General features: G+C 44.5%; 1 protein-coding gene across 3 annotated transcripts; it reads left to right on the forward strand.

Annotated features, from left to right (window-relative positions):
• The first annotated feature begins 46288 nt into the window (after positions 1 to 46288).
• Positions 46289 to 60127, forward strand: ASPDH (aspartate dehydrogenase domain containing). Of its 3 annotated transcripts, none has more exons than XM_054992303.1 (8): positions 46289 to 46336; positions 51744 to 51803; positions 54349 to 54493; positions 55374 to 55458; positions 56194 to 56343; positions 56822 to 57048; positions 57150 to 57289; positions 59525 to 60127. In XM_054992303.1, exons 2-8 carry the CDS (start codon positions 51749 to 51751, stop codon positions 59560 to 59562), a joined length of 840 nt encoding a protein of 279 aa, XP_054848278.1. In that variant the 5' UTR covers positions 46289 to 46336; positions 51744 to 51748; the 3' UTR covers positions 59563 to 60127. The 3 variants fall into 3 exon arrangements, with proteins under 3 accessions (XP_054848278.1, XP_054848280.1, XP_054848279.1); XM_054992304.1 differs by having other exon boundaries at positions 46295 to 46336; positions 51748 to 51803; XM_054992305.1 differs by lacking the exon at positions 56194 to 56343.
• Positions 60128 to 67006: the final 6879 nt, after the last annotated feature.

Here is a 67006-nt window from a genome sequence, read left to right on the forward strand (position 1 = left end):
AAAGATGTTTCCAACCCTCCTTAGGGTGGTTCTTTGGGGGGTAAGCATGAACATCTTTGAGATCAAGGCAGTTACTGGATGTGGATTCTCAATATGCATAAAGGTACTCTATGTTGTGATAATCAGGCACAACATGTAGTCCTGTACACATTAAGGCCAAAATAACACCTGATGTTGGAATTCTATGACTGGATTTCCCAAAGTGTGAGTGTGGAGGGTTGGATTGTCACTGAAAAACAGCAGTGGGATATGAATTGGGGTCACAGTGCTCGGAGAAAGGGGTTAACTGTCCTGCCTAACACTTAATTTCCCTGACTGAAAATGGCCCCCCTAGAGATCCGTATCACCTTAGCCTTTTTGTCTCTATCAGGGCTAAAAGCAGCCTGGGGCAATTTGAATCTGAGAAACAGCACTGGGAGAAGTGACCGCCACTACCCTTTTCCAGTGCTACAGCCCTGATCTATATTGCCCCTCCATAACATCGACTTAAGGCCAAGCAACCTCTAGGAATTCCAATGCTGTATGTCTTCTTGGCCTCTAGTGTCAGCCTTCTGACTCTCAGAATCCTTGGGATGGCTTCAAAACAATTGGAAATACAGCAGGAACTATAAAACAAGCCAATTCAAAGTCAAAACCAGCAGAATCACTAGCAACATCAGCAAACCAAACCAGTGTTAAGCTAAAACCGTTAATGGAAAGTGTCAAAAACCCTTCTTAAGTCCTGTTGGAATCCTGAGGAAATAAAATATTTTCACCTCATGCTTCAGGCTTATCAGTTATAAGGGCCAGGTGCTGAGGGCAGGGAGAACAGTCCACAAATGAAGCACTACCACAGAGAAGTCCCTGTTATTGCTACCTAAAGAGCAATAGCCAGGATTATGTGGGAGCAGGTAGTCCTTCAGATGCCTTTATCCTTGACCATTTATGGTTTTAAAGGTAAGAACCAGCACTTTGGAGATGTGTATTTATCCTTCAAACATACATACATACATACATACATACAGTGGTCCGATCTACAATCTCAGAACTCTTGCACTATAATGTGGAATATGACCTCTCTTGATGAATCTACTTGCTTACATGGAACTTTCTTTTTGTGAAACTCATGCTTCTAGCCCTCCTGGTTCTAAGAAAACAAAGCCTTGAAAATCTGCATGATACTTCAGAGAAGTACTGAGCTTCCTGATTGGTTTCTCCTTCAGCAAGAGAAAGCCACGTGCAAATACGTTCATACCATTTCATTCCGCTCCGGCCCCTTTCCCTAAGCATTTTGGGGTCGCCTTTACATTCTTGGTAAGCTGCATTTGGAGGAGAGGACACTGGAACTAATAAGCAGGTGGACAAATGCACAGGTTGCTCAAGCATTCTGAGTGCTGCAAAGAAGCAAGCACACTGGCTGTACCAGCTTCACAGCCGTATCCATCCTTCTCTTTCTCCAAATCTGAAAAATCCCCATTCAAGATTGCTGATTTCAGCACCACAAACACAGCAAGGGAAAGTGCCAGATTGGTTCCACCAATATAGGTGGGTGTGCTTTGCTTCCCAAGAACTGGGAACAAAGAATAACCAAATTGTCTCATCACCAAGCACTGATTGTTCAGCCTCTAATACACTGTTGCACACTTTGCACAAAAATGTTCTGGCTGTAGCAATTCCAGGTTTAAGCCTTGACTCCAGTTAAGTTGTGGTAAGTGGTGTCTGAACAGAGAGGCCTGGAGAAGAGAAGCCATTCTACCCTAAGTACCAGTATTATGTAGTGGTTAGCGAGTCAGACTAGGATCTGGAAGACCCAGGTTCAAATCCCCACTCTGCCATGGAAGCTTGCTAGATGGTCAGTCACTGTTTCTCAGCCTAACCTACCTCACAGGGTGGTTGTGAGGAGAAAATGGAGGAGGGGAGAATGATGCATGCCACTTTGGCTCCCCATTGGAGAGAAAAACAGGGTTATAAATATCAAAATAAATCCATGTAATTAAAAACCTTTTCCAGCAGCACAAGGATAAATAGAGAATAAGCACTGGACTAGCTAAAACCTTTGCAGCATAACTGCAAGATGAAGCATGCATGCGTGCTTGCATGCATACCTCATAGTACCAATAATATGTGATTGAATTCTGTATATGCCTGTGTATCATGCATGCACAAATAAATGTGCGGATATGGGCTTCCATTTGTGGGTGCATGAATATGTGTCAGCCTGTGTACATGCATGCTTATTGCATGTGCTTTCAAATGTCTGGTACACTGTTATCTGGGTGCACATTTCTGTTCTTCCATGTGCTTAAATATGTGTACCAAGTCTGACCATTGTCCTGGGTTTTTACGTGAAATACATTTCTACAGACATCTCTTATACTCATGTGTAAAAATACATCAGTCTATCTGTGCACACATGCAAGTTTGTCAGTTTTCAGTGGGATATATACCAATACATTCTGTGAGGAAGAACTGAAACACTGCTGATAGTAACTTCAGATTTTTCACTTCGGAAATTGAATTCCTTTGCAACCTAGAATCTCTAAGCAGTCTCTGCTTCAGAGGGTCACTGTAAGTTGGAAGAAACTTGATGGCACGTAACACACACACACACATACACCCCAATGTCAAAGAACAAGTCATTAGTTAATATCCTAACGATGATGTGAGGGGAAGAAGTGGATTCTTTTCCAGGTATGACCTGTCCACTGATTCCCTGGAAAAATAACTGCAAACCTCTGAGAACCAGTGCAAGGAGGCAACATTAGGAGAAAGCCTTGGCTTCCAGGGCAGCTGGTTGGCCACTGTGTGAAACAGGATGCTGGACTAAATGGATCACTGCTCTGATCCAGCCAGTCTCGTCTTATGATGGCTGTTGAGACTGGAGCATCAACAAGCACAATGAGTGCAAGAAGTAAAGGAAGCTGATAAATTTAGGGCAGTAGATTGGGGGCAGATCTGGCCTATGATACAATACTGCTATAGAATCTCCATTCACATCAATCCTCTTGTCAAGATTTCAAGTTTTGATGGCTCTCAAGCTTCAGGGATCCTAGATTTCCTTGTCCCACTTTGGAATTCCAGCTACATTCATCATGGCACAATTGATTCTATACCAAGGATCAGTTTGTGGGATGTTCTTTGGCCTGCATTTTGGGTCGCTTTCTAGTGGTTCTGGAAATTATAGATCTGGGCTGTGAATTCGAAATGACAAGACTGTTCAAATGTGTGTGGGGGGACAGAGGGAAATTTCGATTGTTCTTTATCTGAGAAGAGTTTTGCGTGCATAAAAACACACCAACGCACAACTGTGAGATGGAGAAGGAGCAGCATTTTTGAGAAAAGCAATGGGTTTTTAGTGGATAACAAATTGGACATGAATCAACAGAGTGATGCTCTGAGGCCAATGGAATTTTAAGCCACATCAAAAGGATCATTGTTTCTATGACTGGGGAAGTAATACTGCCATGGTATTCAGCATTAATAAGACATAGTTTGGTGTACTGTGTTCTGTTCCGGGTGCCACTAATGTTCCAAGGAGATCTTGGCAAACAAGATGCTGTGAATATTTGCAATCTGCTGATTCCATTTCTAATGCCACCTCTCCACTGGCCAGGATACATGGCAATATTGGAGAATGTCATTGGCATTGTTGGCGTTGTTGTCTGAAAAACAAAGACAAATCTGGATATGAGAACTTGTAGCAACAATTGGGAGATTGTAGAATGCAGGTCATCTCCTATGTCCTCCCAATACTAAATTTCAGATCATAATATCCATGTTCCTTCAATGATATATTGACTACTTTTGAACTGTGCATAGCAATACATGATTCACCATTAAGCCAATGGAAACATACTGCAGTCACACAGTTTTTAAAAGTATTCAGACGATACACGTGTAATTATTATTTTGATTGGCATGCATGAAAGCTGAATACGCATGGCTGCTTAGTAAATTGGGAAGGATTCCAAAGAAAGCCACAGAAACGAGGGAGAAAGGCAAGTTCTGGCATGAAAGATTAAATGAAGGGGGTCGAGAGAAAAGGAGCATTAACAGGGAAGAGTGCTGGAGTAAAAAAAAACTTACAAGACAACATTCATTCTGCCAACTAAGGGTAGAACAGTGGTTTTAAATGACAAGAGGAGTAATTTGCAGGGTAAATACTTGGAAGAACATAATCCAGGACATACTTCATTGGGAGCAAGTATAATTGAACCTAATAGAAACTGGTTCAACATGCAAAGGATTGGGCTATGTCCACAATGGAGTTTCTTCCCATGGTTTTCAAGAGAGTTGGGTAGGCATTGTTCAGAAATCCTTATAGGGCTGGGCTTGTTCCAGCTCTATAGCTTTGCATGTACTGCATATGTAAGAAATTTGAGAATCTATAAATCTGATAACACCAACAGGATTTTTTTTTTACATCATGCCTAATAAAATCTGGAGTACAATTGAGCACGTGGGGGTGGTGAAAATTATATGAAATTGTAGAGATTGAAATCAGCCAGCAATTTGTCTAACAACTCTGCGCAGCCCAAGCAGATAAATGTGTAGCATGCTGCTTTGTATTAAGAAGCAATGCAATCTAGCAAGCTCAGTCTGTGCACCTGTGTAAGGCTTGCAGAAGATGAGCGGCTTAATCCAAGCTACTGCGAATTAAAAAATATAGATCAACAATGGCTTCAACCTGGCCTTTTGCCATAAATCAGCAAACTAGAAAATGTCCTAGGGTCAGATCAGAGTGATTCATTCACTCATGTGCATGCAGAAACAATCTCATGGGAAAAGATTCGTGAGAATCAAGTAGTCACATGATGTGCCATTGGAACATATTCATGATCACGGTTGATCAGGGGAAACTGCAGTTCTAGACCAAGAAATGGTTTCTGGAATATTCTCCAGCAGGTCATATGCATCTTAGCCTTATAGCCACACCCCTTCCACTTTGACCATGTCCAATGAGTACCACCCTGTGTTATTTTTGGCATTATTCCTTCTTTAAAAACAGGAAGGAAGGAGCCAAGATGCCGCAGAGCATGTAGCCAATTTGGGCAGATTTTAGAGTGGGTGAGATGTAATAAATAATGTACAAAATGCATTTCCCTACTAGTTTTGTGCTTAGGAGTATCAAATGAGAGACCCAGATTCAAATCTCCACTCAAACATAAAACTCTCTGGGTTTCTTTCTTTCCTACTTTCTTCCTACCTTGCAAGGTTGTTGAGGAAATAGAAAGGAGGAAGAGGAACATATATGTCATCTTGAGCTCCTCTGAGGAAGGGTGAAACTGGGGTAACTGAACAACTGCAGTCTGTTCCCAATGTGACAAGCATGATGTAGGGCTTCCTTCCAGGGGACAAGATATGCTGGAGCCCCAGGATCTCTTCCCTTCAGTCCACCCCATCTTTAGCAGTGTTTCTCAGAATGCAGCCTAAAAACTTCTCTAAAATATTTCAGTGTTGCCTTACTGTGGTATTTCCACGGTGGTATTTCCAGCAAAACTTCTTGCTGATGTCGGAGTCTACCGGCTTCCTTTCATCCTTGGCTGGTTCCCATAATGCTTTCTCCCTATGGGCCACATATTTGCATACACAAACTATCGCAGGAACCAACCTTTCATGTTTCTGCTTTTCTCATCCTTTTAGGCCTGTGATCTGCAAGAAAACACAGACTTCCCTAATTCCAGATGGGTAGCCATGTTACTCTCTAGCAGCAAAATTAACTGGTAATCTATCCAATGACACCTTAAAGACTAACAAAATGGATTCCTGTGTAACTTTTTGTGAGTCAGAGCTCAGTTAATCGGAGGCAAGAAAAGTTTATCCACTCGACAAAAGAATTTATAATCACAGGTGTGGGCTGGGGGTGGCCAAGAGATGTAACAAAAAGAAGTGAGTTTAAAACACAATCCAGTCCAAAGACCAATCAATTAAATCAGAGGTGGAAAGGACCCTTTCCAATTATTGGTAAATAGGCCAACTGTTGGTAGACAGAAATTTATGTCTGATGAAGAGAGCACTGACTCAGAAGTGCTTACAGTGGGATAAATTTCTGTAGTCTTTAAGGTGCTTCTGGACTCCTGTTTCATTTTATGCAATCTGTCTGGACTGTAGCAGTTCAAACTACAAGAGGGGGCTCCCTTAACAGAATTTTACTCCATACTTTCTCCACAAATTCCATGCACAAAGAATGCTGTTATCTTACAGGGAAAGCGGTCAGTCTCAAACCCTTTCTCCTTGTATGTCCTTTTTTGTCGGTATGAGGATCTTTTCATCTGGGAAGAATTCGTTTGCATGAGCCTCCCCCCACCACTGCAGTGGCACAGCCCAGATGTACCTGTCCCACTCTAGTGTAAGAAGTGAAGGCTTTGCTTACATCTAGTGAGGCCCAAAGCTTCTCCTCCTGGAACTGTCATTGGCTGGCAGATTTCCATGTGCAGTGGTGCTGCTTTCTGTTCCTGTTCCAAGGGCTGGCACGCAGAGACACCCTTCCATTCCCATTTGCTTCATCGGCATGTGGCACCTTGCCTGACCTTGAGCACAAGAATTTTGGCAGATTGTGTGGGTCTTGTTGACAGTGATGCCGTGGCAAATGTTAGTTCTCATGAAAGGCACATTAATTCTCTGTGCCCTGGAAGGTTGAACAGCCACCCACCTTCCATTGCAAGCAGAAAGGTGCCACAAGGCTATTGGGGAAAACAACCGTTGTGACTGTAGCAGAACAGCATCAGCACACACAGAGAGACACTGCTACCTATGAAGAACTATTTTTGACACAATGAAAGACATCTGCCTGTCTTTCCACAGTCATATCTAAAGCATACTCAAGCCCTTCAAAAGGCCTTCTCAGTCATGGTGCCAAAACTGAGGCACTCTCTCCAGGAAGATTTGTCTGTCCCCCTCTATCACTGTCTTCTGCCAGCAGGCGAAGGCGTTTTTGTTTTTTGGCTTTCCCTCAATGATCCCTGCTTCCTGCCTTATGTTTTAATTTGCTGTCATGTGTGGTGTATATGTATTTTTAGCTTTGGTTTTTAATTGGTTTTAGGATGTATGTTTATGATGCTTTTTTAAATGGTCAGCTGCCTTGGTGGCTCTGAATGGGCAGAAAGGTGAGATATAAATGTAAATAAATAAATAACTGGGGTGAGGATGGGAAAATGCCTGTATCATAATGTCTACACTGCTCCTCCTTTCCTTAGATGCAGCCAGTGGCCAGCCAATCTACACAGAGAACCACCAGGCTCTCCCAATGTGAGAACTGCTGGGAGAGTGAAAGCCTTGTGTGTTATTGTTACTGAATTCGGAGAAGAGGAGTTGAGTTACAGAGAAGGACAGAATCTAAAGAGGAGGGGGGAACTGAAGGAAGAAAAGGGGAACAGAGTTGTGCAGAGATCTGTGAGATGGAGAAAGGATAAAACGGGATAACAGAGGTTGGTATGCAGAAAGACTTGTTGTGGAGCAGAGAGAAGAGAGCACGCTGTTGAATGCAGAAAGTCCTATAGGAGTGGAAAGGGGAAAAGATAAGGAAATGGCTGAAAGGAGGAGAATACAGACCTGGTGACAGAATACAGAGGACCAGGAAAATGATATAAACCCCTTTGGTTCCCTGTTGGGGAGAAAAGTGGGAATTTTAATAAAATACATACATACATACCAAAATACATAAAATTGAAAGGAAGTGCACTGTAGAGATGAATAGAAAAATGGCAGAGTGTGGTATGGACACCAGGGCTGTTTTGGCCATTACCCCCAAATTTGTCAGATTCTAACAGTATTTTTGTATTTAGAGACTCCTTATAATGTGAGGCCCCAAACTGTAATTTACTTAGTTTGTGCAAAAATGTGGCTTTGATGGGTAAAGGCAGAACATGGGAAAATGGGCGGGAAGGAAAGTGCTGTGTTAAAACGTTAACAAAAATCCTTCTGGCTGTTGAAAAATTCTTTTGAGTGAGCAAAAAAAAAAGTAAAAGCGGACCTCATCTTGACTTGACATATTCCCACCCCTGTCCTAAATTAAGGATCAAGTTAGAAGTGCTTTCTCTTTAATTTCAGCCTGTCAAATATTCGTGCTTCAACAGACTCGTAGGGATCTCCCCGAACAGCTGCCAAGCCGCTACGGTGTGTCCAATTATTAAGATTTCTAAGGGAAGAAAAACTGACAACTTTAACTCCTAGACTCAGAATGACTGTATGGTTTTGTAGGCCCAGAGCTCATCGGGAACAGAGCCTGTGTGAAGGCTGGATTTTTTCTGTGGGAGATTAGTCTCAGCAGGGGAAGTCGGTGTCACTAAATGCGCCCCCCCCCCGCCCCGCCCCTGCCTGCACGAGCAACATACATTTCTAGCTCTTCCTCTTCTTCCTTGCCTATCTTCCATTTCTAGGTCTGCTGGATCCCTGCGGGCAACATTAAAGCGATTAGGGACAATCCTGTCAAACTGACACCTTGAGGCATTGAAAGGCAGCAGGGGAACCGAGATGAACTACAGCTGGTACCCTCAGCAGCAAGTGGGGTGAAGATGGACCAAGGCAGAAGAGACAAAGAGACAGACGTGCAGACAGATTAAGGATCAGGCCTGGACTTCAAAAAGGCAGCTCCTATCAATTTTTCTTCACACTTTCCCATAAAAACACCTTTGTCTCTCTCTCCCTCTGGTTTGTGCAACTTTGTGAATTGATTGAAATGGGATAGCCCTTCTCAGACATTACAGTCCCACATATCAGGAACCTACCAGCCACATTATTAAGTCCTCAAGTCTCACATGTACTAATGCCAGGTTGCCTGCCACGGAGGGCAACCTCCTCTCCCCACACTCTGGGCTCCCAGTGCTGCTTGTTGGAGCAGCGGGAGCAAAAGTTTGGAGGGAGGGGAGAGAACAAAATCATACAATGCTTTTGGAATTGCCTATGTCTCTATGGTCAAAACCATAGTGATTTAGGAAATTCCTAGAGCATCATGTGATGCCATGATGTCAGTTCTAGGTATGCAACCAGAATTGACATCATGGTGTCATACAGTGCCAGTGACATCATGGTGTTTTACAGTGCCAGCTTCCACAGTCTCTGCCCCCCGTAATGCTCTTGGGGGTTGCAAGCCATGGGCTGTGCAATCGTACCCACACAAGTCAATATTTATTTAACTACATTTTTAATCCCATGCTTCTTCCAAGGATCACAGGACACCATGCAGCATCCTCTTCTCTATTTTATCCTTACAACAACCCTCTGAGGTAGGTTTAGGCTGAGAAAGAGTGACAGGCCCCAGGTCACACAGCTAGTTTTGGCCCATGCAAACTGGCCACTGAATTTTTCACAATCATGTGTACCAGGGCTGTACACACATGGCAAAATACACATTGCTCCTGTTCAGTCATCATAGTGACTAAAGATATTGGAAAGATTACAGATAGCTTATGCTCCTATTATGTAAAAGTAGTGGGTTTCTGGTATATATGAGTGTGACCGCAGCTTGTATCAGCACTGTAAGAATGTAGAGGACTACCATGAAAAAAATGGGTTAGATCCAACCAGCTTTTGTGTTCAATCTCTCCCAGTTCCCCTCCTTATTACAGCCTGTCCCGTGTGACTTGTACATGCAGGTCCCTGGGTCCCCAGTATAGAATTTTGGGAGTGGTCAAAGGGGATCCTTCTTTTTTATTCTGCAGAAAGACTAGTTGGATCCAACCCAGAGGATTGTCCTCAAGGGTCTAACTTTCGTGCACTTTCCATGTCACCCATGAAGGAATGTATGCACACAAGCGTCCTGACTCAACAGATGGGGGGTTGTCTTCTCTCACACTGGAAACACATAAGCCTTGCAGAAGGAGAAGCTAGATCATATAGATAGACAACATGCGTCAGCAAAGATACTTGGCAGCTTGTTAAGCAACTGGTGTTTTGTATTTTGTGGACCTGTGCTCCTTCAATGGAATCTGAACTGTCAGTCTATTTCCGTAACCCCCCCCCCAAATCCATCCACGTGCTCTCTCTTTCCCTACAAGGTTTGGCTGTCAGGACCTAGATATTGCTGCTGCTTCAGAATTCTTTCCTTCTAATCTGTACATTATAGTCAACCAGAGGCATTGCATCATTGCTATGGAGAGCTCAGTTGCTATGGAGAATCCTCTCCCTGCATCTCCTTCAATTGCCTCACCTTTCTAGCCCCACCCTTTTGCATGGAGTAATGGCTGTTGATGCAGGGTCCAGCAACACATTGCAGTGAAAGTGTCAGGAAGAGTGGACATGACCGATTCAGAGGCTTGGGACGAATTTGTGAAAGGCAGGCTGATTCGACTTATCGACAGAGCACCTTGAGGGTGAAACAAGTTACCATTTCTGTCTTGACCATGTCTAATTGAGTAGGGACTGAAGCCTCTCATACCAACTAGGGGTGTGCATAACAAACAAACAAAAAACCAAGCTGAAAATAAACTCAGAAATTGCTGGTTCAGCTTGTTAAAACAATTTCCTGAAATGGGAAATGAAGCTGTAACAACGCCCCTCTGCTGAAAAGTTTGTCTGTTTCGTTTTGTTTCTTTCTGTGCAGAGGCCAGGCAGGCAGGCCGAGCAGTAGTGTGGGCATCTTGTTTTCCTTAATAGCAAGTCAGTCTGCTCTCATCAGGCAACCAGTTGAATCCAAAGGGGAGAGACTGAGCACTTAGTGTTAACTCTGCTGGCGGGAAGGGGATGTGCGTAGTGCGCATGAGTGCATTTGTTCTTCATCGCTTCCTGGGCAATGGCATTGGCATTGAGTGGCTCAAATTGCAAAAGGTTTGCTTTGTGCCAGGGAGGGAAGCAGCAGAGGGCACGGTGACATTGGCCGCAGCATCACCATTGCCATCCCTTTCTGTGCATGTCTATACTCAATGCAAAGAAAGACTGGCAACACCCATGTGGGCATGAACACATGGGTTTGAGGAGGGAGGGGGTCTCCTTCAGCCTCTGAGCCCCCAGATGCCACAAGGCTCATGTTATGCAGATTAGGGTAAAAATTGGAAAGACAAAACAATTATTAAAGGAGAGCTGCACTGAGGAGGTTCGAGGTTGGTGGAGCTGGTTGATGCCCATTCAGTGGCCTGCTGCTGCTGTCCTTCGCTTAGGTGCCATGGTGCCAGGGCCACCATTGTGACTGAAGAAGTCCTCCAAAGTTAGCGGGTCAAGGAGCACCAAGAGGAATTACATCTTGCCCAGAAAGCCTTCTGGCAGTTTTTTTTTTAATTTTTCTGATGAAAACTGTTAACCCAGTATTAAATGACAGGGAGGTAGCAGGCATGCACGTTGCACACTCACACATGAATGCACACCCAAGCCTTTCCAGATCAGTATTCTAGGACCTATCTGGTCTGGTTTTTTTCCCCTTCTGCTTGTCTTCTAGTGATTTCTACTTTTTCTTTGTCATTCAATTCTGAGGTTAATGGTTTTAGTTGAAAAGGGAAACTGGCAGCCAGCAACCTGTCCCGTCTCCCACTTTTACTAGCAAAAAATAGGGGAGAAAGAGGGCCATCCTCCCTCTAATTACTTACCCATGAAGGAAAAACCCTAGCCCTCTCTTTCTGTGTGCTTTTATACACAATGCAAGGACAGGTTTAAACAGTGACCTGGAGTCCTGGGCTGCTGCAAAGCAGATTAGGGTGAGAAGGATTCACCCACTCCTCGTCGTGGAAGCAAAACTACAAGGCACAAGGAAACATGGCATAACAGCAGTACTCAAAGATAATAATTGTTTGGCTATGTCACTAAAGCAGGATTTTTTTTTTTAATTTCACTATGCTGGACTGGTTGGCGCTTGCATGTCATGCTGGCACTGCTTTGTCAGTAAGTTTCCCATTATTTTGTGCACCTGCTATTACTTGTCTTCTTTGGAGTCCATTGTTGTATGAGTTTTCATGTGCTTAAGAAGAAACTCATTAGATCAATAGGATTTGGGATAATGCGGTTTTTGGTTAAGCTCAAATAGAGCCTTGTTTCTCCAACTCCCCTTTTGAAAAGAACAGTGGGTGCATGCATGCTCAGCTGCCCTGCATCATACTCACCTTGACATGTGCCTTCCCCTAGAATTCCTTAGGGTCCATAAACACAGAACCCCATTGTTGCATGCCCTCAAACTTAGTGGGTTGATGGTTAGAGGGAGGATTGTGTTCTGTTCAATTTTGGTACCATTGCATGCAAAAACAGCTGCCCAGAGCCTCGTTTGCCCACCCCGACCCCTTGAAAGGAACAGCATGCATTTGTGCATGTGCAGCCATTGCGCATTGTGCATTTGCGCATTGTGCAGCATGTGCACAATGGGCTAAAACTCATGAAAATGAAAAAAACAGATCGGATCTGAGCTGGCACCACCCCAGCTGGAATAAACCAGTAATGGGATAGGATTATTCCAGAACCCCATGTAACCGAAACGAAAACAGAAATTTTCTTGGTGCACACCTCTAGCAACATTTCTGCCTATGGGCCCATCCTCAGCAAGCCAAGCCAGGATTATTTACCTGATCAGAGGCAGGGCTTAACTGGAATCTGATTGGTTGTGCCTTGCAAATGGAACCTGCCAGATTCTGGAGCCAAGTATTTTTTTCATTCCAAAATTGAATGTTACTTGACAGAAATGTTCTACTGGTTGGAACAATAAAATGCTGTTTGGTAACCTTGCCTGTCATCTGTAAGCATAGGGGCACATAATCCCCAAACAATAATAGCTGCCTTACTGGAGCAAACTATGGTACACTTAGTCCCATTTTTTTATCTCAGTAGCAGCATATCTGATGTCCTTGGAAACTAACAAACACAACATAAACAAGTACAGCCTTCTTCTGTTGCTTGCCTGCCTCCCTATTCAGAGGTATACTGCTTCTGTACGTGGAAGTCCCATTAAGCTGCTTTGGCTACTCTTTGTCACTATATCTAAACAACATGCAATCACCACATTATGTGCTAGTGAATTTCATGTTAATCCTGAACATGCAGTTCATCTTAATAGGGTGTCTTCTTCTGAAAGACCCTTTTTTTCACTCACTCTACATTTTTCATCAGTTTATTTGGAATACAAGTTCTCGTCATTCCTTGTGAAAAGCAAGATCTTATAGCTCAAAAAGGTATTTATCCAGTGAAACTGACAAGACAGAGAACAACCTTCTGTCAATTTGTTGCCGTCATCATCATCATCAACAACAACAACAGTAACAACAACAACAACAACAATAAACTTGTGCATTAGGCTTTTGGAAAGGAAAATGCTTATGTTCTTTTCACAACAGAAACAGCAATGGAAATGAGGAAAAGGGGTAGCTTTTTCAAGAACTTCAGAGAGGCCATGGGAGATACAGCTGCAGTGAAAGTGATGTGGTTTGTGAAAATGACATGGTCAATGTAAAGATTTGTCAGTTTTACCCACGCTTGCTTGCCTGCCTATTTATTTATTTATACCCCACCTTTATCCCCAATGGGGACTCAAAGTGGCTTACCTTCTTCCCCTCTCCTCCATTTTTTCCTCACAGCACCCTGTGAAGTAGGCAAGGCTCAGAGGGTGTGACTGGCCCAAGGTCACCCAGCCAGTTTCCATGGCAGAGAGGGGGATCGAACCTGGGTGGCTCTCTTTCTTATTTCTTTCTTTCACAGTCTCACAGAGTCTGAGTGAAATTCACAAGATTTTTTATCACATCCATTTCTCTGAATAGAAGGGATGGTAAAAGAATGGGTACTAACCAAGTCCCCCTTCCCTTTGATCTGCCAAATATTAAACTAGCTCCATTTGCTGTCCCATCAATATCTGTTTGATCCGCAGCAATGATCAGGTGGTTTTTTTTAAGCTTCAAGCCATGAACAACTGCCCATTTCTGTGGATTAACCCTCTATTAAAGTGACAGGACTTTACCCTCCATGTTAAGACTAAGGGTGTGGAAACAGAGAGTTGAAACTTTTTGTGTCATGGAGCTAAATAAGATAACCTGACAATAATTTGCCTTGGGTCTCAGTGAGAAAGATGGATTATTAAATAAATAAATAAATAGCCCATTAAACCACTCTTCAAGGGACGGGGCATTTTTTTCTCCAGGAAGTTGGCAACTCTACTCCATATGCATACATTTCTCATAGGGACAAGGATTCCAAGGTGAAAAGCAACTATTCCCAGATGTATTGTTTTGTTTGTACAAATGGTTAGGGAAGAAATAAAATTGTCCTTCAGGCTGAACACACCTGTTCAAAAGTGACACACAAAACCTGAATGCAGAAAGGCTGAACCTTGATTTTAAATTCACCTTCTTGTATGGCCACTGGATACTTGAGAATACTTTCAGAGGAGAATTTGAAGTTGCATCTCTCTCTCTTTCACACAGGCACACCAACCATTTGAGAGAAGCTTGAAAGCACTTCAGGTGATAACATTCAGAATCTGGCTAAGTGTCCCCAGAAGCATCCTAGAACAGAGAGGAGGAGAAGTACAACAGGCTGAGGAGGAAAGGGCATTGAGGGGCACTTGAAGCAGCAGGAATAGAATTGATAGTACAGGGCTGTACAGGACAGTGAAAGCTCAGATTCATCTGTTTCCAAACTTTCTCCTGCCTCGTAAAGGCTAGAGCAGGTAGCTCCTGAGCTACTGGGAACTCACCGGCTGCCGCCAAGTTGCTTGTACATCCCCCAGGAGATCAAAAAAGACCGGCTCTAGGCTTTTTGAAAAGCTTCTGTTTCATAGGATTTTCTTCTGTGCTGCTTAGCTGATAGGTTCCTTTTTGTTGCCCTTTGTAACCCAAGGACAGAACAAAACTTGGTCACACGAGTGGGGGGGGGGGGGTGTTCAGGATTTTATTTTTTATTCCTCCAAAATACCTCTGCTTCAGATTGGTGAGCTCTGGGCTAAGTAATTTTAGTAATTTTAAAAGAAAATAAATTAAATGTAGAGAGGGCAGTTCTGCTCCATTGCCAGTCTTTGTATGGTGACCATAGGAAAGGGTAGATGTGTTTTTAGCTCCTTGCTTTTTCAAGAAGGATCCTCCTTTGTCCTTCTGGTCCTATCAAGATACACACACCAATGGGGCAAAGGGAGGGGGAAATTATGCCTTTCTTAGCAAGTTCCCTGCCCACACCTGTCTGCTGAGCTGCGCTGCTTTTCTTTCCAGCATGTCTCGCCGCACATGATTCCCTAGAGATGACTCTGGCTTATCCCGTCAGCAGCTCCTGCCTATCTAGTTTGCAAAACTGTTCACACACACACACTCACACACACCTGAGATTCACAGACAGGTGGGGGGGACCCTCAGATGATGGAAGCACCTCTGCTGATACCTGCTTTTTCTCTCTTACACGCGCACCCCACCCTCTCTGGTCCCAGACGGCTGCTGTGAGACCCAATCGTCATGGCAACTCTGCAGCCGCACTGTGGATCCCTTGTTGCCATGGCGATTCCGCCAGTGCTGCGGATTCCCAGTTGCCATAGCAACTCCGCAGGCTCCAGGTGGCAGCAACAGTGCAGCCGGGTGGGGTGGGGGAAGCGAATGAGGGGAGGAGATTGGAGAAAGGGGGAGCTCTTAAAGAAGCCCCTTCCTCCAGAGGAGCATCGAGTGGATCTGAGATGCATCCAGCCTCAACTCTGCAGGGTTTACGTTGAGACAGGACGCATCATTCTTGATGCTTAGGAGTGGGCTGGGACAGTGATGCTAAAAGGGCATGCATTGGAGCACATGCAGAATACATTGGGGCAGGAATCACTAATCCGCATGTATTTGAGCTTAGGTGAGAGGGGTCTTGATCTTTACACACACACCCTCTCCCACCTCTCTCTGTATTAGTGATTTTAACAGCTGTGGCTATACATTAGGATTGTTTTATTGCTGGCTTACTGAGTCACTTACTGAGGCCTGGATTTCCATCTTGCTTTTTATTGTTAGCTGCATCCAGCAAGTTTCTGGAAAGGTGGTCTAGAAATCTCCCAAAATAAATAAAGAAATAACTGCTTCCAGGTCAAATGACATGAGTTGCTGCCAAGTTTGAGCCTCTGCGCCTGACATGTTTAAAAACCCCAAAGCTTGCAGTGTCACCTTAAGCACGTGTATTCAGAATCCTACAGCTCTACTCAATGGGGCTTTACTCCCTGAAAAGTGTTTTTATGCCTGTAGCATCAATAGTACTCCCTGTTATCCCCTCCGGTTTCCACTTCCTTTTCCTCTCTCCTCTGTCTTCCATCCTGCTCATTTGTGCTAACTGCTAAGGTTCCTCATTGACAAATTTCAAAATCACTTAAAATGTATTTCTTTTTTAATGAAAACACTGATATTCCACCATTCTTCTTGGCTCAAGATGGCTTGCAAGTGGTTATTAAAACATTACAGAAAACCAAACACCCTCCCCACCCCCAGCAATATCTCTTTTGTTTTTCAGTACCAGCGCAGAATGTGGGCCAATGGGAAATAACAACACAGACGAGCACACATGAGCACGAGAGCCTTGGTGGTATAATGGCTGGAGTGTTGCTAGTGTCTAGGAAACTCTGGTTCGAAATGCCATTCTGCCTTAGGAGTTTGCTGGGTGACCTTGGGACACACACTCTCAGGCTAACCTGCCTCACAGGATTGTTGTGAGGATAAAATGGAGGCGAGGAGAATAATGGGGAGCAGAACCTACAGCAAAGTGGCTTTGTCCTTTAAGATCTTGCACATTAGTCAACAACGGGTTGGATCCAAACAGCCTTTCCACTCAATTCCTCTCTTTACATCAAGCCCCGTCCCATGTGATCTTTGTATTCACAGCCTTTTCTATTGGTCAAAGGAAACTTTTTCCTTCCTTTCCAGCAGAAAAACAGATGAGATCCAACCAAATGCCCCCAAAATACAGCCACTTACTGTTTCTGTATATCAAAAAGCATGCAGAGCATAAAAGAAACTCTAGAAATATGTTGATGTTGCCTTTTGGCTGCTTTATTCACCCCAACTATATTAGAGAAGAATGTCCTATGAGTTATTGCAAAGGAAACTGACCCAGGGAAGCACTGAAATGGAGTGTTACTCGGGGGTAAACAAGCAGGCTTCATTCGAGGAAATCTACCTCTCTACAAACAGGTATGTGCTTGGGGCAGAAAAATACTGTGCCCCATACCAACACCATTAGTGACTGATAGACGTTTTTGTGTACAGTTTATGTATTCTAACATCTTGGGGTCAAAGTTTGGGTCTTGTGAAACACTCATTTCTGCTGCCACAAACAGGGAGCTCCCTCAACCACAGGGCACCCAATGAAGCTGATGAGCAATAGGTTCAGGAGAAATAATTACGTTGTGGAATTTGTGTCCAGTGGATGTAGTGATGGCCATAAGCATAGACAGCTCTAAAAGGGGATTAAACTGATTCAGGAAGGGGAGATCCATCAATGGCTACTAGCCATGCTGAGTAAAGGGAACCTCCATATTCAGAGGCAGTAAATATCTGAAACTCAGTACTAGGAGGCAATATCAAGGATTGCCTTCAGCTCTCTACCTTGTTTGTTGGCCATTGCATGAGACAGGATTTGGGACTAGATGGCTCACTACTGGTCTGATCCAGAAGGGCTCTTCTTATGTTCTTATAGATTTGTAGTTGGAATTTGTATTTGTATACAAATACAATGTATGTTTCCACAGGACTCCCAAAGGATTTGAAGAAGCAGAGTTTCTAGGGTGGATAATGTGGCAACTGGGCAGGAACGTGCTTCTCTTTGGGGATTTGTTATATTCTCCCCATTAGGCAATCCTTATAGCCCTGCTTGCTCATATCCTTCAGCGCTGATGGGGTCTTATCTTGGTCACAAGTTCCCATTCTCCACCACCACACACATACTTTGCCCTTGCACATAAGCTCTGGCTCCCCCCCCCTTTGTTTTTCTCTGGACTGAGAAGAAGAACAGCAGAAGCCCTGAGGCAGTTTTAAGGTCAAAGTAATTCAACTGTACCCAGGCTAGACAGAGCAGCTGACCCAGACGTTGCCTCAGAAATCTTTCCCAGTGGGCGGCAAACAGTCAGCTGTAGCTTTCCGCCAAGTGTGCTCAGGCTCCAAACCAAAGCAAGGGATGAACTTTATCCATTCCTCACCCTGGCCTCTGCTCAGCTCTCTGAAGGCAGATCCTCATGCACCCTAAGGGCAGTTTCTCTTCCACTGCATTCCTCTCAGCAGCATTATGCCCATTCTTTTGATTGGTAGTCATTCCTGATGGACTTTTCAGTAGCTTTTGACACCATGACGCTTCCTGAGTTGCTTGGGAATTGGATGTGAAGACCTTAAATAGAGGTGACACACATCTTCTGCCCCAGCAGTGTGGTAGAAACCTTCCAAATTGGCAAATAGATGACTCAGTCGCTCAGGGGTAAAAGAATATATCCTCAGGATAGTCTGTTAATCTACAGAGGCTGTGTATATAAACCTGCCAAGTAATAAGGGGGATCAGAGCCACTGAGAGCCCCCAGAGGACTCCAGATGGATCTCCTCTGGATCCCTCATTTTGTACCATATTTTAATTAATTAATTCACTTTATTTAAACCCCACTATTTCCTCCAGTGGGGATCCAAAATGGTTTTCAGCATTCTTCCCCTTTTCCATTTTATCCTCACAACAACTCTCTGTGAGCGAGATTGGGTTATGTGTGTGTGACTGGTCCAAGTTCACCCAGCTTCCATGGCAGATGGAGATTGAAACCTGGGTCTCTCAGATCCTAGTTTGACTTTCCACTGCACCGTTTTATTCCTCTCTCATATCCAGAAGAACACACCTAAGATTCTTGATTAGAAAAGGCATGCTGTTACTGTTTCCCAGAGGAGCTTTGTCCAGCTGCTCCCACAGCAACCAGAATGTTCCGTCCCTTGTTTAACACTGTAAAGGAAAGTGTGACAGTCTAGGATTTGGGTGACTCAGGTCTGATTCCCCACTCTGCCATGGATGCTTGCTGGGTGACCTTGGGCCAGACACAAACTGTCAGCCTAATCTGCCTCACAGTGTTTGTTGTGAAGGAAAAAATGGAGGGGAGGAGAAGGATGTAAGCCACTTTGGGTCCCCACTGAGGAAAAAGGTGGGGTATAAATGAAGTAAAATAAATAAAAATAAATACAAAGAATAAATTGTTACTACCAACCAGATGCAGTGTGATGAAAATATGAAATGGGTTACCAAGATGACCATCTATATAAGTTCAGTATCTATTGAACAACTCCATGAGCAAAGAGTTAATCTGAGTTTAACATAGAAGAGGATACATTTATGTAGTATATCTTGTGATTTTCTTGGTTGTGGCCCAGGTCAGAAAACATTGCATCAAAGTCCTCACATGATCCTCATATGTCAGATCCACAGACTCAGAGCTGAACTAGACGAGACAAATTACTCGAGTCTATGTGAGTGGCCAGATTCGTTATTTTTCCTTACTTTCCTGTGTCTCTTTTATCCCCAGTGAACTCGTGTCCGTGACTCTGCTCTGTGCATGTGTCAGCAAAAAAGCAGTTTATGTGTAGTCATATTGGCGACTGACTGCGGTCAATATCATCGAGTCGTTGTTGCAGAGTGGTGATTCTGTTTCGCTTCCGCTTCCCTCTTCCTGCACAGAAAGGCAATAGGGAACAGGGGACAGTTTAAACATGTGCAATGCATGATGGGATACCATTCCTGCATCTTGGAGGAGCGCAAGAGAAACCTGCGCCAGCACAGACATGGGATCAAGTGCAGTTTGGTTGCGCTAGCGAGTGTACAGGAAAGCAATGGGGAGACACGTGTAAATCCGTTTGCATGTCATTTGTATGCCATTCATCTCATGTAGTTCGGCTCATGGTCTCAGAGTTCCATGGCTGGAACTTAGTTCTCAGAAGCATGATTGGAACATGTATGTTTCCCCAGTAGCCCAAATAACAGCTCCCTGGGGCCATTTTAAATCAGGAAATGGTTACGAAACCAACATGGGGGAGGCAAATATAAGCCCCATCCCTCACCTACTGTGATCTTGAAGCACAATTAAGTTCTAAGCAGCACATGTCTGATTGAAAGTCCTCGTGGCAGCCGTGTGGCATGCATAAGGACTTTGCAACCTGTGAATCACAGACTAAAGCACAGACAGAAAGAGAGAGGAGGGGACAGAAAGAGCTACGGATTTAGCTATGGATAATGTAAAATTCCATGCGGTTTTACTTTGGGGATTGTGAGGCAGATGTGCTGCCTGCTGAATCTGTTTACTGCTCCTGTGCTCCATCTTGAACTGTAAAGAAAACAGATATTTCAAACATAACTGTGGTTTGTTGCTTTTTTATCTAAAGAAAATTAAACTCTCTAGTGTGGTGGAGTGATTAGAGTGTCAGACCAGTATCTGGGAGACCCAGGTTCAGACAGGGCAGGATCAACAGGGGGGGCAGGGGGGGTTGTCTGCCCCCGGTGCCACCAAAGAGGGGGTGCTAGGTGCAGCTGCCAGCCACTGGGAGCACACTGGCGGCAGCACGGGTAGCTGAGCAGTGGAGGGGAGGCCACCCGTGCCATTCACCTGCCCCGCAGGACAGGGAGCGCTTGGCAAGCCGGCCACCCCCTCAGCGGGGCAGGCGAATGGCACGGGTAGCCTCCCAGCCATCCACGCTGCCGCTGCCAGCTCCATGGCACACCGTGCGCCAGGACAGCCAGCTTGCCACACTGGCGGCATGCTCCGCCCCTGCATGATGATGTCACAGAAATGACATCATCACACAGTGCCAGGAGTGTGTGTGCGCACTGCATGCACACATGGGAACCAGACTTGGGTTGCCCTGGCCATCGGCAACCCTTGATCCAGCCCTGGGTTCAGATCCCCACTCTGCCATGGAAACTCGCTGGATGACCTTGGTTCAGCCACATACTCACAACCCTGTGAGGATATAATGGAGTCAAGGAGAATGATGGAAGCCCCTGTAGGTCCCCATTGGGGAGAAAGGCAGGTTATAAATGAAGTAAATAATATAAATAGCATGGCCCTGTGACTTCTTACAATTTGGGGAGGCATGGGAAAGCTTTTACACAAGCATCCTCCCAGTCCCTTCCCCTCTGCTCTTTTAGTTCACCATACACTCATTCTACACGAATTCCCTTCCAGTCTTCCTCTTTCTCATGACCAAATCTTGCTAAAGGCCTATTCTAGTAATAATAATAATAACACTTGATTTATATACTGCCCTTCAGGACAACTTAATGCCCACTCAGAGCAGTTTACAAAGTATGTTATCATTACCCCCACAACAAAACACCCTGTGAGATGAGTGGGGCTGAGAGAGCCATGACTAGCCCAAGGTCACCCAGCTGGCTTCAAGTGGAGGAGTGGGGAATCAAACCCGGCTCTGCAGATTAGAGTCCTGCGCTCTTAACCACTACACCAAACTGGCTGTCTGGCCATCTAGTTCCTCTCCACCCTAACTCTTAGCCTGCACAGCCTTCTCGCATATAAGGTCTGAGTTTCCATTCACATAAGAAGGGAGGCAAGGAGAAGTGGCTGATCCAGGTGGTGTTATAAAATGCAGACAGTCGGGTCTGTCCCTGCTATGTCCCCCACTGTGCACCTCCCATGTCTTCTCTTGCCTCAAGCTCCTGCTGGTGCCGATGTCAGCACAAACTCCAGCTGCCTCCACAGACAGGTGATGCGAGACACTGGCCTACTAGCCTCAGGCACTGGCTGGGCCCGATGCATACCTCCTGACTCCTGCTCATTCTGCCCTTCACATCTGGAGGTGGGAGCCAAGAGGCTCGAGGCTTTATCAGCGTCCAGACACCCCAGAGCTGGCAGGAGAGATGGAAACTGTGACGGAAGGACACTTCTTATGCCTTGGGGAATACGAAGCAATGAGAAGGCAGACAGAAGTAGCTAGCAGAGCGGGAAGCAAGTGGGTGATGCCCCAAATTCATCTCAGCAATTCCTTTTTTTCAGGTCAGGTTGTTTTCCTTTCTGGCAGGCCGAGGCTGGAGGTGACTGTTAGCACTGGCTTTATCCTACCCTCATTTCAGCAGGATGCATTCTGCATGAAAACAGTTTCAAATCTTCACTCAGGTAGTTCCCTCTGCAAATGTGAGCACGTCTCTTTCCTTTGCAGAGTTTCATGTGCTCCAGCCATTCAACAAGGATGGCCCCTATTTCCTGGCACCTGTCCTTGGTGAATCACACAGGGTTGGATCTAGCCACCTTTTCTACTGATGGAAAAGGAAGGGGGGATCCCCTTTGACCCCCCCCCCCGCCAAGGCTATGCTGTATGGCCTCTGTAGTATAGTGGTTACAGTGTCAGACTAGTTTTAAGTGGGTAGCCATGTTGGTCTGCAGTAGAACAGCAAGATTTGAGTTCAGTGGCACCTTAGAGACCAACAAGATTTCCAGAGTCTAGGTTTTTGTAATTCAGAGCTCCCTTCTTCAGATATGAGTTTTAGACTAGGATCTTTTTTATTTAGAATGGCTTTTTTTAAAGCCACTTTTAATCTATGGGTAGTTTTTAATTATGCTTTTCATATATTTTTGTTTGTGTTTCATATTGTAAGCCACTTTTTGCTCTTCTAAGGAGGAAAGGCAGCTAATGAATGTTTTAAATAAAGAAATAAAATACAGTTTGGGAGTCCCAAGTTTGAATTCTCACTCTGCCATGGGCAGTGGCTGGGTGACCTTGGGCCAGTCACACACTCTCAGCCGAACCTACCTCACAGGGTTGTTGTTATGAGGATAAAATGGAGGAGAGAAGAACGATGTCAGCTGTTTTTGGCCCCCATAGGGGGAAAAGGTGGGGTATCAATGAAATAAGTAAATAAATACATCATGGAACCTGAATGGACAAAATTGTGTAGGATGGAGCTTGTAGAAAGGAAGAGAATTGGGTGAGATTTAGTGGAAAAGATAGTTGGATCCAAGTCACTGCCCATATTTTGCCTTTAGAGGGGATGTCATAGATGTTTTGAAAAAAAGAAAAGGTCTACCTACACACTGGAGCTCTCCAGCTTTCGGTTCAGTTTTTAAGACTTGGGAGGATGTGAGGGGATAGTAGGAACTTGGTTCTGTTGTGCATTCATGCACATACATGGATGCACTCCCTCTACACACTGCTTATCCACACAGTAAATATTGCTGAATGTGTGTGAACTGCAGCTCTTCTAAAATAAGTACAGCCATATTCACTGTGAGGTTAAACATTCTATTAAGCGTTCAAAAAAAGAAAACAGTTACGGGCTGATTCCATGCAGATGTTTTGCTACACCTTTGCTTACAAACTGGAACATTTGGCAGCATTCTGATTACCTTGTTCTCGTCACCCACGTTCCAGGTTTCCCACCCTCAGCATGTTGTTCCTAAAACCTGCTTTACTATGATCTTTTTGGACAGAATGTGGCCCAAGCATGATCCCACACCATATGGACAGGAAAGTTTTGATGGCCGCACCCACACTGACACCATTATCCTTCCATCAGCTGCCACTTTACTGCCCCATTGGAGGGCTTTTTGGAAGCTTCTTTTAAAAAAACAGAATCGCTATAGCTCTATAATGCTATAGCATTATATCAATTACTGTGGGTTTTAAAGCTCTCCGAGAGGCATGGAAAGAAAAAATGCAAAGGAAATGGTGGCTGATGGAAGAAAGTATGTAGAAAACTCCTGTGTGGATATTCTATTGCCAATGCATTTTCAGCCACAGTGAATGCCAAACAGAGAATTATCACCATATGAATGCAGATCAGAAGTTGCTGCAGGACAGGCTATTGGAGAATGAATAAACACAATATAGAGCAAACAGATAAGTTTTTAGGAATCTGAAATTGACATAGTGATTGGTTTTTATGTCTTGATTGATTTTTATCAGTCTTGTGTTTAAATTGTATATTTTAAATTCTGTATTCAAATTTGTTGTGAGCCGCCCTGAGCCTGTGTGTAGGGAGAGTGGGATATAAATGTAATAAACTAAACTAAACATAGATTTGTACTCGGGATTCTTAGCGTGTGCAAACAGGTGTTATAAATACACATGAGTGACCTTGTTATGAATTGGAGATATGAAGATGCCCTTTAATTGCACCCCAGGAAATCAGACCTTGAGGAAGACCTTCTTTCCCAGGAAGAGTAGGCAATTCAATGCTCAAATGCCAACTGAGCAGAGATGAGTTTTCTGCAATGACATAACCATTTGCTTAACTGTGCAAGAAGGATGACTTTTTGTGTAACCCATATGGATAATTCAGCATGCAACTTGTGCTCCCCAATACCATTGGAGAGAGACTTGCCTAGTTGGGCTATAAGAGATGCAATTCCAAAACCAGGATTGGAAGTTGGGGAATCCACCCAAATAGGGAGAAGGATTAAAAACTCTGGACATCCTCTGTTCTGTGTGCAGTGTGTTCTGTGTATAATATCTTGCAGCCTCATGAGTGTGGGTGCACGTGCACAGGCTGTGTTTCACTGGGACCCGGAGCAGGAAGAATACAGGGGCATCTGCTTCTATTGCCTATGCCCAGGAGAAGTTCTGCACCTATTCCAATGAAGAAGATGTGAGGTAATATCTGTAACTCTTAGGCAGCCTAGCAGAATGTTTTATTGTTCTTTTCTTAGTATTGCCTAGCCTTTGTGTGATGATATTAATTTCCCCTGTGTCTCTTGCTCTGTAGTATATTTAGATGTAGTATAATGAAGATCTTGCTCTATTTAAGAAAGCAGACTGTATCAAACTTCCTCCCCATGAGCTAGATGTTCATTCACGTTCAGTATTCTGCATGTGCTCAGAGGCTCATCAGGGCCAAACTGCTGGTGAAAGCAAAGCCTGGAAACCAGTCTGGTGATGCAAGAACTGAAGGACAGTGGATCAAGAGGAGGGAAGCATAGATACTCCCCACATAGAGATATCTTACCTGAGGTGTAACAGCCTTGTGTTTCATTTCTCAAATGTTGTATGATAATGGTCTTCAAACAGTAGGTCTGGACAGAGCTCTACCCTCTGGGTTGCAAGCTCCTATACGGCAGTCAATTTTTTGCTGATGCTTTTTGGAATTTAGGGGTAGGGGGGTGTGGACTTGGAACCTGCCTGCGCTGCCCTGTTCCAATGTTCAGGTATGCTTCCTGGTGCTTGGTTGGTGCTTACTGTCCCCTGTTCTCTTGGTCGTTCACTACTATTTTAGCCTTGATGCTGATGAGGTCATGGCCCCAACTCATCCTTTTTCAGTCTCACAACAGTGACTTCATGGAACTTCCTGTGACATGGCTGTGATGCTGCATGCTTCTTGTTCAATAGGTCTCACAAAGTCTGGGAGTTTCCTGGCTGTGGAAAGGTTGAAGATCACTTTGGAGGCCGTGGATTTTGTTCAGAGGTGGGGCAGTGGTAGTGTGCACGGTTTGCCTGCAGAAGTTAAGGCTGCCAACAGCCTGGAGAAAAGAAACATCCTTTTCTTTTTGAGGGTAGAAAGTGCCATCAAGTCATAGCCAACTTATGGCAACCCCTGCTGGGGTTTTCAGGGCAAGAGACTAACAGAGGCAGTTTCCTATTGCCTGGTTCTGCATAGCAACCCTGGTTTTCTTTGGAGGTCTCCCATCCAACTACTAACCAAGGTGGACCCTCTTTAGCTTTCAAGATCTGACAAGATCAGGCTTGCCTAGACAATCCAGGTCAGGGCATTTTCCTTTTAATAATGCTTTAATGGGATGTTCTTTTGCAGGTGATATCATTTATTCCATGCCATGAAAAGCTTCCGCTGCCAGTTTTAACACACTTTGATTTTAAAAAGAAAAATCAAAGAAAAGAATTTGCTGGAGCATTCCCCAGCCAAACAGCATCTTTAAAAAAAGACATGAATTATTGCTTGCAAGCAAGCCTGTGAAATGGGTAGCGTTCTTGCTGAAAGTATTCAAAGGAGCAATTCAGGACTCTGTTTGTACAAGCTTTCTTCCCAAGATGACCTTTAGAACTCAGTGTGGCAAACAGTAGCAAAGGAATCAGAATACGGTGATGAAGAAAGGAAACTGTACAGCCTTCGAGGCAGTTTCTCCGTGAGTTCCACGAGTCAGCCCTTGACATTCAGAACAGATTCAGAGGCCGAGCCCTGGCAAATTTGTGAATTAAGCTCTGCCTCTTCTCCTAACATCAAGATAATTATACATCCCTTGTTTAGCCCCACCCTAAGTCACCATTTAAAACACGAACATTTCAAGCCTACACATACAATGTTGTTTTATACCAAGTCCATTGGTCCATCTAGCTCCATATAATTTCCTCTGACTGGCATTAGGATTCAGGCAGAGGTTGGTCTTTCCCAAAACCTTGTGCCTGAGATCCCTTAACTATTGGCAATCTTACAGCCCTTAGACCCACTAATGATGGTCTGGAACCCTAGAAATATCTACCCTAGGGGTCCTCAGCCTTGTTAAGTGTGTGTATTTTTGGACCTTTTTAAGGATGGGGGCACCATCATAAAATGACTGTTGGGACTAAAGTTGGCAGGCCCAGCCTGGCAACCAGTATCAGTCCAGGGGTGGGGACATGGGGGGCAGTATGAAATGATGATTTGGTATCACTTCTAGGGAAAACCTGGAAGTGGTATCATGCCTCTCTAGGAACTGCAGGAAACTCTATGATTTTAAATGATCATTTTTCCCTACTGGCCGCAGGAGCTGTGATGGGAAACAAGAACCAGGTGTAGGCAATCCTCATCTTCAGCAGGAAACTGGTAGCCCTAGTTGTCACCCATCACAAAATGACTGCCATGGGAGGGTACGTTTGATTCTTTGCTTTTGAGAAGTGATGTTTGCTTTATTTTAATAGAAAGGAAAGGGTTTGCTCCTTGCACAGACACTGGGAGAAGTTGTCAAAGTTAGAGATGTAAGACATGAGGGTACATGGCTGTGTCATGAGTGACTGAAATGAGCTGATTTTCTGGTCAATCAGCTGGCAGTGCCTTGGGTTTTGTCTGTTCTGTTCAAGGCATCTTCAGGTTTTATCAAAGACCCAAGAAGTGAGCTGGTGAGGAGCCATGGCAGCCTGTTGATGGAACCATGGCAGCCAATAGCACAACACTGTCATATCTGTCCTGAAGGTAACCCAACCTTAAAATCCACCAGAAACTACCATGCCTACCTGAGTAAGAGTTTCCTGCGAATCAGGGACTAGTGATGCAGAACCTTCAGCTCTGAACCAGCCTACTATCCATTCTCTTAAAGACTTCCACCTTGTAGAAGACAAAGAGAACAATCGGTGGTTATTCAACAGTGTCACAGTGTATGACTCCAAATCACTGCCCCGTTAAATTGCTAGAAATTTTACTTAAGGGATGCAGCTGAGGCACAAATAGGGCCTATTCAAAGATATAAGGATTCAGCTGGGATTTTACATTAGCTTCCTAGGAGGTTTTTCAGGTCTGCCCACATACCTGTTAAATATCATCAGCTGTGGTCCTTGCTATGATTTTGCTACAAGTTCAGTGGGTTTTGAGCCCGACTAGAATGGTGGTGGAGAGTGTTGTCATAGCTGACTTATGGCAACCTCTAGCAGGGTTTTCATGGCACGAGTCTAACAGAGGTGGTTTGCCATTGCCTGCCGCGGCAACCCTGGTCTTCACTAAAGGTCACCCATCTAATTACTAACCAAGGATGACCCTGCTTGGCTTCTGAGATCTGATGAGATCAGGCTTGCCTGGGCTATCTAGGTCAAGCCCCCGACTAGTACCTTCTGGGGGATGCTGGTAAATGATTTTTTTAAAGTTAACTAATGATAATTTTTCTGGTTATTGAGGAATACCTTAAAATATGCATGTGTTTTCTTCTTTGGGCAGGGTGGATTTTGTTGGTGTTGCAAAGGTAGCTGTTCCTGTGGACCCCAAGCTTTATCCCACTGTCTTTCCTGTCTTTGTAGTAGAAATGACAAGAATCTTTCTGGAGTTTGGAACTAGAAAACAAACTTAGGGCTGCAGAAGTACATATGAAGTTGCCTTCTACTAATCCAGACCCCTGGTCTATCCAGGCAAGTATTGTCAACTCTGGCAGGAGCTGTCCAGGATCTCGGGCAGAGGTCCTTCACACCGGTTTATTATCTGATCCTTTTAACTGGAGCTGCTGGGGACCAAGCCTGGGACTTTCTGCTTGCCAAGCAGATGCCCTACCCCTGAGCTACATGAGCATTAAGGAGCTGCACTGAGCATAAATATGCAGTGTTGTATAACTTAAGTGCTAACTGTCCCAATTTACCAAACATCCACTGTGTTTAGTGTCTGTTGAATCGCTATCCTTGTTTTTTCCCTAATTTTACCTTCTGGGATTGCTTTATATTTTTTGAATGTATTGTCCTTCAGAATTCAGTTCTTTCTTTGGTCTCTAGAAGGCAAATCTCTGAGTAAGAGGTGAAGGGTACACCATTTCTTTAGTACATGTATGTGCATGAGCTTTAAGGCACCATGTGTAGAATGTTTCTGTTTTTCTAGTGTATCTTTCACAACTTCCACCACTGTTCTGCTTTTAAATCAGTGGTGGATATGCCATTGTAGATGAAATAAATGCAGATCAGGAAAGTACAGCCTGATTAATATGGAAGAGGTCTCTCAGTAATGGTTTTAGGTATGATAATAGGAATATTGAAGAGGGAATGCAGCATAGGATAGCCTGATCTTGTCAGATCTTGAAAGGTAAGCAGGGTTGGTACTTGGATGGGGGACCACCAAAGAAGAGTCTACCAGGGAAGGCAATGCCAAACCAACTCTGCTTCTCATTTGCCTTGAAAGACCCTTGCTGGGGGCACCATAAGTCAGATGCAACTTGAAAGCACTTTGCACACACACAGTAGGAATGTTACAAACACATCCATCTTAAAATGTTGGTTTATATGATAATTTATTGCAGTTCCAGAATTTGCATTTTCTGGTCACAGAACGTTTTTTCAAATCAAAAAAGGCTGTGCTTCTTCCCTTCTTATCCCTTTACAGGCCTAAATGACAAACTTGACTTCTGATGTACCAAGGGATGCCTGTTGCGGAGAATTCTGGGAGGGGCTTCTGTGGAGGTAATGCCAGTGAATCACAAAATGTACAAACCAGATCATATTGTTCTCTCCTTGACTTGTATTGCCCTGGAATTGCCTTGCTTAGTGCAGCCCTTAACACACAAGAGTTATCCAAGAGATACTAGCCCAGAGCTCAAAGAAAGTCTTTCCTCCTTTGGGATGTTGTGGTGGGCTAGAGTGTTTGTTTAGATGGTTTAATTGACTGTAAAAGAAGCTTCAGGGAGGTACGTTAAAAATGGTGGTAAAAGCCTTTTGGTTCATAAATGCTGAGTGGGGAGTAGTTTAGGGGGCCTCAAGAGACTAATAAAGGAAGCCAGGAGGGGGCAACCAAGAGCAGGAGTTTTCAACATGAAGGAGGGGTTAGACACTTACATCCTGTTATCCTTCTAAATGCAGCTTGAGGTAACTTGGTGCAGGTGAAGGTGTCTTGTACACTCAGGTTTCCTTTTCTTCCTCCTCCTGTGCTTTTAATAGCTGTATGGGGGGGGGAGGCAGGAAGTCAGCCATGGAAGTTCAGTTTAGAAAAGAGATGACTGAGAGTGGGTCTAATAGAAGTTGATAAAATCATGCATGGGGAAGAGAGAGTGGACAGGGAGAACTTTTTCTCCCTCCCTCAAAATATCAGAACTTGAGAGCATCTAATGAAGTTGATGGGCAGTAGATTCAGGATGGACAAAAGAAGCTATTACAAAGTGGAGTTCGCTGCCAGAGGATGTAGGGATTGCCACAGGCATAGACATCTTTAAAAAGGGATTAGACATTCATGGAGGATAGGTTTATCAGTGGCTACTAGCCATGCTGACTAAAAGGTATCTCTGTATTCAAAGGCAGTAAACCTCTGAATACTAGTGCCAGGAGGCAACCTCAGGGGAAGTTGTAGACACTCTAGAGTAACTGGCTGACCACTGTGTGAGACAGGATGCTGGACTAGCTGGACAACTGGCCTGATCCAGCAGGGCAATTCTTAGTGCTGCTGCCTCCCCATGTTAAGAGCTGCTGTCCCTGTTGAATTTCTTCCAGTTCTGCAGCTCCCTCACTCAAAAGGCTACCTTATCTACATGCAACCACATACCTAAGATAGAGTGTAAAATTCATTTTTATTTTTCTTGTGTTCTTTGCCAGACTTAGGGTGATTTTTGTGATATGTAACATATTTCATTGTTAAGGATGTCATACTGACATGGTCACATCACTTCAGGGTGCATGCCAGACCTCCCGGCCTGCGCTCCCTGATGCTGCGCAGATGGCTAGTAGGGAAACTAATATCAGGAGTCATGCAACCTACCCACTGCAGGGCATGCTTACCAGCTGTTTAATGACATTGCTGCTGAAGCGCTGATGTCACTTCCTGTGTGCCTGGAAATGATGTTGTCAGCGAAGCTATGGGTTTGGGGGCAAAAACCATTGAGTTTTTGCCCCCAAACCAGATTGGTTCTGGCAGGCTGGTGACATGATGGCATCACTTCCTGAAGTCATGTCAGCACATTGGCCAGGGATGTCATTATGTCACTGGTGAGTGTGTCCTGCAGCCAGCAAGTCCCATCTACGGCCCCCCTCAGATGTCCCTGCTGGTTGCAAGGGTCAGCCTGACAAACCTGTTGCCCCTCCCCTGTGTTCTTTGCCAGACTTAGGGTGACTTTTGTGATATGTAACATATTTCATTGTTAAATGTATTTTGCATGATGGCCCTGGGGAAGATGCTTGGCATAATCCATCTGTTGGGAGGAGAGGCCAGGGCTTACTGGCAGTGTAACTGCTTTGTTTGCATGAAACCCTAGTGGGATTCAATGCTAGAGTTGCCACACTAGTAATCCCTGGGGGATATTCAGCAGAGCCATGACAAAGGATGTCATACTGACATGGTCACATCACTTCAGGGTGCATGCCAGACCTCCCGGCCTGCGCTCCCTGATGCTGTAGTGAGCAGAAGTGGCGGAATCTGGAGCAGGAGGTATCCTGCCGCTGCCCATGAATCAATCCCCGTACCTCTCGTTAAAAGGATCAAGTGGTAGATGAGGCAAAAGTGATGAGACTCGATCTGAGACACTGAAGAGCCACTTCTAGTCAGAATAGATAAGGCTGACCTTGACAAATCAATGGTCTCATTTGGTATAAGGCAGATTCATGTATTCGCAGTCGTGTGAGAGAAAAATATTGTATTCTGAAAATATAATAACTGGAGAGAAGAATAGCCATTGTGATTATAACCATTTTCTTTATACATTTATAGTAATATGGTATGGAGAATCCATCTGGCTCTTACACACACACACACACACACCCAGACAGTAAGTCTGAGGAGAGGGCATTGTGTCTCTGCATCTATTTTTGCACAACACGTTGCTTATTTTAGTCATTTACATATTAAAACATTATCTGAAGTACCATGAGAACCTTTGTGACCTAGCACCTTGAGTGCTGTATAAGTTCCAATTTCTGCCAGCCTCAAAACAACTCCCCCCCCCCCCACTCTTGGGATTTATTTCACCAGGTTGTAAGAAGAGCCAGGCTTCCCCCAAACAATTCAGCACCAAAGGCAGAAATTGCTCCCTCTTTCATAAAACATTAAATAGCTGGTAATTTACCACCCTCGTACCCCAAAGGTCAGCAGCCTGAGGCAGCCATCTTGCTTTGCCTCATAACAAAGCAAGGCCTGAGAATAAAACTACCTCTGCCATTGATGGGAGTTTTGCTGCTCTTAGTTTGGGTCCCCATATGTTTTTTAAAACTTCAGTGCAGCAGGGAATTCTCCCAAAGTGAGAACCCTTGACGCGATGGTGATGACTGAGTGCCTGACCTCCAAGTGCTGTTAGGGAAACAAGCTTATCCACTTCAGTGGGAAACCTCCCAGTCTCCCTTTTCACTGTCCACTGCCATGCAGTGGGACAAAAAATGGATAGAAAAGCAGCATTGCACCAGAGGCCCAATGTCATTTCTAGTGAACACCTGCAAGTGGCATAATGGGACAGATATAACACTCTGGTATTTGTATAAAACTCTATCGCTTTATAATAGAGATTTGGTGAATCTCAGTCACTTTGGTGCCATTGATGTCACTCAATTTTCAGTTTTTCCTCTTACTGTTTTTACAACTTGAGTTGCTGATGGGTACTAGTAGGAAGTGATGTTGTACTGTTGACATGACACCTTTCCTCCACCTCCTTCCTCTCCTGTTGGTTGCCAGGTGGAAGCCATACATTCTACAGTAGGCTCCCTCTAAGGGCCAAGCTACAAGTGACGAATGACACTTGAACGGCAAGTGGATCAAGTGGAGAGCAAGTGGAGGGCAAGTGAACAGGGAGGAATACACTTGCCATTCAACTGTCATTCGTCACTTGTAGTGTGGCCCTAAGTGGAACCCTCAGGTCTTCCTAGAATTGTCTTGTTTGTAACATGTTAACAACTCCAGTGATGGCCTCCTGCCTCACAGGTCTGATACTCTTTTCCTCAGCATTTCTTCCTGCATGGGGTCACTGTGGTCCCATCATGCCATTGTCCTTGTCAAGTTGGGCCCTCTAACTTCTGCAAGGAGAGAATGGCAACCTTGGTGGTTGCTAGGCAACTACCAGAAGGATGACTAGGGGTGAATCAGCAGATCAGATACTGAGCACATCAGTATTTCGTGGCCCCTGCCCCTGGAAAAAGGTTACCCAGAGGGACAAGCAATGGTGGATTCTATTATACTCTCTAAAGCATGAGAGGCTGTAGCACATTTACCACTCAGCTGATGTGTGGGTCAGCATATGACTTTGTTAGCCAGCATGGTTGTTTTCTCCTTCCTGAGGCCACCGCTGTCTTGGAGAGTTACAGTCATGATGATTTTTGCAAACGTGTCACAGGGTGTGTTTATCACTTGAATAGTTCAACCATGGCACATAATATTGAGTGCAAGAACAGGGAGGGGGGAAACCCATGAGCCCCTCCCCTGCTAAGCATAACCTTTTCTAAAACAAACTCAAGTGACCAAGGTGCTTATTATATCTTCACATAAACACATCTTATTTATTTATTTTCTTAAATAGATGCTTTTTTGCTTGCGCAAACTACAATTACCACTTCAAACGCTCGTGCCATCTTATTGGACGTGAGAAAGCGAATGCTCCTTCTGGCCCCGCACGACAGGAGCTGCCAGCTCAATTTGCATTCCTTGTTGCAGTTCGAGCATGCCATCAGTTCAGAGGCCCCCAGTGGCTGACTAAAGTTCTCGTGTGCGCTGTGCAGTGGTGCCCTGTGGGCCAGGAAATCAGTAAATGACCCAGCTGTTGGAGGGGCTTTGCTTAGCTGTCAGCAATGGCCGCTCCCCGCCCCCTTCTCATGCAAGGAAGAAAAGTGTGTGGGAGAACAAGCGCTTTCTACCGGGGAGTAGGGAAGGAGCCATCTGAGAAAGCAGCAGGCTCCGTGGTGGTGATAGAATACGATGCCACAGAAGTTGAGTGGAAACCAATCCTGCCACAGATGGATGAAGAGTAGGCCTCCTCCTGGGGTAGAGAAGGGCAGCCCCATCTCTCCCACACCAGCCATATGCAAAGAACCACCCCCTCCTTTCATGTTCTGTCCTAGTCTGCAGAAGCAGTCGAGACTGTCCTCTTGCCATTGCCGGTCATTTCCTTCTCTCATTTCCTTCTTGCTTGTAACTGACAACTAAAGAGGATTAACACATAGTTTGCTAAATAAAGAACATTCTGCACGTTCATGAGGGCTAGAAACTTCTGTACAAGGGAGAAAAGACTGCAGAAACTCTCTGGAATCCAGTTTTGATTCCAGGTCCTAGCTACGGAATTGAGCGCATATGGTACCACAGATATGGTGTCCATGCATTCTCCCCCAAAAGAACTTATTATAACATTGTTCTCGCCATCTCCATTTTTAACTTTGCAATAACTACCCTGTGAGGTAGGCTGAAGGAGAATGGGTTAGATGAATCCAGCCAGCTTTTTCAGTCAATCTCACCCAATTCCCTTCCATACTACAGCCTCCATCCCACATGGCTTTTGTACATATAGGTCCCATAACCCCCCAGCATAGGCTTTTGGGGAAGTCAAAGAAGATTTCCCCCCGTTTTTACCTGAATCCACTGTCTGGCCAAAGATCACCCAGCAAGATTCCTTGGCAGGGTGGGAATATGAACCTAGATCTTCCAGATCCTAGTCTAAGGCTCTAACCACTACATAATACTATCTGTCCCACAGTGGCAGCCATCCCCTTCTTTCTTCCCAGACACAAATAGGATAGAGACCTGAGCATATTTCCTGTGGTGCGGAGCAACAAATGTTATGCTAGGTGCCTTCATGTTTTCACTGGAAACGTGGTTTGGACTGGTAATGAGTTGTATCTGAGCACTCTGCTGGCTAAGCATGAAGCCTTCATCCAATGAACCTGAGCAGAGCTAGAGCTCCAGAGAGAAGACAGTTTATCTGCATGATAGATTTAGAGTTCCAGCATTTTTTTTCTCAGACGGAACGTCACAGTGTTTTAAAAAAGAAATCTAGAAGATCACAGGAGCTCTGGAAGGGGGAGCAGCAGGTTGACAGGAACAAAGGCCCGCCTTTCTGGCCTTGACTGATTGCTACAAACGGGCAGCCTGTGGGTTGCGCTGGGCCTATCTGCATGATTCCAGGGAGAATCCCCTTCTTTCTTCCCTAGTAATTAAAACTAGCAGCTAGTAATTTGGCTCTGACACTCAGGGTGGTAGATGAGCATTCAAACCTCAAAAGGGATAGCTTCACAACAGCCTGCTGGGAGGGGCCATGCAAGCAAAACAGAGAGGGGGGGGCTGTCCAGAAGCAAAGCTCTGAAACAACAGAAGAGGGGAGAAAGCAGTTGGAAAATGTGGAGGATGCAGCCACAATAGAACAGCTAGCCAACAGGTGAATCTGCAACCACTTGGATCAAGGTTTCCTTGATGCTTATGGAAAGTACAGGGCGCCCCAGCTTGAGGTATGTACCTGGTTAATGTGACTGTAGGAAAGAGGGAAATGGTGAAAATCGGGGCTCAATAATCCATGGAAGTGAAATACAAAAGTCCTTCAGGTTCCAAGATCCTAACAAGAACAATTTTTATACCTTTTTAAAAGGAGAAGAGGACAACAGCAAACAACATACCTCCCTTCAGAACAACTTAACGCCCACTCAGAGCAGTTTACAAAGCGTGTTATTATTATTCTCACAAGAATCACCCTGTGAGATGGGTGGAGCTGAGAGAGCTCTGACTGACCCAAGGTCACCCAACTGGCTTCAAGTGGAGGAGTGGGGAATTGATGCTGGTTCTCCAGATTAGAGTCCTGCTGCTCTAACCACTACACAAAACTGACTCTTGCCTATTTTGGCCCATAGAGTATCTATCTCAGCCTAGGCTACTTCTAGGGTGTTCCAACCTGCTGCAGCAAGAGCAGTTTACTCTATCAAAAACTTCAGACATGTTGTTTTAAGGTTGTTATCCCTATCTACATCAACAAGAAACTCTAGGAATTCTAGATACACCCATACAATTTTCTAGATGTTAAAGCCACCCGTACTAGGAGCCTCCCAACTACACATTGTTCCCCCAGATATGCATGGTAGTTATCAGGGCTTTTTTTCAGCAGGGATGCAGTGGAACGGAGTTCTGGAACCTCTTGAAAATGGTCACATGGCTGGTGGCCCCGCCCCCTGATCTCCAGACAGAGCGGAACTTAGATGGCAATCTAAACACCCCTCCGTCTGGAGATCAGGGAGCGGGGCCACCAGCCATGTGATTATTTTCTCCTAGGGTAACCCACTGAGTTCCACCACCTCTTTTCCCAGAAAAAAAGCCCTGGTAGTTATGTTGCTTGAATAGAGGCAATGTGCATATTTGCCTCGGTAAATAGACCACTGGAACATTCAGGACTCTGGCTCACAGGTAATTAAGCTGTGTGGGCATGCAAAATACAAGCGTTGCCCCTATTCAGACAATGGGGTGACCACACATAGCAGGATCATTACAGGTAGCCCACCCTCCTGATATATGCAGTTGTCATATTTCTGGTATGCGTGATGTAATGTGTGAAAAGGATTCTTGGTGTGAAAAGGATTCTTGATGGGGAGACCCATTACAAGATGCCACCTTTCTCTAGTCAACAGTTCCCCAAGTTGGTCAGAAGAATCTTGGTTGCACCACAAAGGGAAGAGAATTGAGGCAAGGATCCTCGATCCTTCATCTTCTATCTATCATGTCACCAGAATATGGAAGTGTATCAGATGCTGAAATGACTTCAGGGTTGTTTTCCTAGGGTAAAGGGGTCTGTTGTGCATCAGAAGAAAAACCTGTTCTCAAATGGCTTGGCTCTGCAGACCCTTACTAGTGGTTACTCTTTTGGGGGGAAGAGCTACTTGCTGTCTACTCACTTGGTCATCCTATCCAAGTGAGTTTCTGTTGACTCTTTACCTTGCTGCATCGCCCATTAATTTCCTACCTTGTAAAAATAAGGACTCCCGCCTTCTTTCTTCTGCTGTCTGCCTTGCAAGGGATTTCTGTGTTTCGGACAGTACTGGGGAGACAGCTGATTAACAGCTCCTCTGCCCCCATAACTGTTGCTGCATTTTGAAGCCTGCACTTGCACTCCACACCAGCTCGTCCAATTAGGTTTGCAACACATTCCATCTTCCATTGAAGATTCTTCCTACTGCAGACTGGGGGTTTCTCCACCCTGACCGTAAACAACCTCTCTTATCTCTCCTCCTTGGCTTTATATCAAAACACCAGACTAATGAGGAGTGCTGGGCAAACTTGAAAGCTTTATTATTTGAGGGCTCTTTTGGTTAGTCTGAACACAAAATTCTGCTCTGTGGTTGCAGCTTGTGTCGTTCTCGTTTCCCTGGCCGACATGGGTACGTACAGGCTTGGTGGATTGGATGCCTTCATACCTAGGCTTTGAGGATCCTCGTTGGTAATCCATTCATGCCTCTTTGTGAAGGCCAGGGCAGTGCAAAGGGGAGGGGGAGATACCTCTAAGCAGCATCTTGTTGTACAGGCAATGTACAAAAGCCCAATGCCCAGTTTCTCCAGAGAACCCTGGGGGAATGTTGCTTCTGGGTGTGTTTGGAAGGGAGGGGCATTGCATGTTGAACACTCTCTTTGCCCCCACCAGCTGCCCCCTCAGGATGTGTGTGTGTGTGTATTGAGACGAAATTGTGCAATGCTTTGCAAATTGCCACATATCTTAATCCGACCGTCCCTCCCTCCACTGCATCATTGCTGTGGAGCTGTGCTTTTCACTGCCTGCCAGCGTGGCTATGGCAACTGGCTGGCATGGCAACCTCAGGGTAGGGAGGCAAACTAGAGGAAGGGGAGGGGCTGTTGGGCACAGAGATGGAGATGGGGACCAGGGCAGGGTGTGGAGGCATGGTTGCCATGCTTGAGTTGGCTAGATGGACAGATTGGCCAAAGGACAGGATGTGGGGTCCAGAACACCTGTGGAGAGGATTGAAATGTATGGATGGGCTGTGCTTCAATGCAATTCTCTTTCTGGATGGATGGATAACTAGATAAATATCACTTATGAGCGTGTGTCTGCAGCTGCTTGTTTGGTATGAGTGCCTTTGTGCATGCCTACGTGAGCTCTGAGCTTGTGGACCCACAAGTGTGCATATCGTCTCTTGCTGTATCTTCCAGCTATGTGTATAGATCTCTACTCTGTATCTTTTACATGTTTCTGTGTACCTTTCTATGGCTGGGACTAACAGAGGCCCTTGTTTTCCAAGTGCACAAGAATATATGTGGCTGACTGCCCCCCCTCCCCCCAATAGCGTCTTCTCCTTCATAAAGCTCTGCTCCAGTGACACCCTGACTTTTGGGGGATCGTATCAAAGAAGCTGTTGGCAGAGGGGGGACCTGAAAAGCTCCCATGTGGAACACAACACATGATGCGTTCTACCTTGGTCTGTTTTTATTTTCACATACAAAAATGTGTTGGTTTATGTGAATGTGTTGGTCTGTTTTATGCATAGCGCTAATCTACCTGTGTGAAGAGTCTGAGCTCTTTGATACCTTTTATAAGTTCAATTTACAATGAGATGTGAGAATTCCTCGCTGTTGGCAATTATTCATGTTGATTGCAGTGGATAATTACTAATTAAGGGCTTGAGACAATAGAGGGTTTGTTTTAGCTTACTGTTGTTGTATTTCATATATATAGGATTTTTTTCTTTTCATTAGGGGTTTTTAACGTCACCCAACCTTGGATGCCAGAAATAAATGAAATACAAATATATATCAATGAATGAATAAAGTGTTATTTGTATATGTGCTTCTGCATTTGGATTTCTATGTGAACATGCAATAGGATAGCGCTGAAAATGCTTCTGTGAAAATGTGTTCAAGCTGGCAAATCTGTATATGTCCAGCAAAATCTTTGTTTAATTGTAGGATAGCTTCCATACAGAGGCTTTGCTCTGTGTTTCTCCCTAAACTGTGATAGTTGTTTTGGGAGCTTCCGCTTGACATTATGATGTCTCTTCCAAGTGTTCCCCGGTTACACTGGAGACTGGACCCAGAGTAGACTTGCAGAGAAAGTGAGGACAGGACAGTGTGGATTTCTTCGCCTCCCCAGTCACATCTGATGCCATTTCCTCTTGCATGCACCATTCCCACCCTACACCACATCTTTTTAAAAAAAATCTGATATTTAAAAACAGCAAAAAGTCTGGTGGCAGTAGTGGTGGGGATGGGATACTACAAGAAAGTTTCTCTGCAAATGCCCTGCATCCAAAGAGGTAATGAGAACAGAATGGGAAATCATCCTTGTGTGGAAGCAAAAATAGACATGCTGCTTGGATGTTTGCAAATGGGATGCCTATATTTCAGCCTAGCCAAACTTATGGCATTAGTTCGAGGTGGGAGGGAGGTAAACTGTGAATTCCACCTTGAGTTCCTTGACAGGAGACTAGAATAAAACCCTATAATAAATAAATAATACATAATTGTGAATAGCTACTTGCAAGCCTGATCTCGTCTGTTCTCAGAAGCTAAGCAGGGTTGGCCCTGGTTAGTACTTGGATGGCAGACCAGCAAGGAAGACAGGATCACTATGCACAGGCAAGCAATGGTGAACCACCTCGGACTGTCTCTTGCCTTGAAAACCCCAGAAGGGGTTGCTGTAAGCCAGCTGTGATTTGACAGCACTTCACGCGTACAAATTCGTGTGTGTAATTGTCTTTGGTATAGAATTTGCTTGCAGGCTTTGAGGCCGCACCTTGCTCTCAGTGAAATTCCAGGTATTTCTAGGAAAGCCCTCATCATTTCTTTCTTTCTTTTTTACAAGGGCTGGGGAGGGGCAGTGTGGAAGAGTAGGATAGGTTCTGTCGGTTGAACTTCAGCCCCTGGAATGTTTGCTCTTTTGAAACCAAATTTTCAATTGCTAGAAAAAGTTAAACAATTTTAAAAGATGAATCACGTTTGTTTGACAGACATGAATTGTTGATGGCAATGTGATTGCGGGGGGAGGGGGGGCTTCTTTCAAATATCAAAAAAAAGAGAGGATTTTGTGAAGCCATTTTGTAATCTATCCTATAAACACCAAAGTACTACTGCTTGCTTTCAGCATTGTATAACCTGGGATAACTTGCAATTTTCATTCAAGGGATACAAAAGTTTTTCAAATTAACTGGAGAGAAAGCGGCCATTGTATTGCAAGATTTGGGGGCTGTGGCCTACCTCCCTTTGAATCCTGGAAAAAGAAATGATTGACTGATTCTGTCACATCCCCAGGACCCAGAGCAGATCAACTCACCTTAAAAATAAAATTTGCCCAAAGGGTTGGGTTCACAAATTCTTCTTGGCTCTCATTTTCAAAACTGGGGTGAAATAAGGCTGACTGTCTCTACAAAACTCTTCCAAAAGCCCACAACCAAGTTGGGATTTGAACTCAAGACATCGGGCTCAGTGATTAACTAACAACCCCCTAGCTGCACCATAGTGGCTTCCTATGGGCCAGTTGTTGACTGGAACCAGCTTTGAGGCTACTAGAGTAGAATGGGGGTGGAAAGAAGGAGAATTTTTTTTTCTGCAATAAGGCAAAAATACTTTCTCATTCTCCAAGGATAAAGTTGCAGAGATCACTTTTTCCTGCAAAGCCACCAACTACCAGGGCAGAGAAATGACAAGGATAAAGCCACAAGTGCAGTTGTGAGAATGTCTTCTAGATGGGGCATTTGCCTTTCTTCCTAACAGCAAGGGGTCTCTGCCTCCTCTTCACATCAGCGTCTTAGCCCTTAGTCTTCTTGTCTCAAACAGTATTTCCTGTTCCCACTATGAGAGGATTTTTTTCTCTTTTGTTTTCCAAGAAAACATTTTCCCGCGCCAAACTGCTATTTCACTTCCCTCAGACCAGCTGCACTCTTCATTAGTGACTGACTCTCCTTCCAGAAGTTGGACTGCTCACAGGGATTCTGTAACAGTGCTACCCTTTAGTCACTGGTGAGGGTGAGTTTGTATATTTATTATTTTATTTATGTCATTTATAGTCCGCCTTTCTCTCTGAGACCTAAGGCAGATTACGCAGTGTGAGATTAGTACAATCAGTACCAAGGACATTTCCATACAGCGTCAAGGACACTTCCATAAACAATGTCATAGGGTTTTACAAAGGATCCAATACAGAGTTGAACAATTGCTGAAACAGAGCATAATCAATTCTAGAACTGACATTAGACAACATGAAGCACAGGTAGTATACAGGAGTACATATTTAAAGTGACAGATAATATGTAAGGCAACATAGTGGTGAAGTCTGTAGTCCCTAACTCATTAGCGAAACATCTGAGACCCCCTCCTTACAATACCACCCTCCTATCTGTGTAAAAAGCCTTTTTGAATAATTCGGTTTTGCATTGTTTGCAGAAAGCCAGGAGAGAGGGGATTCTCCTGACTTCCTCAAGCAGGCTGTTCTACAAGGTAGGGGCCACCACAGAGAATGCCCATGTACAGGCTGCTGTTTTTGCCCATGTGCAGGGTGGCACCTGCAAAAGACCTTGTTCAGATGAGCGAAGATGCCATGGAGGGACATAGGGAGGGAGGCGGTCCTGTATTCTGCAACAGTAGCAACTCAAGGTTTTTTTTGCAGTTGGAGGCAGTGGCATTGCCCCCCCCCCCAAATCACCAGTAGTACTCCCGGCCTCCCAGGAGCCAAATGAGGTAACTTACCTTTTTGCATACTACCCATCAGCTCCTTAGAAGAAAGGCAGGATAAGAAGGCACTACATAAATCAATAATACAATCGTGGGCTGCTTCCACATAGGTACGATTCTCCATGTAGCTGTTGTTGCTGCTGTGAATGCAGAAGTTTTTACTGTGGCAATAGAGCATTTTCCTGTCACACTGGAAGGCTTTGGCGAGAAGCCTTTAAAATAAAAAAAAGGTAAGAGCTAGATTGCTATTTCTTTATAATGATCTATTGCAACAATGTCCTCGCTCGCAGTTTTGATTTTTTTTAAAGTAATTTTCTGGCCATTTCAATGCAGAGTTTTATTTATTTATTTATTTACTTACTTATTTATTTATTTATAGTCCACCTTTCTCACTGAGACTCAAGGCGGATTACACAGGATGAGATTAGTACAATCACTAACAAGTACATTTCAATACAGTATCAAGGACATTTCCATAAACAATGCCATAGGGTAAATAGATACAAGTTTAAAAGACATAGTATTAGCAAGAATCCAATACAGAGTAGAAAAAATACTGATGCAGAACATAATCAACTCTAGGACTGACAATTAGACAACATGGAGCACTGGTGGTACATAGGAGCACATATTTAAAGCAGCAGATAATATGTAAGGCAATATAGCGATGAAGTCTATGGTCCCTCATTAGCGAAGCATCTGAGACCCCATCCTTACAATACAGCCCTCCCATTTGAGTAAAAAGCCTTTTATCAGTATTTATAAGGGGAAATGTGCCACTAGCACCTTTTCCCATTGTCACTCTGCAATAAAAAGGGCCAGAGATTGTTATTAAGGCTACAAAGATCTAGCTATTCCTGACTTCTTTTAAAAATCCAGGCAGTGGTTGGAACGGCAGCTGCATGGACTGAGGCAAAGAAAATGGCACTGATGTGAACAGGAACTTAAAAAACACATACGTGTCCATCCACACAAGAACTAAAGGCACTTTGCGGTCTTTTGAAAAAGATCATACCAAACCAATTTGGGAAAGATTGCAACAGAGCGGATGGAGGCACATCATGCAGAATCATCCTCGGTTGCAACTTGGCTGAACTCTCACCTGCATTTTCATAGCTGAATCAGACAACACACTACAGAGCTTAGAAAGGCACAGTGACTTGGCCTCAGCTGCCTTGGAAGGGGCAGCGAACAAAAACACAACAGTTCTGAGCATTTGGAACAAGAGGACGACTCCAGCTAGCACAGCAGCACCACCCGAAATTCCATCTGTTTGTCATTTTCTGCCTGTTTAAGCTAATAAGATCACTTTTTTTTGGTAAGGCTCGGAGCAGCAATTAACAACTTTGGAAACCCACAGAAGGGCAAAGTAGGCGGGATCTTTGAGTGCCCCTTGGCTGCCCTGTGGCCTGCCCTCTAGCAGTGCTGTGGGAATGCAAAGCGACATCTGCAGCCAGTTGTTGACAGGCTCTGGAACACGGGGAGTGGGGACTCCCCCTGGTGGCAGGAGGGCATTCCACACGGATGGGTGTGAGGCCCACAGACCAGATCTCTTAGAGCAGAAGAGGAACCACGTCCGCAGGATGTGAAAAGTGCTGATTGATTCCTAGTTCCACCCCAGAGCTGTACTACAGTGGTCATTTGCCCCCCACCCCACAGTCTGCTGTTCTCTTAGCCGAAGTAAAAGCGTGAGAGCATTTGGATTTGCCAAGGGGAGGGAAGCTGTACTAGACGCACGTCTGGGCAAACTGCTTCAGTGAGGTTTTGTGGTTCCTGGCACCGCCAGAGAAGTTTAACATCAACGTCTCTTTCTGTGCCGCCTCTGACAAAAGCCTTCATTTTATCGGTATAGATTATTCCGTTCTGTCAAGCATTTTTATCCTACAGCTCTGGGCCAAATTAGTTCCTGAGGCATCTTACCACAAAACAAGATACGGTACTTTAAAACAAGAAAAATATTAAGCCTTAGAAAGACAGCTTTATAAAAGCCAAAAATCTTGCTGACGTCTTTGAGCGGCTTGCGGTACAATTCTCCGCTGAGTTACCACCCTTCGAAGCCCATGGGTGGGAGGAAGGGGGGAGCTCTACTGCAGATTGCTCTGCTAAAAACAGCAAGGAGCAAAAAACAGGCAGCACAAAACATTTCCTAGTAAAATGTGCAAAGAATTGCATCTGCTTATTCAGTTTCATTTGGCTCTACATTTTATGTTAATCCTACTTTGTCTGCCTCACAACAATTGGGAATGCAGCACACCTCCTCTGACTGGACCATCTTTTGATCAGATCCTGTTATATACCAGCCTCTCTTTCTAACATCACACACACACCCTTTCTGTGGGGAATATAAATGCACCGACCTTTGGGATGTACTTTCTAAAGCATTTGATGAAGTGAGCCTAAACTTACAAAAGCTAGTGCTGGTATAGATTCTGCTTAACTGTCAGATGCCATTGGACTCCTGCTTTATTTTACTGCTAAAGACTAACATGGCCACCTGTCCAGAGTTATTCAGGATCAGAGCTGGCAACAACCTCATGCTACAACAGAAGCTCCCTGTCTACAAGGCTTTGGCATCACCCTGTGCTCAGGCTTCAGAATTACACTCATTCGCCATCCTAGACAATGTGCTAATTTTCTGCTGGGCTCTTTTAGTGGAAATCTGGCTGCTTTGTGATCTCATCTGGAGCATCTTCCCCTTAGGGGGCATATCTCTTGACCTTCTGCATGTGGTTTGTGGTTGCAATTGTGTGAACTAAGCATTTGTTAGGGGAGTAGGGGGAGGACCTGGAAAATTGATGGAAGAAAACAACTTGAATGGAAACCTGCAGAGATTCATATATCAGGACATGGAGAACAGCTATGTGAGTTAGGATACAGCTTTGGTTTGCCAAAGGAGAAGTTTGTGCAATAAGAAGTCCTTGACTCTAGGACAAGTAACGGGAGCATTACTTGAGCCTGAAAGAGAAGTAAAGTTGTGAGAAGCCTTGGCTCGCTGGCAGAGGAACTGCCTGGCACACAGAAGATCCCTCATTTGATCTCTAGCATCTCCAGTGAAATGGATCAGGTCATAGAGAATGTGAAAGATCTCATCTTGAGATCCTGGAGAGACTGACCTTGTGAGACCAAAGGCCTGACTCAGTAGAAAACACCTTCATGACTATATTTCATTTTGTGATGGCTTAGTGGTACAGCATTTGCACTAAGCCTGGAACTTCCTGAATTTAATCCCCAGGTGATGGGGAAGACCTCCGACCAGGTGGAGACTTAGGTGAGCCACCTCCAGTCAGAGTAGACAAGACAGACCTGGACAGACCAATAATCTAACTCTGTATAACCTTAGACAATGGTTTGACTCCGTATTAGCCAGCTTTATGTGTATTTAAGCCACAGAAGTTATCTGTGCACTTGAATGGATGACTCATGGTAAGTTTTATTTGTTTAAGCATCCCTGTACATGGCTGTTTACAGTATAAGTCAAAAGTCTCTGCTGCAAACAGCTTACAATATAAAATGTGTGAGGACAGAAACAAGCATGTGAGGGAATAGGTGGTCTTTTTTGTTGTTCCATTAATAACAATAATAACTGTGCTTATATATCACTCTTCTAGACAGACTAGTGCCCACTCAGAGCAGTGAACAAAGTCAGTGTGATTATTATCCCTACAATACAGCTGTGGAGCTGGGGCTGAGACAAGCGGCTTATCCATGGCCACCTGCAGAGCTCACAGCCATAGTGGGAGTCAAACCAGCAAAGTGCTGATTCACAGCCCAACCTCTTAACCACTACACTATAGCAGCTCTCAAAAGCACTGTTCTGTTGGCCCGAGAAAGTGGCTGATTTTCTATATGCATTTATAATCTCTTATCCCTTCAGTTTAGATCCTATGAACAGGTTCCAACTGCATTGTGCAGCATCTTCTATGGAGCATATTTCCTCTTCTACTAGCATTCCATATGCACAAGAGCATTGATTTTCAGTGAGCCCTTGCACAAAGGCAAGTGTTGGGGAAGAAGAAGTGAGTTCCCAGGCAGAGGCTGACCACCACTTGCAGGACTCGCTCATAACATCCAAGCCTCTGTCCCTTAATACTTGATGAATAGGGAACATCTGGACAGAGAGCGCTCCATTTCTTACATCTGTTAGAATAAGGAGAATGAATGGTGAAAGCAATTAATGGCATTCTTTCCTTCCTTATTGCTGAGCCAGCAATCATTCCACCAATCACTGCTGGCTTGGTGAGTGGCCCTGTGCCACTGGGATGGGCTATGGCTCAGTGGCAGAGCATCTACTTGGCAAGTAGAACGTCCCGGGTTCAATCCTGGCATCTCCCATTAAAAGGATCAGATAGCAGGTAATGTGAAAGGGGGTTTGAGGGCCAGACTAGCAGTTGCAGCATACACAGGTTTGATCCATGAATGCCAATGCCATTTGAGAGGAGAGTCTGGTCATTTAAAAATGCTGTGAGATGGAAATTTATTCTCCATCTACACACCTTTGCAAGTTCTGGAACAAACTGTTTCAGAACATGAAAAAGGCAGGAGGGAAACAAAATCCCTTGGTTCTGCCATGCCCAAAGGTCCAAATTTTTCCCTTAAATGGCATCAGCTTTCATGGGTTGAACCAATGGATACTGTAATGTCTACTTTGGCCCTGACACCCGAGAAAGCTGCTGCCAAAGTAGTCAGTACTGACCTTGATAAGCCAAGGCTCTGACTCAGCAGAAAGCAACTTCATAGGTTTGTGTTCAGCAACTCCTGATGGAGGAGGAAGCAGCATTTGGGCCATTTCCATAAGCCAATGGCAATGAAAACAAAATGTATAATGAAAATGAAAGCAATAATAAATGCAACGAAAACGAACACCAACAAAAAATACACCCCTACTGGGAACTCTCAGCTGAATATGTAAACTGTCTCCATTGAAAAAGGGTTGCTTTTGAGTTGCCAGGGGGCGAAGGGTGAGGAGAGGATATGGAAGTCCAGTTTACGGTAATTAATCTCCGATGGCTTATTCACACAGGTAAGTCATTCCTTGATGCAGCGGCCAACTAATCACCCAGCTGCCTTTGTGGGGGAATTTTGCTAGCACCTGCCTGCCACCTGCATGAGGACAGCTCATTCCCTGAAGGATTACAGGCCCCGGGCTAATCATTAACATCTCTCAGGGATCGATTGACCAAAGGGCACCCAGGCAAATAATTCTCCTGCTTCTCATTGCTATTCTGGAGCAGGTGGAATAGACAGAGAAATAGCGCAGCAAGCCCTGGTGAGTCAGTTCGTAAAGGAAAAGAGGGATGTGGACCCATCGCAAGATGGGGAATGGAAGGGATGTGGGAGGGACGGGATGTAAAGTGAGACTTGATAACTATTGAGGATAAAGGATAAAGTCTATGGCTGCTGATAATAGAATAGGAGATTTTAGGCTGTATTAATAGGAACTTTGTATCTAAGACTCCATGGGAAACCATAGTTTGTCTCTGCTCTGTGCAAGTGACACCTCATTTGGAATATTGTGGCCAGTTTTAGGTGCTGCACTATCAAGAAAGAGGTAGACAAATTGGAACAGATTCAGAGGAGAGCAACGAAGATGGTTATGATCTCTGGAAAATGAGTCCGAGAAAAAGTAGGAAGAGAAGATGAAAGGGAGCCATGGTTGCTCTCTTCAAATATCTGAAGGTCTGTCACCAGGGCTTTTTTTCTGGGAAAAGAAGTGGTGGACCTCAGTGGGTTGCCCTCAGAGAAAATGGTTACATGGCTGGTGGCCCTGCCCCCCTGAACTCCAGACAGAGGGGAGTAGAGATTGCCCTCTGCGCTATGGCGTGGAGGGCAATCCAAACTCCCCTCTGTCAGGAGATCGGGGGGGGGGGGAACCACCAGCCATGTGACCATTTTCAAGAGGTTCCGGAACTCCGTTCCACCGCGTTCCAGCTGAAAAAAAGCCCTGTCTGTCACATAGAAGAAGGCAAAGACTAGCTCTCTGCTGCTAGACTAGGGCTGTTTCCATAAGGGGATTGATTCCCATTTGGTTCTCAGAGCTTCCACATGGGTTATTTCCCAGGGTATCTCCTTGGGCCAGCCAGCAGCGGTAGGTGTTTTTGCTCCTATTTAAAAATATGGTAGTAGGTATGTCACTATAGTGTTATGCTGTAGTAATATCTTCTAGCATTTTTTTTAAAAAGCATGCACAAGAGGAAATGGCAATGGATGTGGTGCTAGTTATGGGTGGGGAGATGTGGAGATCGGTACCTTTCTATTGGAAGGTAAAGCAAGGGAGGTGGGGCCAGAACCCTGGTCCAATCATTTCCAGGGGGAGTAATCTCAGTCCTGGATTGGGATAATCCAACAGAAGAAGACTTTCTCTGTGATCCAATTGAGCTAAACTGAATCAATTTCTGCTTATATATTTTTATTTATGTCTCCCCTGCTTCCCCTCTCCCCCAGCCAAGAGGAAACCAAATCAGCTTGTATCATCATTCTTACCCTCCTCTACTTTATCCTTGCAACAGCAACCCTGTGAGGTAAATCAGGCCGAGATAGAAGAACTAGCCCAAGGTCACCCAGCAAGCTTCCATTGCAGCATGGGTATTTGAACCCGAGTCTTAAAGATCCCAGTCCGACACTCGACATTATACCATGTAATAGAAGTAACTGTGTTCCTTCAGCTCAAACGCATGACCCCCTGAGCAGTGTTAGAGTCAGGCACTTAATGCAGCTGGGGGTTCCGGGAAGGCAAGAGAAGTGTAAGGCTCTTTATCAAGTGCAAGGAAATTACAGCCTTCCTTGTCAGACAAGAGCAGTTAGCACACCATTGGAAGCAGAGACCTGTCACTTCCTTTGTTGGTCTTCAGGAAGAAGTGATACTTATCAGAGTTAATTAAATCATGCCTGAGTTAGTAGTCTGGTGGGTTATACTTGGGTCACCCTACATGATAACTCCTCAACAGTTAATGAAAACGGGAATTGTGTGTATGTGGCAATTATCGAAACCCAGAAGGAAACAAAGCAATGATTTCTATAGCTAAAGTTCACTGTTTGTGATGCCCTGCACCATTACATAGTTGAAAATAAGAACACTTTTCACGCCCTTATTCTCATACCGAGGATCACTTAGGCTGAGCCTTCCTACCATGGTTCTATGGGCCCTACTTCGCCTGCTGTTTTCCTTTCCTCTGCAGTTGCAGGATCTCTATAGTTTTAAAAGCAAAACACAATGGTGGTCGTGGTTAAAGACAGACTGGAAAAACTGAAATTGCCTTACCGTGTGTTAAGAGTTCAAACTGTCCTCAGCAGCAATGGCATGCTGTGTGTGGTGCCTTGACATTCATGTGCGCACATTCACAGGCATATGTGCTACAGAGAAGGTGTGTCCACCTCCCACTTGGAGATTTAACTCCTAGAGACTCCAAAAAAGGAACAGAACTCTGAAGGACAATTTTGAAAACAACACATCCACAAAAGCAAAGTTAAGGGGAAAAACAGGGACCATGATGCACCAGAGAAATATGCAAGAAATAGGGACTGTCCTTGGTAAAATAGTAACAACCGCAGCATATTATTGATTTATTCATATTTCGCCTTTCTCACTGGGACTCAAGGCGGATTACATAGTGTGAGATTAGTACAATTAGTGGCAAGGACTAGGGCAGGCATTTCCATACAGTGTCAAGAACATTTCCATAAACAATGTCATGGGGTAAAAGAATATAAGTTTACAAAGATATAGTGTTAGCAAGGATCCAGTATGGGGTTGAGAAATTGTTGAAACAGAACATAATCAATTCTAGGACTTACATCGAACAACATAAAGCACAGGTAGGATATAGGAGTACATATTTAAAGCAACAGATAATATGTAAGGCAACATAATGGTGAAATCTATATGGTTTCTAACTCATTAGCGAAACATCTGGGATCCCTTTCCTACAATACCACCCTCTTCGCTGAGAAAAAAGGCCTTTTTGAATAATTCAGTTTTGCATTGTTTGCGGAAAGCCAGGAAGGTGGGGGCTCTCCTGACCTCCTCAGGCAGGCCGTTCCATAGGGTAGGGGCCACCACAGAGAAAGCCTGTGTACGGGCTGCTGTTGATTTTGTCCATGTGTAGGCTGGCACCTGCAAGAGACCCTGTTCAGATGAGCGAAACTGCCATGGGGGGACATAGGGAGAGAGGTGGTCCCATAGGTATGCTGGATCAAGGCCGTGAAGGGCTTTGTACATAATAACCATTACCTTGAACTGAGCACGGTAACTGATAGGTAGCCAATGGAGTGACTGTAGAATGGGAGTGATGTTCAAGCTCCTGCTCGCTCCTGCTCCACAGCATTTTGCACCAATTGGAGCCTCCTAGTTAACTTAGATGGGAGACCAATGTATAATGCATTACAATACTCAAGTGTTGATGTTACCATAGCATGGATCCAGGTAGCCAAGTTGCCCATGTCGAGATAAGAAGCCATTTTCCAGGCTAGAGTGAGATGGACATGCATGTGTGACACAGCCCTTTGGAATTATTTCTATGAGACAGAGCTCTAGGCAGAGAAATATCAGCCCCAATTTCCCACCCTCAAGGAACTGAGGAGCTGGAAAAAGGTCTCCACCTAGTGATGCTCTGGGAATATCCCCTAGTCAGTATGGTAAAGACCATAGAGTCTAGGGGAGGCAGCCTAGAGTGTCACTTGGAAGTACCATCACACCCTGACTGGAGCACAAAGATGCCCTATGAAGATCACAGGGTGAAGATCTGGGATTTAATCCTGTGAACTCCATCACAGTCATAATCCACTTGCATGTTCTTCTCTCTTTCTCATGCACAATGTTTTTGCTTTGGTTGGAACTGCAGCAGGGTCAGAAGAAGCTTTAGCTGCCCCCAGCCCCATTACCCTGAAAAGAAATGTTATGGGAAAGGAACTATTTGTCCTGTAGTGGAAGATCATATGGTCTTCTGCAAATGGGCCAAACAACTTCCCTCACTAGATGATGTCTGTTTAGAGTGACAGCATTGGATGAGGGTGGAGAAGTCTAAAGAGTAAAGTCCCTTTTACACACTGCCACAGTCCTTACCAGAGTGGGAACAGTGCACATGGGGAACAGAGGAGAAAATACAAGCACTGTATGAAAATACAAGCACTGTATAGTTTTCTTCTACTGCAGATCAACATGGGCTGTTTTCACACTGCTTACTGGCCACGGAACATCGCACCGAGCTCCCGGAACGTTCCAGGAGCTCAGCGCAATGTTCCGTGATCAGTAAGCAGTGTGAAAACGGCCCATGTTGATCTGCAGTAGAAGAGCAAGATTCCAGTCCAGTTGCTCCTTAGAGACCAACCGGATTTTAGAGTATGAGCTTTCAGGAGTCAGAGCTCCCTTGTTATTACTGATGAAGTTCATTGGTTGGGTCCAAGGTCCCCTAAATCTCAAACCTTGACTCATGGAAAACAACCATTAGATTTATAATTTTCTTAGTCTCAAAGTAGCATACGGACATACTAAACTCTTTCTCTTCCTCCCTCTGACTATTTTATATGTAAGTAAGTAAATTTTACTGCATTAGCTCATGAGGCATAGCAAACATTACAACAAATATTAATTAAAGATAGCGAGAATACAACAAACATTATATACAACAAACATTAATTAAAAATAACGGGAAAAGAATAAAATCAACATTTAATATATAAAATTAAACAGTCACATCATTAAAATGTAATCAATCAAACATCATTACTTTCAACTCTATTAATATAATGGTGTCACTAAGTGTAGAATTAATATTATGGTATACATACAAAATGAGTTTTTACATACTTAAATAGAGAGGAAATGCCGCTAAATGTGCAATTGGTTCTTATATTTTCATTTTGCGTGCTATTACTGTGGTGTTTTTCCACTGGCCCTCTACAGCCTAGTTCACACACGCAGAAGAATAAGGTGATGGTAGAGATGTAGGATTTCCAGTTACCAGGTAGGACCTGGAGTTCTCATTGAATTACTGATCTCCAGAGTACAGAGATCAGTTTCTCTGGAGAAAATGGCAGTATTCGAATGTAGACTCTACCATAAAGCCTTGGTGAAACATCCCTGCTGAGCCCCCCCCCCCCCCCCCCGCGCACAAGAATTCCCCTCAAATATCCAGGAATTTTCCAAGTCAGAAACTGGCAATCCTACAGAGATTTGAGGTGGCAGAATAGACCATTCCACAGACTGTACGTAGGGGATCACATTTTGAAAGTTCCCCTACATCAAAAATCCCAGCAAATAGAAAATCAATATACCAAGCCAAGAGAAAGGGTTAGAGCATTTATCTCTGCTATGATACTTTTCCAATTTGCATAGAGTTTATAATGTTGAAAAATTGTCAGAGCTTAAATCCACCCCCTGCAGTCTCAAGTGGTGGTGTCCATTTTACCACCTCAGCTTCCTTGCCACCTTTGTCACCTAAGCAGGATGGTTTCTGTCTAGTGCCTGTGGCCTGAATCAGATGAAGGGAGCTTTGACTCTTGAAAGCTCATACCTTGGAAATCTCGTCGGTCTTCAAAGTGCTATTGGACCCAGATCTGGCTCCAAGTCCCACACTGTATTTGTTTGAGGCAATCCAAGCCCCTCCATTTCAAATCCATCCTCCCATACAGTGAAACATATCGCTTACGTATCTGATCTATTTTTCTCATCACACCAGGCAGAATGTCAGAGGGGCAAAGCAAGAGGCGAGTTGGCATTGTGGGATATGGACATTTAGGTAAGTGGCATTTCCTGGACATGACATTTTTAAGAGGGGATTCGACACTCTTATGTCATCCGTGGCTCAGTGGTAGAATATCTGCTTGGCATGCAGAAAGTCCCAGGTTCAATCCTCAGCGTGTTAAGTTAAAAGGATAAGGTAGTATGTGATGGGAAAGACCTCGAATGGAAACCCAAGAGACCAACTGCTGGTCAGAGCAGACAATACTGGCCTTGATAGACCAGTTATCTAACTCAGCATAAGGCAACTTTGTGTGTTCATCCAACTCGCTAGGTTTACCAGAAGACAAAGCAATTCTTTACTGAGTATGTAAAGACAGGATTGGCAGACGTTTCACATTAACTCATATATCTCTTCATTCAAAAGAACCTTTCTTATTTCAATGTACCTCATAAAATATTTTAGAATGTCCCAGTTTGGAAAAAGACATCATAGCTGTCGGAATATGTGAAATGCTCTTTCCTTCCAGTAACTAAGGACCTGTCCAGTCTGCTAACTTTGCGGTACTGAGTCCACTGTTATATTTTATTTGGTCCTCTCCCTTAATAAATATATGAATACACAGTTTTCAACAGTACTGTATGTAGGGCCTTTATTTATAGCTCTTGTCCTCTGCTATTTTGTCTCCTCACCCTGTTTCAACGTGGTGGCTGATGCAGTTGGGGGGAAAAACAGCTCAAACTGATGGATGGGACAGTGGGCTGGGATGTGGAAAGTCCCTGAATGGTCTTGAGCTCATCAGAGTGATAAACAGGAAAAGCCACTTGAGCGAGACACCTACTGATTGAGACCAAATGGGGTTATATGAAAAAAGGAGGATTTGCCAAGAGCTCTTGGAACCATTTCCTAAATAAAGAGATGAGATGTTTTTGGACTGGATCGGAGGGGATTTCTAACCTGTGAAATTGTTGTTGATCATGTATTTGCTTTGGGAACTACAACAGGGGTAAGAAATTAATAAATGTCATGGGATGGCATGAATCAATGGACACTCTCCAAAACGGGTTGGAAGTGTCCAAAGCAGACTCTCCTAATAAGAGGACAGTTCTTACTTGATTAGATATCTGTTTATAATCTGAATCAAAATGAAGAAAGTACTCCATTGAAGGATGTAAAAGATGCTTCATACCTGAAAAAGCTCTTCTTCCTCCTCTCTCAAGCTATATTTCTATCACTTTGTTGCTCTTATCTTCTTTTCTGAGAGGGTCAGAAATTACTTCTAGAAACCTCTTGGCCCTAACTACTCTGAGCAAGCTACAAAGGGTCAATTTGCATTGTTTGCCATATTGCTCTTGAAAGTTAGTAAGATAATGAATTTTAGTCTTGGGTTACTCACTTGCTGAGCTAGTCTTATGGTAAATTCATGAATTACGAGAAAGAAAGAGTACAAGCCTTGATGCCTTCAACCACCATTTATGTAAAACACAGACTGTGCTGCTCATTTCGTACACAATAGACCGATTAATTGGTTAAGGATACCTAACAGTTATTTCTCAAGTAGTTTTTGTTTCTCTCACTATGAAGACTGAAAGATTCCTTGAAATTAATCCAAAACTATTGACTTGGAAGAAAAGCTTTGTTAACATCTCCACAGTAGTGAGTTTGTTGGTCTCACTGGTTCCTTCTACTCTTGTGGCATTAAGAGCACTAGAAGGAAGATTGGAGACTCCCTGAGGACTTGCCAGAGAAGTCCTTCCCAAAACACAAACAGCTGTTCTAAGACTAGACTATTTGATTTGGAGGTAGCATGTCAATTCACCCTTATTGTTTGATCTGTGCAACATGCAGCCTTTTCTCCTCTGGCAGTCCGTTTGACTGGTACTGAAGACCAATTGAACAATTCTCTACTCTCTTGTACATTGATTGCTTCTCAAATGGTATCATTTGCCTTTCTGAATGGAAATAGATCCCATATCTGGTCTATTGATTTGTTTCCAACTATGTGTTTGCAGTTCAGGCTTGAAAAGGTGTTGGCTCCTCCACCAGACAGGGTTGCCAACCTCCAGATGGGGCCTTGCATTCTCCGGGAATTATGACTGATCTCCAGATCACAGAGAACAATTCCCCTGGAGAAAATGGCAGCCTCAGAAAGTGGACTGTACAGTATCACATCCCTACCACGTTCACTCCCTTCCCCAAACTGCCTTTTCCAGACTCTACCCTCAAATCTCCAGGAATTTTCCAACCTGGAGTTGGCAACCGTATCATAAGGGAAAGCTGCCACCCTAAGATAAAAAGTGAGCACTCCTTGCTGAGCCAACCCTTTATTTATTCTTAAGTTTGAATAACTGAGGGCCAAGCTACACATGACGAATGACACTTGAATGGCAAGTGGATTGAGTGGAGGGCAAGTGAACAGGGAGAAATACACTTGCCGTTCAAGTGTCATTCGTCACGTGTAGCTTGGCCCTGAGGCTGTGACACAATATGAGGAAAATGTGCCAGGATTTCTTTGATCGTGTTCTTGTCTCTGCATAAAATAGTTCTAAGGGTATGAGAAACAGAGAAGAGTGCAGTGTCTGTGATGCATTTCTGTACCCAGGTCAATACCTTGTGCGACGACTCCAGGATAATGGCCTTCAACATGGCTTGGAGCTGGCCTTTGTTTGGAACCGGGATGCCAACAAATTGAAGGGGACGGTGCCAGTGGAGTTACAGTTGGGGAAGCTGACCGATTTCCTGGAGCGGTAAGCCATGAGGTCCAGCCAGGACTGTTTTGGCATGACCAGGTTGGGCAGAATGACATGCCAGGGATTACAGGCACACATGTCCCAATGGACACTTGCAATTGCTTCAAATAACCACTGGGTTGGGTTCAGTTGATGTGTGAGCAGAAAGGAAAACACACTTAGTGCAGTTCCACTTGTGCAAGCACAGTGTGATGGATGTGGCAATACACAGCACTTAGATACAATTTTTAACAAAATAACAATATGTGTCTGGCTGGAGCAATGGAATGTAAAACAAGCAATCTGCATAATTCTATTTCATTTGCTTTTGAAATTGTATCAGATACTTGAAATCTTCCATGGGATCCAACCCACTATGATCATAATGTGCACATACTTCGGGGCTAGGATTCCCAACACTGCCTAGGCAAATGTTGGAAGATTTGAGGGGTGATTCTTGGGGAGGGTGGGAGGTTGTGATGTCATCTCTGGGTGACACTCTAGGAATTTCCACTAACCTCTATGATAAAGGCCACAGATACTAGTGGAAATCCCTAGAGGCTATGGATTTCCTAAATGGCTATGGATGCCATTTTTTGTCCTGCTTCTCTCTTTCTTGAGGATGGGAGATTGGGACTGGGAATTTCCTACCAGGCCTGGACAATCAGGAAGCATATTCAGGGCCAAGTTGTGTAACTATAACTTTTTCGCCAATTTGTGCAGAATTTTCTTTGGCCTGCTTTCATAAAACAATTGTTTGCCTTAAGCCCAAGAGCTGGTTCACACACACGTGTTCATCATTTGATTCTTGTACACTTGTTGGCTAGGATCCTCATCTAGGGCATCTTTAGCACAGTGGCTGATCCACTTTTTCCCTGTGTCTTCTCTCTCTCCAAAGCCGTGTTGACATCATTATTGAAGTGGCTCATCCCTGCATTGCTCAGGCCCATGGGGAGTCTTTTCTCAAAGCTGCAGATTTCATGGTGAGGGTTCCAATTGAATTCCCATGCCCTTTGGGATAAAACAGATATACCTTCCAGCAGTAGGTTACGGGGAGGTTTGGCTTAGGGCCATATTCTGTTTATTCCCAGATTCACTCTTCTAATATCTTCTGACTTCATCTCCAGCGTGGATTGCCCATTACTCTCATCATACTTCCAGAAGCTTTAAAAAAAATTATTTTCCCCCTCCCAGGCATCGTTTGAAAATTTGTCTATGTAAATGCTTATTCTGTGTTTTTAAGCCACATTGTCCTTGGAAAGGAGGGAGTGGCTTTGAGATTGCCACAAGCAGCTGCCAATTGGCCTTCTGTATAATCAGATGGGGAAGGTGAATTGGACTTTTGGGGAGGGGCCAAGGCTCAGTGGTAGAGCATCTACTTGGCATGTAGAAGGTCCCAGATTCAATCCGCAGCATTTCCAGTTAAAAGGATCAGGGGGTGGGTGATATGAATGCCTGAGATCCTGTAGAGCTACTGCTGGACTGAGCAGCCAAAACTGATGTTGAGAGACCAAGCAGACCCAGCAGAAGGCAGCTTCACGTGTCCTCGTTGCTTGTCTTGGTGCCTCTCACCTCTCCACATCTTGCTCTGCTCATCTAAAGCAATTATCTGGCACAAAATAAATATCAAGGGGGAGTACGGTGGGGCCCTTCAGGTTGTAGCAGTGCTTCCTCAGGTTTCCGCCATCAACCACTGAAAAAATTGCTTTGACCATTAGGTGGGGTCACCAACGGCCTTGGCGGATTTAGAGACAGAGTTGAAATTGCGCGAAGCAGCAAGGCAATCTGGGCACACTCTGTATATTCCCAGCGGAGCTCTATGGGGTGGGCAAGACATCCAGAGGATGGATGATGGAGGGATGCTTCAGGTAAGATCCCAGAGAGGGATGGCGGACGGAGAGCAAGGAAGTAAGAGTTGGCCCTGTGCATGAGGAGGAACAAGGGAGAGAAGAACAACGTGCTGCATTGTCCCCCACATCCCCCTGGAAAATCTTTCTTACCTCCAATAATGCTGATCATCCATGCAGCAGTGTAGTATTTTAGTGGAATCCTATTCAATTTGCATACGCTCAGTTTGTGTGATCTTCCAGGGGAAAAAATCCAGGAACCAGCCATGCAATTTGAACCTGAGTTTCCCACATTGAAATGATACCCTCTCTTCAAAGGCTGATCTCTCTAGGAAGGATTGCACTGTTATTATTTATACAGTATCATCAATGTACTAATTGCTTTATGGAGGAACTTGTGCAATAAAAACATGGGCACTGGACCATTTATGATTTAAATGCTGGCGAGGAAAGTCTCAAGTTTTTTGGTTTCCTTTACTCTCTGTTCTCTGTATTCCAGGCATTGACAGTCACCATGGTGAAACACCCCAACAGCTTTCGTCTGGGCGGGCACCTAGGAGAGCTTGCACAGGGCGCCCAGCAGAAGCGCACAGTGTTGTACGATGGCCCTGTACGAAGACTGTGTCCCCTAGCCCCAAACAATGTCAACACCATGGCAGCAGCCTGTATGGCTGCCCCCAGTCTGGGCTTTGACGGGGTGAAAGGGTGCCTCATAGCTGACCCCGAGTGAGTCTTGGACCTTCCTGTCCGGTATGTGGGGATGCTGGCAAGCTGATGATCTGGCACCATTTTGCTTCAGTCAAACTGATTGCTGTTCTGTATTGCAGCCTTCCTGACTACCATGTGGTGGAGACAGAGGCAACTGGACCAGGTGGCTTCTCTGTCCGCACCAGGCGCAAGAACCCAGCTGCCTGCGGGGCAGTCACAGGGGCAGCCACCTTTACTGCTTTCTGGAGCAGCCTGTTGGGTGAGCATGAAACCCTTAACTCTCCTTCCTGGTGGTGTGATAGCTCTAAGCATGAATGTGACCCTAACTAGGCCTCAAAACCTTTGCTATAGCTTCTGAAGCAGCAGCATAGAGTTGGAGCTGGCCAGCTTTCCCCCTCAATCTTACCCAAATCCTTGCCTTGCTTAGGGGTGCCATTTTTCTGCTTCCAGCACATAAACCCCTGCTGAAGCCCTTCACCGCTACCACTACTCAAATGAGAGATAGGAGAAAAGTGAGAGAGGGCATTGTTGACGTCACTTCTGGCTAAAACCTGGAAGTAACATCACCCCTGCTCCAGGCTGCAAAATCTTAGAGCATCAGTGATGTCACTTCTATGTTTTAGCCAGAAGTGAAGCAATGTTGATGATGTCCTTTCTCCCCATGCCCCATAGACTCCTTTCTCCCCATGGCCAGGCATGCACCTGGCCACCCTAGCCTTACTACTGCCCATATCCACATGACTTCCATTTGTGCCAGTCCCACTCCGAGCCTTTTCCAGTGGTCAATGGAAACCCTTTTTTTTATCCAGTCCATATTTTGAAAACTCATCACCCTAATCTCAATTAAATGTCCAGGACTATAAGCAGCATGGGGCCAATAGACGCACTACCCCATATGGGATGCTGATTCAACACAAACTCGAGGATTTCTTTGCATTTAAGGCTTCTTAATTTACAAGATGGGGAAGCTTCCATTAAAGAATTAAAACTGCCTGTAAGGATAGGAAAACCTGATGGGAGAAAAAATGGCTGCCGGTAACGCAACTCCAAAATGGCAGCGCTCCACGTATGACATGAATATGACCTCCATCCATATGACCTGAATAATGCCCGCTCAAGATTCCCATTGATGGATTAATCAAGATTACAATTACTTTTAGGATTATGGAGTCTTGAATATCTCCCTTTAGCAACCAGGAACTAGCAGGGCAGAGTACTTGAAACAGGGCCATTATATGTTTAGTTTAGGAGGTTGTTCTTTCTTTTTATTTATTTATACCATATTTGTATTTCGCCCTCTCTGCAAGCGGGCTCAGGGCAGATAACAACCTTAAAATCATTTTAAAACGTTCCATGTTATGTAAGAACATTGTTCCTTAGAAGTGCATACAGCCCTCCAAACTTAACAATGACTGTTCTTATTTAATGTTATTAGCAAAGTAGCACCTTTTGCAGAGAAGTGCGGGGTGCAGAAGCTTGCGTGGCTAGGTGTGTGTGGGAGAGAGAAAACAAACTTACAATCAGAGCCTCAGTTAAGGCTTAGAAAAGAAGTAAGAGTTTTTTATTGTAAGAACTCCATACTGGATAGGAAAGAGGAAAGACAGATCTCTATCTAGCTTGTCTAAGGATGCAAGTGGATAGCAGGCTGAGTCCTGCATGCATTGTGCAAGATGGAGATTGTGACAAAGAGAGGAATATGAGATGTCACGAGAAGGAAGTCCTGAGATTCTCAATCTACACATTAATGGCTAGTGCTAGGGCAGTAAAGAGCAAAGGGTAAACAGATCCCTGACCTCTCTATCTTTCTAACTTTCTGGTTTGTCCCCCTCTGAAACCTTAGAAAGGAACAGCCTTCGTTTTCCTCTTGTAACAGTCTAGGCTTTTGACACTAGTAATTCATTCATTTAGGTGCTTGATTGTGCCATGTTGTGCAGCCTTATCTCAGTCTCAGCCTGCTGAAATCAGTGGGCTGAGACTGGAGTAGATCTCACAACTGTACCACACTGGCTCTCTCTTTTTCAATAAATGTATTTGAAGTGCTACCTTGAAATATGGCAGCTCCATCTAGGAAGGAAGGAAAGGCGATGAACCTTTAATCCCAGCCTCAACCCCAGACTGATCAGTTACTCCATTCGTCACATACATTCTAGTGATTTAGTTTGTTACGCTTTCATACCAGTAAAACCACCCTTTCAGTTTGTCAAAAGATACTGAATCAAATGATCTAACTGATTGCAGCCTCAGTACACAGTAGAAGTATTTCTTTGTTTTCATTACTAACCCTGAAAGGGTTTGGTGATACTCATAAGGCGATGATTGAGGAGACAAGATGGAAAAGCGTAATTGAAGTAAGACTAAATATATGACAGCGTGCTGCTAAGTACGGCTTTGAAGAGCATTTCCAGCCTCAGAAACCTGGATATGTAAAGGCAGGTGGATGGACATAGAACAGCGGTCCAGACCTTGACTATCTTTCCTGCTCTCCTCTGAACAGTATGCCAAGGCCATGGAGGGCGAGTCTATCTCTGCTGAGTCTTGGTGTATCCATCTCAAGAAACTACGCAGAAGATGCCTGTTGGTGCCGGAGATACAGTTATGTAGGGATGGGGGAAAAGGAGGGAAGGAGATTCCACCCCCCCCCCATTTCTTGCTATCAGCTTTTGGTCTATCAGTTCTAGAAGAACTGATAGGTACCCCTCCCATCTGTATCCTTAAAAGATTGCTCCCCATTTCCCCACCTCGGTTCTCATTGCATCTAGCCAGCTAATTTCTTTCCCAACACCCAACCATGTAAATTGTTGGAAATAGCAATGTCTGGTGTACTGCAGCAGCAAGAAGGAAGAGGTGCCTTCTATGCAGGGGGCAGCAAGGATCACTTAAGTTAGGACAGTGAGAGCAGCACCTCTCTTGTTTCCTGGGGTCATTTCCTTGTCTTGTCTCCTATTGGGCTAAACAGGGCAATATCCTGCTTCTTCTCTCTCCTGCCTTATTCACTCTCTCTGCAAGATGTAGTCAGATAGCAAGAACCCTATCTCTGTCTCTCCTCTTCACTATCAAGTATGTATTTCCTCAAATAAACTTTTTGCCTCTTTAATCAGCACAGCGTAACTTCACTGCTCTGTTTTTGCACTCAGCTAACATAAATAACCTTCGGATTCCAGTTAAGGGAGCGTGTAGGATTGCCTACTCTGGCCTGGGAAATTTCTCAAGTTTAGGGAGAAGGCTGTGGAGTCAGCCCTCCAAAGTTGCCTTTCTCCGCTAGGCAGGGCCCGCTTGAGGTTGGGGAGGGGCTGAGGCAGAGAGTGCCCGGGGTCCTCCTCTACCATTTGCCTCCACTCACACCTCCCTCCCTCCCACCCACATGCCTCCACCTACCTGTGTGTCCTTCCCCCACCTACTCATAAGCCCTCCCATCACTCGCACTCACAGCCACTTACACAGCCTGACCCTTCCCTTTCCTCCACAACACTGGGTGCTGCATGCAGTTAGGGGATACTCTCCCATGGCTGCCTGGAGAGCCTCTACCTGTACATCGGAGCCACAGGGCAGCCCGTGCAGCCAGAAATGAAAGGGGTGAAACATGCACAAGTGAGTGGGTGGGAGAAGGGTGCACTGGTGAGGAGAGTCAGGAGCAGTAAGTGAACCCCGCCAGAAGCTCTGGGCCCTGGCAGCTGCCCTACCTCTTGGTATGCGGACACCAGCCTGCCTCCAAGGGAGCCAAACTCTCTTGTCTGGAGGCAAACTCTCATTTCAGAGGAGGCTGGAAACCTTAGAAGCAAGTCCTATTGGGCTCACCATTGGAGAGAAAACAATTAGAGAGAAAAGATCCCTTCTTCTAATTCAAGCATACTTAACTTTCTGGGGTATTTTTCAGTGGGTTTTTTTTTTTTTTTGCTCAAAATGCCACTGTAATCCAAGTGGCACTTTGGGCAAAATCCACCGCAGCACGAGAAGCTAAACATCCTCTAGAGCAGTGGTTCTCAGCCTTTCATATCGTGTGTCCCACCAGTTACTCTATCAAAGAACCTGGGTACCACCAGGATAGAACTAAAAAGCCTACTTTCCCCAGTAACAACATTTATATTTTGACAGACATTCTGTTGTTATATTTATTATATACAGTAAGTTTTAAGGACATGAAAAATTACAAAAGCACAATAGAGCATCCTTGGCAGGTAGGATGGAAGTGGCACACTGAAGACACTCGCTGCTGGTCAGGAAGAAGGAAACACCAAGTGTCCAAGGTTACTGTCAGCATGACAGAAGTTCACAGATTGACAGGTCATGGCAGTTAGGGTCAGAGGGAGACAGCACATCATACTTGCAGGGCAACATATGATGACCATCAGGGAAGCTTGGAGTCTCCCAACATTTTGGGACCGGCCTCTACCTTCTTCTGAATCAGACATTGGTCCATCAAAGTCAGTATCGTCAACTCAGGGCCAAGCTACACATGACGAATGACACTTGAATGGCAAGTGTATTTCTCCCTGTTCACTTGCCCTCCACTCAATCCACTTGCCGTTCAAGTGTCATTCGTCATGTGTAGCTTGGCCCTCAGACCAGCAGCCACTCTCCAGGGACTCAAGTAGGGGCCTTTCGCATCACCTACAACCTGATCCTTTTAACCAGAGATGCTGGGGATTGAACTTTTGTCATGCCAAACATCTGCTCTTCCACTGAGCCACAACCCCTTTCATTATGTCGGCCATTTTGTTGTTGGCTGTACCCGCTTGACAGCCATTTTGTGGAGGTGCCCACTCCCTATTCTCAAAATTCCAGTAGTGCATACAGGTAAGGTTGGGGACCCCTGCTCTACGGAGGGAAGAATGGACAGAATACATTGTCAATTGAAGGTACAAATCCAATGTGCCTCCCTGAGCATTTATGCTAAATAAAAGAACCTCAGAAGTCCAGTGTAAATTACTCTCTCTCCTCCTTCTCTCTCTCCTCCTCCTCCTCTTCTTTTTAAAGCTCATTATACTTTAAATTGCATTTGTATTTCTTACCTTGACGTTGTATTTTGATCAGGGCTGTCATCCGATTAAAGACGTCGTGAGTTGATCAAAAGGCTTTTAATTGATTAATGTAACTGATTGAACATTGCAACCCTGGTTTTATTTTAATCTAAAGAGTTTGTAAGCTAGGTGATACATGTCAAGGAGTGTTGTGATTGTTTGTTGATTGCAAGAAAAAAATGAATAAAGATCAGACATATGCTGGTATTGCTTCCATGGCTGGAGCAAGCCTAAAAAGCGGATCTACTTGGAAGTAAGTCCAGAAGTGACGTCACCGTGTTCCACAATGTTCCTCCCACCCCGTTCCACTGAGCAAGGGTGGGTGGGGGGGAATCAGTAGTGGGAGATTAAGGTGGTGGCTGGCAACCTGGTAAGTCTGTTCTTCAGAGTTGCAGACTGCACCTCATGCAGTGCAATTCAGCATCTGTGATAGGGTTTCTGTAAGACACAGCAGTTCCCTTGTACTAGTAATGTGTGCACTGGTTGCCAACGATATGTCAATACCGTCGTGCTTTATAAATTAAAACAAATCACAGTTCCACAAAACATAATAGATGTCTCTTATTTCAAATGCTGCAGAGTACAAGGAGCGATACCTACAGGGAGTCTACTACAAAGATGTGGGGAGATTGGAAGAAAATATTGCTCAATTCTTACAGGATTGCTGGTACTAAAGAAGTATTGTGTTCCTAATGAGGTTGTCAGAGGGTAAAGGATGCTGCTTTCCCCCCAGCATTTTCCAGTTCTCTGAAGACTTAAGGGTGGCCCCCACTTCTCCTGCCAGCTAGTCCGCCGTTAACAGTTCCTGGGCAGGCAGAAATTCAACAGAGGAAGCTTCTTGCACAGAGAGGCAGTAATAAAGTTGTAATTTCTACATATATGTGTTTGAAATTTTAACCCATTCACCAGTGATATATAGCAGACAGAATGTCAGGCTAGGAGGTGCACCCTTTGCAGTTGTTAATTTGTTCCCATTATCACATTTCATCCTGCATTATATTTGACAAATTGGATTCAGCCAGTTTTTTCATTCAGTCTTGCCCATTCCTCCTCCTTACTACAGTTCCTATTCCATCTGGTTTTCGTCCATGATCCCAGCACATTCTGTTTTGGTGGACAAGGGCAGGATACTCCTCCTCCTAGGGTTTCCAGCCCTTCACTTCCAATTGGTGTAAGACTAGGGGAAGGCTGAGACTGATGAAATCAGCATTGCTTGACCAGAAGATGTGCTAGGAATTTTCCAAATCTCTATGGTAAAGAACATAAAGAATGGCGGGATTCCTAGAGTATCACTTGACATGCCAATATCATTTCCAAGTCTCGACTGGAAAGTGATGTTGCCATGTCAAGCAACACCAGTTACCACTCCCTTTGTTCCACTGCCATTCCAGTGAGCTCCAGTAGGAGAAGGGAGTGTTGGTGAGGGGTTGCCTGCCAATAACAGACAAATGGCATCCCTATGTTTTTTTATCACCAGCTGACAAGCTGGTTGGATCCAACCCATTGTTTATTCTACTCTGCTGTTGTTGGGAGTGTCTTGCTTGTACTCTGGATGAACTGACTTCTCTTTTGATTGGATGTTGTTTTACTCCAGCCCGCTTTTCTTTGTAACCCCCTCCCTCTTTCTGCTGGGTATTTAATCAAGCCTAATAGATGTGCATTTCTGTGCATCTGATGAAGTGAGTGATGACTCTCAAAAGCCCATGCTAAAACAAATTTTCTTAGTCTTTAAAGTGCTACTTGGAGGAATGGGTGAGGTTAAAAAAGGCATTTAAAACTATGTTGATCATAGTATGTTGATCGTACAGTATTTTTAAGCTCTTGGGATTGTTGAGACTGGATTAATGGCTTGGCTGGAAGTTGTTTTATGAATGAACTGCTGTTTTATGGTTTATTTGCTATTTATGAACTTTTAAAATGATTTTAAACAAATTGGTTTTTGACAATTTTACGTTTAATGCGCTGTGGTTGCTTTTAACATTTTCTTGGTTGGTTTTTTTATTACTGTCTATTATTATTATTGATTCATTGTCAGTTGTTTTAGAGCTGATGCTAGTTGATAGAAACTTGGTCTGTAAATACTCAAACAGTGGAATCCTAAAAAGAGTTACTCCAGTCTAAGCCTGTTGAAATCAATGGGCTTAGACTGGTGTAACTCTTCTTAGGATTGAGCTGTAAATTAATTAAACATATGGTTCTTAAAGTCACAAATCTGTAGGATTTAGAGAAAAATATATGGCCCATGCTGGAAGCAATTGTTATTAATCGATATCACTTCTTCCTTTATTTCCCATGCATTTAAATTATATAACAAGCCTCTGGCTGTTCTTGGTACGCTTGTCAACCTCAAGGAGGAGCTGGAGTTCACCTGGGATTATAATTGATTCCCAGATTTCAGAGATCAGTGCCTCTGAAGAAAATGACATCACATCCCCACCAATTTCCCGCCCCCAGCACCACCCCCAAATCTCCATGATTACCCAGGAAGAGAGAGCTGGCAACCCTTGCACTCGGTGTGTGCACCAGATCTCAGGTCGCCAACTTCCAGATAGGGTTGCCAATGCCAACTCCGAGTTGGGAATTTCCTGAAGATTTGTGGGTGGAGCCTGGAGATGGTGCAATCTGGGAATGGACAAGAACTCAGCAAGGATGCGATGCCATACAGTCCACCCTCTGAAGCTGCCATTTTCTCCCAGAGAACTGATATCTATAGCCTGAGAGCAATTGTAATTCCAAGAGAATTCCAGGCCCAACCTCAGGGCTGTCAACCTCGAGGTGGGGCCTGGAGTTCCCCCAGATTTACAACTGATCTCCAGACTACAGAGATGAGTTTCTCTGGAGAAAATGGCAGCTTTGGAGGGAAGGCTGACTCTGTGGCATCACATCCCTGCTGAGATCCATCTCCTCCCCCAAATCTGCCCTCCCCAAGCTCTGCCCCCAACCTTCTGTGCTTGGAAGGCAAGACCGTATTTTCATTGGGCTATGGGAGGAGGATGCACAGGGAAGGTGGCGTGGGTCAGCACAATCTCATCAGATCTCAGAAGCTAAGCAGGGTTAGAACTTGCATAGGGGAACACAGAGGAAGACTCTGCAGATTTCCTTGAAAACTCCTTGCTGGAGTTGCCATAAGACAGTTACAACTTTAGAGCACATAGGTATGTATGGGAAGGATGCACAAATGTGTGTGTGTCAGTGGGGGGAAGTACGTAAAACTCAGCATGCTGGGAAATGTAATTTTTTTCCCTGTTAGAGACCAGCAAAAGAGCTGTGTTTGGACACCGCTTAGATCATAGCACAAGTGTTCAGTGTAGGACAGAAACTGTACTTCAGAGATGTGGTGACCCTTTATCAAACACCTACAAGATCATGTAGGGTTGCCAGCCTCCAGGTGGTGGCTAGAGGTCTCCTGGAATTATGACTCATCTCTAGGACATAGAGATCAGTTCACTTGGAGAAAATGGCTGTTTTGGAGGATAGTCTCTATGGCATCATACACTGCTGAGGTCCCCCCCCCTTCTCAAACCCCACCTCCAGGTGGCATCTCTCAAATCTCCAAGAACTCTACAACCTGGAGCAGGCAGCCCTAGCAAGATGGCATACTTTCCATGTTTTTTCCTTTTCTCTCCTTCAAATCCCTCATAGTGATGCAGGAGCTAATATCGTTTTAGGAGAACTGGTTTCACATCCCCACTCTACGAAAGAAGCTCCATCACTCAGCCTGACCTACCTCACAGGCTTAAAGAAGGGGGAGAACAATGTTATAAGCAGCTTTGGCTCCCCAGTGGAGACAGAAATGGGACAGAAGTGAAAAAAAGGGAAATGTGGTCTATATTATAACTTAATGCCTTTAAGAATACTGAACAGATTGCTCTTGTAACTAGGCTCATTCAAAATACTAGCAATCTATTAGCCAACGCATTACTCCAGATGTCAAGCAAAGCATTTAAAAGCAACCATTTTTAAACTCTGGTAGTGATTGGGAGTACAGAGCCTGATGTGGTAAATTATTCCAGATTACTAAACTTTAGAAATGTGACTCTCTTGTGTGTGCGCTCTCTCTCTCTTGGCATTGAAATATTTCTAAGGAAGCTTATGCCATGTATTTCTTAGTCTTTTAGATGTTCCAGGACTCTGTTTTTTGGTGTTTCCACAGATGACCCAACTATGCACACGCATCCCACTGTGCACCTGAGCCTTTGTGTGGCAGAATCCGGAGGCTGCATTTTTATTGCATGCTGGCAGTTTCAGTGCTTGCTGGGAGAGGTGGTTTGTCCTCTCCATAGCCATAAAAGTACAAGACAGTAAATAGCATACAAAAAAGGGTGTGGTGTGGTGGGGGCGAGTTCTCGTACTCTATCTCTATGGCTTTGCCAAAACAACATAAAATTCAACAGATTTGCCTCCCTCCCCTTTTTTCCTGCTCTGTATAAACACCTACCCACAGCACATGCTGAATTAATCAAGAGTCCTGGAACTTTTTAAAGACTTAACGATTTTTTCCCATGGCATGCTAGGAATTGAATTTTCTGTGTCACAAGGAGGAGGCTGGATACCCCCCTACCCACCCACACACACACACACCCCATGGACATAGTTTCAGGTGGGTAGCCGTGCTGGTCTGCAGTACAGCAAGATTCAGATCCAGTAGCACTTTAAAGATCAGCAATTTCCAGGGAATCTAGTTGGTCTTTAAGGTGCTACTTAGGGTTGCCAACCTCCAGGCATCGCCTGGTGATCTGGAATTAAAACTCATGGTACTTTATTTCTGGATATGACAATGGCAGCGAGACTGTTATATGCTAAAAAATGGAAAGTCACAATATCACCTACAATAGAGGAATGGCTGGTGAAGATGATGGAGCTTGCAGAGATGGCCAAATTTACTTCGATTAGGGAAAAGACATTATCTAAATTTATTGCTACCTGGAAACCCGTTATAAACATTTTGTGGGAAATTG

Source organism: Eublepharis macularius, chromosome 12, assembly GCF_028583425.1.
Source record: "Eublepharis macularius isolate TG4126 chromosome 12, MPM_Emac_v1.0, whole genome shotgun sequence".
Lineage (NCBI taxonomy): Eukaryota > Metazoa > Chordata > Lepidosauria > Squamata > Eublepharidae > Eublepharis > Eublepharis macularius.

What these genes read in the sequence shown, in the direction of transcription:
- ASPDH (XM_054992303.1), top strand. Translation starts at nt 51,749, where the DNA reads ATGTCAGAGGGGCAAAGCAAGAGGCGAGTTGGCATTGTGGGATATGGA. An exon ending in TCAAAGCTGCAGATTTCATG is followed by an intron (nt 55,459 to 56,193) that starts GTGAGGGTTCCA and finishes TTTGACCATTAG; the next exon opens with GTGGGGTCACCAACGGCCTT. An exon ending in ATGATGGAGGGATGCTTCAG is followed by an intron (nt 56,344 to 56,821) that starts GTAAGATCCCAG and finishes TCTGTATTCCAG; the next exon opens with GCATTGACAGTCACCATGGT.